Raw genomic sequence first — 71800 nt, 5'->3', positions numbered from 1 at the left:
TAAACAATATACTATTAATTCTAGTAAAAAGCAAAACAAACTAATTTAATGGGAAATGGGGGGAATCTTTTACAAATGTTTTGGAATATGCTTTTTTGGTCATGTGATTTGATTGTAAGGTTATTCACTACCTCAAGACAAAAGTAATCCTTTGAGAAAACTCTCCCATCTAAGATTGGCATTAATGGAAATCTAACTGGAGCAGAATATACTTTTAAAAATTATTCATTTTAATATACATTGCTTTATGAATCATGTTGGGAGAGAAAAATCAGAATAAAAGGGAAAAGCCATGGGAGAGGAAAAAAACCCCAACAGAAAAAAAAAGAAGTGGATATAGCATGTGTTGATTCAATCTCCATGGTTCTTTTTCTGAATGCAGATGATATTTTCTGTCCAAAGTCTATTGGTATTGCTTTGGATCATTGAAAGAAGAACCAAGTCTTTCATAGTTGATTATTATACATTCTTTTTTTTAATATACCTTTTTATTTACAAGACATACGCATTGGGTAATTTTTCAGCATTGATAATTGCAAGACCTTTTGTTCCAACTTTTCCCCTCCTTTCCCCCACCCCTTCCCCGACATGGCAGGTTGACGAATACATGTTAATATATTGAAGTATAAGTTAAATACAATATATGTATACATGTCCAAACAGTTATTTTGCTATTTGTACAAAAAAAATTGGACTTTGAAATAGTGTACAATTAGCCTGTGAAGGAAATCAAAAGTGCAGGCGGACAAAAATAGAGGGATTGGGAATTCTATGAAGTGGTTCATAGTCATCTCCCAGAGTTCTTTCCCTGCATGTAGCTGGTTCAGTTCATTACTGCTCTATAAGAACTGATTTGGTTCATCTCATTGTTGAAGAGGACCACGTCCATCAGAATTGATCATCATATAGTATTGTTGTTAAAAGTATATCATGATCTCCTGGTCCTGCTCATTTCACTCAGCATCAGTTCATATAACTCTCTCCAGGCCTTTCTGAAATCATCCTGCTGGTCATTTCTTACAGAACAATAATATTCCATAATATTCATATACCACAATTTATTCAGCCATTCTCCAATTGAGGGGCATCCATTTAGTTTCCAGTTTCTGGCCACTACAGAGAGGGCTGCCACAAACATTCTTGCACATACAGGTCCCTTTCCCTTCTTTAAAATCTCTTGGGTGTATAAGTCCAGTAGTAAGACTGCTGGATCAAAGGGTATGCACAGTTTGATAACTTTTTGAGCATAGTTCCAAATCGTTCTCCAGAATGGCTGGATTTATTCACAATTCCACCAACAATGTATTAGTGTCCCTGTTTTCCCACATCCCCTCCAATATTCTGCATTATCTTTCCCTATCATTCTAGCCAATCTGACAGGTGTGTAGTGGTATCTCAGAGTTGTCTTCATTTGCATTTCTCTGATTAATAATGACTTGGAGCATCTTTTCATATGGCTAGAGATAGTTTTAATTTTTTTCGTCTGAGAATTGTCTGTTCATATCCTTTGACCATTTATCAATTAGAGAATGGCTTGATTTCTTACAAATTAGAGTCAGTTCTCTATATATTTTGGAAATGAAGCCTTTATCAGAACCTTTGACTGTAAAAATGTTTTCCCAGTTTATTGCTTCCCTTCTAATCTTGCCTGCATTAGTTTTGTTTGTACAAAAACTTTTCAATTTGATATAATCAAAATTTTCTATTTTGTGATAAATAATAATCTCTAGTTCTTCTTTGGTCACAAATTCCTTCCTTCCTCCACAATTCTGATAGGTAAACTATCCTATGTTCTTCTAATTTATTTATAATCTCATTCTTTTTGCCTGGGTCATGAACCCATTTTGACCTTATCTTGGTGTACAGTGTTAAGTGTGGGTCAATGTCTAGTTTCTGCCATACTAATTTCCAATTTTCCCAGCAATTTTTGTCAAACAGTAAGTTCTTATCCCAAAATCTGGGGTCTTTGGGTTTGTCAAACACTAGATTATTAAAGTTATTGACTGTTTTGTCCTTTGAACCTAACCTATTCCACTGATCAGCTAGTCTATTTCTTAGCCAAGATTATTGTACGTTCTTGCTGTTATCATGTACAATGTATTCTTGGTTCCAGAGGAATATACTTTTAGCTAAATACTTGCAATAATTGCACAAAGCTTACAGAAAATAAGGCTGATGTAATGAGGTAGAAGAAGGATACAAGAAAATTGGAAGCATGTATAGTCTTTAGAGTACTGGAGAGTGGTTTCCTAAGGTCAGTTGGATTTTGATAGTGAATTTAAACTCAGATACTTTAAATTCAGATACTGTCATCTCCCAGAACTTTTTGTCAGAAAGGATATTGATAGTAGTAGTCTGAGACACATTGTAGCAGATTGTATTCTAGTAATGATTTAATCCAATTCAGCAAAAGTCTAAATGCTTACTTCTGTGTAGCCACATCATTCTGGCATGGAGGTAATTCTGAGTTATCAAAAGTACACACTCTGGAAGCTATTACCAAGGTTGAGAGAGTGCAAATGTGAGCCTGCATTGTAGAAATTTGGTTTTGCTTGGTTATTCATCTTTACTATAATATGGTTTTCTTTTTCCTTTTTTGTTGTTAAAAGATTGAGTTTGTAGAATGGCAGGAGAATGAGAAGAGATAGGAATAGGTGGCAGAAAAAAGAAAAGAAAGTCACAATGAGGTACTTTTCTGTTATATATGTCATTAATTTTTTTATATATTTACTTATGAATCATGTTCGGAGAGAAAAATCAAAACAAAAGTGAAAAACCAGGAGAGGAAAAAAAGAAGAAAATGAGAAAAAAGTGAACATAGCATGTGTTGATTTATATTCAATCTTCATGGTTCTTCTCTCTCTGAATACAGATGGTGTTTTCCATCCAAAATTTTTTGGGATTGTTTTGTATCACTGACCTGCCGAGAAGAACCCACTCTGTCATAGTTGATAATTGCACAATCTTCTTGTTGCTGTGTATAATGTTTTTCTAGTTCTACTTGTTTCAGCATCAGTTCATATAAATCTTTCAGCCTTTCTAAAATTAGCCTTAATTTTTTAAAACAGTGAACAAAGAATAAAAGATGTGCCAAATCTAAGCTCAGATAACTAGGACAGGCTATTCCCACCCACAAGAAAGTTCTTATTTTATGGAGAACTTTCTTCTCTAAAATATTCTCCAGTGCTACCTTGCAGCTGGACCAAGTTAGAAGCGAAGACTGTCCTCCTTTTCCCTGTATCAGCAGTTCTTTCTTTCTCAACCATTCTCAAAGAATTATAAAAGTCTTTCAGAATCATTCTTTCACAAATTTTTATCCAGCCTTTGATTAAACACCTCTGGTGACTGTGCTATTTATGAAGCCTTCTGTTCTACTTCTATATAATTCTTATTATTCCTCATCTATCTAGTCACGTTATCTCACCACTGACCATCCATCAAATATTTACTGAAAACTTAAAATGTCTCCCACATACTCTACTTGTATCTCAAAATTTCTTGTTCTTTCCCAATTCTGCTGCCTAACTTGTTCCACTGATCAAATGTTCCACTTTTCTCATTTGGTTTACTTTGTGTTCACTATGCCCCTACTCTAAATTATACCTTTACTTAATTTCTCCTGTTTCCTAGTTCCAACCTTCTACTATCTTTCTAGATTTTATGTTAGTTTTGAGAACAGGCAAAGCCACTTAAAGAGAAGTGTCAATGATGTTATTTCTATTCTGGTTTTTTCTCAGCATAGAGAATATTATATTTTCAATTTCTTGTTTCAGATTCAGAAAGAACTGAGAATAAGCAGTTATATGAAAGAGGGGAAGATTTCAGAAGAGTAGAGTCAAATGGAGAAACACTGTAAATAATCCTAAACAATTTCCCTAAGGAACATAGATTTGGAGAATATTTTGAATATGAGAGAAGTTTAAACATTTATCAATAGAGAAACTCTACAGCATTGACTTTTAGGAAATCCTTTTTCCTCAAAAAATTAATTAAGCCATGATGACTCACAAGAATGCCATTATAGAAGATGTCACCAAAAAATGTAATGAACTTGGAGCAGAATCAGTATTCTTTGTACATCATAAAGGAATAACAAAAGAAAAAGTCCATGAATGTGATAATTGTGGCAAAAATTTTGAGCAGAAATCAGCTTTTTTTCTACACCAGAGAATTCACACTGCAGAGAAACCACACAGATGTAATGAATGTGGGAAAATTTTCAGTCGAAGCTCAAACTTGAATGAACATAAAAAAATTCATATTGGAGAAAAACCATATAAATGTAATAAATGTTCAAAAGCTTTCATTTGTAGTTCCCGGCTCATTCAACATCAGTTAATTCACACTGGGGAAAAAACTTATAAATGTTATGAATGTGGTAAAGCTTTCAGTCTGAATTCACAACTTAATAGACATCAGAAAACTCATACTGGAGATAAACCATTTGAATGCAATGAGTGTCAGAAAACATTTAGCCAGAGATCACACCTTATTCAACATCAAAGAATTCATACTGGAGAGAAACCTTATGGATGTGATAAATGTGGAAAAACCTTTGGTCAGAATTCTCAACTGGTATTACATCAGAGGATTCATACAGGAGAGAGGCCTCATGCATGTAATGAATGTGGGAAAGCTTTCAATCAAAGATCACTACTTATTAGACATCAAAGAATTCACACTGGAGAGAGACCCTATAAATGTGATGTATGTGGAGAAACCTTTATTCAGAACTCACACCTTATTCTACATCAGAGAATTCACACTGGAGAAAGACCCTACAAATGTAAGGAATGTGGGAAATCATTCAGTCAAAGTTCAACTCTTGATCAGCATCAGATAGTTCATACTGGTATAAAACCATACAAATGTAATGAATGTGGGAAAGCCTTCAGTTGGAGTTCACGTCTTATTCAACATAAATTAATACACACTGGAGAGAAACCATATAAATGTAATAAATGTTCAAAAGCTTTCAGTTGCAGCTCAGGCCTTATTTTACATCAGAGAACGCACACTGGAGAGAAACCCTATAAATGTAATGAGTGTGGAAAAGGCTTCATTCAGAGTTCACAACTTATTCAGCATCAAAGAATTCATACTGGAGAAAAACCCTATGAGTGTGATGAATGTGGCAAAGCCTTTGGTCAGAGCTCACAACTTATTCAACATCAAAGAATTCATAGTGGAGAAAAACCTTATGGGTGTGATCAGTGTGGGAAGGCCTTTAGTCAAAGCTCACAACTTACTCTACATCATAGAATTCATACTGGAGAGAAACCTCATAAATGTAGTGAATGTGGAAAAACTTTTTGTCAGACCTCACAACTTAGACTACACCAGAGAATTCATACTGGAGAGAAACCCCACAAATGTACTGAATGTGGGAAAGCTTTCACACAAAGCTCACTTCTTATTAGGCATCAGAGAGTTCACACTGGTGAGAAACCTTATGAATGCCATGAATGTGGGAAAGCTTTCAGCCAGAGTTCAACTCTTGTTCAGCATCAGATCGTTCATACAGGAGTGAAGCTTTTCAAATGTAATCAATGTGGAAAAGCTTTTAGTAGGAGTTCTTACCTTATTCTACATCAGAGAATTCACAGTGATGAGAAATCTACCCAAAGTAATTAATATGAAATTTTTCTGGTACTTTTAAGCTATATAAAGTTGCCTGGAAAAAAAAATAACTGAATGTGATAAGAACAGGAAAGCTACAGATTGGAATTCATACCTTAAACTACATTAGACCAGTATTTGAGGAAAAACTATAAATGTAACACATAAGAAAAAGCCTGCACTTTTAGTATCCTTCATTTAATTTATATCACAATAATCATACTGACAAAAAAAATCAATAAGAGTTTTGTAATGGTTTTACCAATATCTCATTTTTCATCCTCACAGCTTTTCAGAGGTGGCAGGTCCTCATCTTGTTTCAACCTGTAAATGAAAAAGAATCTTCACACACTATCCCTATCAAATAGTAATCTAATCTCTGCTTGAAGACCTCCAGTGATAGGGATTCTTCTTCCTCCTGAGGCACCTTATTATTCTTTTAAACTACAGTTTTTAAAGAAATTTTTTCTTATGTTGTGCTGAAATCTGCAACTTTAACCATTGTCCCTGGTTCTGCTTTAGTGCCAAATAACAACTTTAGTCCCTTTTCCTCATTTTTACTCTTCATGATACTTCATGTCTTCCTCAAAGTTTTATTTTCTTCAGACTATTGGTTCTTAAAATGTGATCCATGGCCTCTTTTCAGAGGTTCCTCAAAGTCAAAACTATTTTCACAATAATAATGTTTAATTTTTAATATGGTAAATAAGTAAACAAATAAATCAGTATGGTAAACAAATATGCTAGCTCATATTTAGTTTATAATCCACCAAAACCCCTCCATATTTTCATGTGAATTATTTTAGTCTATTTAATTGTCTCTTTTAATTTTATATTTATTTACCTGATAACAAAATCTAGGACTTTACATTTATTTATATTAAATTTCATCACGTTAAACTTGGCCCTACATTATAGCTTGATAACTTTTTGAATCCTGATTCAGACATCCAAAATTTTAGTTTTCCCTCCCATATTGAAAAAAAAGTAGTAACATGAAATCCATATGTATAATGTTTGTAGCTTTATTAAATGTCAAAGTCTAAACTGTCACAAAATGTGGTTAAATCCTTTAAGCTTCTCATGAGAAGAACCTTCATCTGTTTAAAACACCAGATATGAAGAAAAATTTTTTACATGACAAATATTTCTTTTATCTTAAACATATAAGGCCTTGTGACCTCTGCTTCACTTCTGTCCATCTCAATTCTATTCTGACTTTTTTTATTCTAACTCTTAAATTTAGTCATCATTTATTTTGTATCTTTTATATACAAAGCACCACTTGGCACCAAAAGACATTGGATCATTACTATAAATTTTAAATAGATATAGCACTCAAAACTTATCTCCTCTTGGAGGAACCCTCTTACAGTAAGCACACAATAGTTATAGTGCAAAATACAATACAATTATACTCTGCACTAAGCAAATTTGAAAAGTGTTTGTCTCGGTCAGTCGTCCCCAGTCAGTAATCCCATGTTCTCCCGGCTGAAGGGCAGTTGAGAATCTGAAGTTTGAAGCCTAGAGAAAACAGATCTCAGGAACAGATTAAAAATAGGGTGTCATCCAGGGTTGAAATGGCGACATTTGGGAATGGGGGCTTTAGCAGGAAATGCATCAGGTCCCTTCTGTGGGCTTCCTGTAAGAATGCTGATGGCCCAATATCAAATGCCAAAGAAAAGTATAAGAGAAAGTGCTAGGAGCAAAAAGTTTAGCCCTTTCACTCCAATTTCCAGGAGAGCTAATTTCTCCTGGGGTTGGGTCAGGGTGACAGGAATTAAAGGTGTGGACTCAGAGTCAGGCTAGGCAAGAGGCCTTGATACCTATTAGGTTTAATAAGCCACTGATGTCCATAGGCTTTTTTTAAAAATGGCATGAACCCCCCAAAATATCTACTCCCTTGAAGCAGTTACATGAAGAAGAGATTGTCACCCCTTTATCCCAAATGCATTTGGAGGTGACTGCTTGAGGGGGGAATGAAAAAAAAACCATATGGGTGTGGTGAATGTGGGAAAGCCTTCAGTCAAAGTTCAACCTTATTCTACATCAGAGAACTCACACAGGAGAAAAACCCTTTGAATGTATGGAATGTAGGAAATGCTTCAGTTGTATTTCACACTTTGCTCAACATCAGAGAATTCATACTAGAGAAAAACCTTTTGAATGTAGTGAATGTGGTAAAACTTTTTGTCTGAACTCACAACTTATGAGACATCAGAGAACTCACACAATAGGAGAAAAACTCTATAAATGTAATGAATGTAGCAGAGCCTTCAGTCAGACTTCATACCTTATTCAGCACCAGAGAATCCATACAGGAGAGAAACTCTATAGGTGTGTGCAGGGTGGGAAAGCTTTCAGTAGAAGCTCAAATCTTATTCGACACCAGACAACTCACACTAGAGAGAAATCTTTTAAATGTCAACAGTGTGGAAAAGCTTTTCTTCACAGCTTACAATTAAATGAGCATCAGATATTTCACCCAACATAATTTTCCTTGGAGAAGAATCTGTAAATGCAGTTGAAGAAATTCTGCCAAAGTTCCACTTTTAATCAGCATGAGATAATTCATATAATCATTGGCAGGTCAAACGAGCCCCAATTTCCTTATCTGTAAAGTGGGGCTACTAATACTTGAATTGCTGACCTCATAGAATTGTGAGGAAAGTATTTGCAGATTTTAAAACACTTTATCAAAGTATATTCTATAGGAAAGAAAGCCAACGAACATAAGAGATGGGTCAAATACTTCAATATCTGTTCAAACCTTTATTCTGTAATCTGAGAGTTTTTCATGGAATGTAATGAAAGAGGGAACTCATTAGTCAGTATTATTTAGGATTGTAGAATCATAGGATCGTATATTTAGAGCTGGAAGGTATCTCAGAGGTCATCTACTAATCCAAACCTGTCACTTTACAGAAAAGGAAAATGAGGCCCAAAGAGATTGTTATTTGTTAAAGATCACATGGGTAGCAAAAGATAGAGCCCTAGGATTTGAACACAGATTTTCTTGATTTGTAATCTAGAATTCTTTCTATGCCTTGAGCATCCTCATATAATCTTTGAAATTTAGTGCCTCAGAATTCTTCCAATTTGAATCCCTTGTTTTATTGATGAGGAACTGAAGCCCAGTGAAGTCAAATGAATTGCCCAAAGTCATCTAGCTATTAAATGGCAGAACTCCATCAGTTTTCTTAATTTCTTATCTATCTCTTCTTATCTAATCTCTCAATTTATAATATTTCTACTATGCTGTGTTGCTTCTGACAGTTTAGAATTCATTGAAATAAAATCACTAAATCATTGACACTCTAGATAGTCTTATATATAGGACGTAGAAAGAACTTCTTTTAAACATTCATTCTTTTTATTTTTTTATTGATTTTGCTTTTTTTTTTTTTTTTTTTGGCTTTTCAAGGGCTATTCATATTATATTCATTTTCCCCAGGGTCTGAAGTCTGTAGAGAATAAAGGAATAGACTGTATGTTTACCATAATCACAATTACACACAGATGGAATACTTTTTCTTTTCCATTACTTTCTTTTAAAAAAAAATTGGTCTTTCCATTATTCCCACCTCTCCCAGCAAGTTTTGAAAGTAGTAAGTCCCCCATAGATGACTCTGACACACACTCTCTCTCTCTTTCCCTCCTCTCCTCCTTCCCCCCTCCCCCCAAACAAAATGAGTTTCCTCATGTTTCTTTCTGTGTTGTAAGTTAATTACCTCTTCTGGAGGAAAATGACTTACATGTTTCATCCTCATTCTTTTGGACTCACAGTTTATCATTGTGTTCATCAGAGTTCTAAAGTTTTTGAAATTTTTTTTCCCAAAGTTTTAGTACTGTAGTGTATTACAATTGAAGACATCGAGCCTCAGAGAGATGAAGGAACTTATTTCAAAATAAATAGGGGGGCCTAGATTTGGAACTGGAAGGAATCTTAGCGTCCATCTAGGTCAGTCTGTTAAGATAAATGAACTGATACCCAGAGAGGTTAACTAAGGTGTTCAAGGCTACGTAGGATGGGTTCATAAAAATTTTCCTCAAAAACATCATACTGGCTTTCTTGGAGCCCTTTCTACTCTGTCTACTGAACTCTCAGAGCTGACCTAAGAAGAGTGATCCCCATGTCATGAGACATCCATTAAGAATCAGCATTAAGTAGAGTTTTGTTTTTGTTTTTGTTTTTGTTTTTTCATCTTATAGAGCTAGGAGTAACTACTGTGCTGAGCTGGAATCTTTTATCTGTAGAACATTGTCTTGAGTGCTAAGGTGAATGCAGTAGATAGAGCCCTGGGCCTAGAGTCAGAAAGATTCATCTTCCTGAGTTCAAATGTGGCCTCATATACTAGCTGGGTGATCTTTGGCAAGTCACTTAACTCTATTTCCCTCAATTTTTCAAGTGTAAAATAAGCTGGAGAAGGAAATGGCAATATATTTGTCAAGAAAACCCTAAATGGAGTCTAGAAGAGTCGGATATAACTGAAAAACAATAATAAATGTCTGTCCTTAAGAAGTTAATAATTTAATGGGAGAGAATATTCAAAGAAATATAGGCAAAGCAAATTATAATGAAAAAAAAGGAAATAATGAAGAGAAGGCACTGGAATTAAGGGGTTAGGAAAGACTTTCTTTAAAAGATGGGATTTTAGTTGGGACTTGAGGGAAGCCAGAGAAATCAAATAGAAAATGCAAAACAATTTCTGAAAGGGAGGACTCTAAAGGGGTTCAAGAGAAGCAAGAGTTTCCCACATGTTCTTGTTTCATGGCATCCTTAGTATTTTAGTAATTTTTTTTCACAGCACTCCTAGGCCAAAAGAAATATTTAATAGTTGTGTATATTAAGTAATTAATGTGGTTCAAACTACTTAGTAATGATAATACAGTGTATTTTTGTCCTAACAACTTAGTAGCCATTAAAAAAACCAAAAACTCAATCATTTCAGTTAGAGGCAATTAGGTATGGTACAGGGGATAGAGTATTGGGCCTGGAGTCAAGAAGACTGATGGACTTGGTGAGTTGATAAGTATTTTTATGTTAATAAAATCTAAGGAATAAGAAAATTCAAGAAGTCACTGATAACGTTGGAAGTACAAGTAAACAAACATCTGAAACATTCCAAGAGCAACAACGAAAGTTATCTCTAATGCTGAAACTGAACTGTCTTGGAATTTGGTTTGAACCGTGACACTATAGCTGTTTCCCTCAAATATTTACCATATCCTGAAGTACCCATGGGAAAGTATTAATGAGCTACAGCACAAAGTTTGGGAACTTCAGAGACAGACTGAATATATGAGTAGGTACCTTGAGGAAAATTAAAGCTGCTTCGGGTGGAAGGAAAGGGGGAGTACACAATTGGGATAACATTGCAAAAGCATCGAGAAGATATTGGGATATCATGTTCAGGAAATAACAAGCAGACCAAATTGTTTAGAGTGTACAATGTATGTGAGTGATGTATCCTATCATCCTAGAAAGAAAGATTGGATCCAGATAGTGAAGGGGCTATAAACGCCAGAGGATTTTGTACTTCATCCCACAGTGAGAGGGAGGCTTGGAACTTCTTCATCAGGAGACTAATGCAGTCAGAACTGTTGAGACAGGTTCCTTTAACTTGCCAACTGTTGTCTGCTGGGCTAGCTTTTGAGAAGCCACACCATGATGAAGTCTAAAGATTTTATAGTGGGTAAGGAGTGACAATTGGACAAACAGAGTGATGGAATAAATGAATAAAGTTTCTATATTAGGTTGACCTCCCAACATGTGAATTTAGGAGAGTAGAGATGAGTGGTACAAGATGGAGTGCAAGTTATCTCATTAGGGAGAATATCTAAATTGGAGAGAGCAGATTGGTAGCTAGATGATATAATCTAGTCAGGAAGGTGAGATTGAACCTTGCCTCAGACACTTGCTGAATGTGATCCTGAGCAAGTTACTGAATTCTGGCCTTAGATTCCACATCTGGACAGTGAGAGGGCTGGGCTTAATTCCCTCTAAATTCTCTTATAGCTCTAAATCCAGAGTACTAACTGAGGTGGATATAGGTAGTACCACCCCCATTTTATGAATGAAGAAATAAGTTTAGGTAGCAAATTATTTATGTCTATGGTCTTATAGCTCATGGGTGCTTAAAGAGAGTTATGAAGTATATGTGAGCACATGTTGTCCTGACTCAAAGTTTAACAATACTGGTGACTGGCTATCTCCTATGTTGATGGATGTGGATGTTAGCAAGAGAAATAAGAACATGAAGAGCAGGTATAGAAAGGAAAGATGGTGAAGGCAGAGAAAAGCAATCAGTGGAATGTGTCAACAAACACTAAGCACCTACAATGTAACAGGCACTATGTTCAATACTGGGGACACAAAGGCAAAATCCCTTTTTAATGGAAGATACTGTACCAAAAAAATTATACCCACAATGTAAATAGGGCATTTCAGAGGGAAGGCCCTAGCAATGAGAAGACAAAATGGTATTCCCTCCTATAAAACATAGAATTTAAAATGAAAAAAAATTTTTTTCAAATAACAAAAATCTGCTTTCCTTCCCCCTCTTACCTGCTTCTTGCCACCCCCACTGAGAAAGAAAAATATGTTACAAATATGTATAGTCAAAGGAAATCTCCAGATTGGTCATGTCTCTCTCTTCTCCCTGTTTCTCTCCTCTATTAAGTATCACTTTTATCACTATCAGCAAATAGTTAACATGTTTCATCATGAGTCTGGGAATTAGAATTAGAAGATGGGGTTTAAATTTAATTTTTTAAAAACTTTTTTTAATCAGCAAAATGTATATTCACCCATTCCTCTCCCTCTTGAGAACAAAAGGAAAAACCCATTACAAAACTGATTAAGCCAAACAAATGTCCAAATGGGCCATATTTAAAAAATGTTTTGTACTTTGAGTTCTAACCTCTCGGATAATGGTTATCACTAATATTTCATCACTAGTACTCTAGAATTTGTTATTTCATTATTTAGAGTTAGGGTTAGGGCGCAAATTTAGGGTTAGGGTTTCTGGTTACATATGTACATTAATTTTTTAAAAAATAACGTATTTGAATCATTTTGGGAGAGAAAAATCAACAAAAGGGAAAAATCACAAGAAAAAAAAAACAGAAAAAGGGAAAAAAAGTGACCACAGCATATGTTGATTTACATTCATTCACCATAGTTCTCTTTCTGGATGCAGATGGCATTTTCTACCCAAAGTTTATTGGGATTGCCTTGGATCACTGAACTACTGAAAAGAACCAAGACTTTCATAGTTGATTGTTTCACAATCTTGCAATTACTGTGTACACTATATTCCTGGTTCTACTTGTTTTGCTCAGCAAAAGTGTGTGTATCTTTCCACGCCTTTCTAATATCAGCTTGTTTATAATTTTTTATAAAACAGCAATATTCCATTACTTTCATATATCACAACTTATTCAATCATTCCCCAATTGATGAGCATCTAATCACTTTCCAATTCTTTGCCATCACAAAAAGAGCTGCTATAAACATTTTTGCACATATGGGACCTTTTCCTTCTTTTATAATTTCCTTGGAATACAGACCCAATAGCAGCACTGCTGGATCAAAGGGTATGCACAGTTTGACAGCCCTTTGGACATAGTTCCAAATTGCTCTCCAGAATGGTTGGATCAACTCCCCCAACAGTGTATTAATGTTTCAATTTTCCCACATCTCCAACATTTGTCATTTTTTTCTGTCATCTTGGCCAATCTGAGAGATAGATCTCAAGAGTTGTTTTTATTAGCATTTCTTTAATCAATAGTGATTTAAAGCATCTTTTCATATGATTGTAGATAGCTTTTATTTAATCATCTGAAAATTATTCATATCCTTTGATGATATTTAGTTATTAACTTTAGAGAGCCAGGAGGTAAGAATTCATCCCAGGTCTTAAATCTTACTGTAACTTGGCTCACCAACATCTCTTTTCTTTTATGAATAGGAAAGATATGATTGGTAATATTATAAATTGATATTCTAGTGACTGAAACAAAATACAAACACTAGTCAACAGATTAAAGCTAAACTTATAAGGGTCCATTAGAAAAGTCAAGGCAAGAGCAATTGAGATGTAAATAGGCCAATGGTCTCAAGGTCCCTGATGTGATTGGAGTTGAGTACTCAGGGACTTCCTTCGTGGGTGGGATCTCCAGCCATGGCCAGAATCCCAAAATCTCACTCTGAGATCTCGTCAAGTTCTGGAGGTAATCTTCATCATCGATTGCTTGTGCCTGTGACCTCATAGACCCGATATAAGCTCAGAGGAGGAAGCACTCTCTCTCTTTTTTGCCAGCTCTCTTTCCCACCTGGAGCTCTACCATGGGGAGCAATACCAAGATAGTGCAGGAGGTCATAGAGTGAGGTGTAAACCATGTGAATAAAGTCTAAGCTTGTTTGCCTAAACTCTCGGGTGCTCTGTTGTGCTCAAACTGCATCCATATGAGATAGCAGTCAGAGGACTTCTGAGGACCTCAAAACCGAGGTAGGATTGATACTGTATTTACCAGAGATTCCTCTGATCAGGCCTAGGAGTCAGGATAGATTAGCGGTGGTTGAATACTAGAAAGGCCTCAACATAGAGATTTTGGGATTCCTGCCATACTAGCTATTATTCTCCTCTCAATCATACTAATTAATGGCTCATTTACCTTAAAAATACTTTCAATTACTCGAGAACTGATGACTCATCATCACAACATGACCACTTGCCATAAAATGATATATTTCCACACTAGCAGAAATAAACCGAGCACCATTTGACCTAACCAAAGGAGAATCCGAATTAGTATCAGGTTTCAACGTAGAATATGCTGCTGGTCCCTTTGCTATATTCTTCCCAGCAGAGTTGGCCTAGCTAGTTGGCCAATAATGATAAATGGTTGTTCTACGGGCTGGCTGCCGATTCAGGTAAGTGTGATCAGATTAGCAGTAAGGATTCAGAATAGAGTTGGGATACTGGTTGGAATATCATGCTTCGGCTGGAGGTCCCACCCACGAAGGAAGTCCCTGAGTACTCAACTCCAATCACATCCGGGGACCTTGAGACCATTGGCCTACTTACATCTCATTTGTGCTTGCCTGACCTTTCTAATGGACCCTTACATAAACCTTTGAACTTAAGACAGGAAAGAATGTCCATAAGGAGACTATAAGTATTTGGGAGAAAGATATCTGAGATAATGGTATGAGAAACTTAAATGTATATCTCAGCTATTTACATCTCTGTCTAAGTAATCAAGATCTGGGGTTTAAAGAGTTTAATTATTTACATTATAGTAAATTTTGTTAGGCTATGGGAATTTTAAAAGAATGTACTTTGTATCAAACTTAGGAGGATTTGAGATATATATATATATATATATATATATATATATATATATATTTGTGTCTCTGATCAATAAACTTTGAAGAGTCCATAATCAGGACTTCTCCACCTGGCCCCAAATGTTGTCACATCCTTCATCTCACTACAGGAGCTGGACTCCAACAATTAACATATAACATCAGAGTTCCTGTTTTTTTCAGAGTTGTCTTTACCATATTGTTTTCACTGGAAAAAATTGTTCTGGTTCTGTTTACTTTGCATCAATTCATGGGTTTTCCCTGGTTTCTGAGACCATTCCTTCATAATAATAGCCCAATAGTATTCTATCACAATATATATACCATGAGTTATTCAGCCCCCATTGATGACATCCTCTCAGTATCTTATTCTTTGCTACTACAAAAAGAGCTGCTATAAATATCTTCCTGCTCATGGATCCTTTTCCTTTCTCTCTTTAGGGTCTTGAGTGTGGTGTGAGAGAAGCAGGAAGTCCAATGTCATTAAATTGAAGTTTATGTTGGAGGAGAGAGGAGTGTAAGAAAACTGAAAAAGTAGGAAGAGGCCAGGTTGTGTTTGGCTTTAAGTGCCCAAGGAGAGGACTATATTTGATTCTGGAGATAATAGGAAATCTGGAATTGATGGAGTAGGAGAGAGTGACATTAGGAAAATCACTTTGGCAATTGAATGCAGAGAGAGACAGAGAGAGAGAGAGAGACAGAGAGAGATAGAGAGAGACAGAGACAGACAGAGAGACAGAAAGACAGAGAGAGACAGAGAGAGAGAGAGAGACAGACAGAAAGAGAGACAGACAGAGAGACAGAGAGAGACAGAGACAGAGACAGAGAGACAGAAAGACAGAGAGAGACAGAGAGAGAGACAGAAACAGAGACAGAGAGACAGACAGAGAGACAGAGAGACAGAGAGAGAGACAGAGAGGCAGAGACAGAGAGAGACAGAGAGAGACAGAGAGAGACAGAGAGAGAGAGAGAGAGACAGAGAGAGAGAGAGAGACAGAGACAGAGAGAGAGAGACAGAGAGAGAGTGAGTATTGGGAGAGAGCTGAGGCAGGAGGAGTAACTAGAAAGCTGGTGTAATGATGTGCCCACGAGTGTCTACACCAGACAGTGACTGTACCAGAGGGGAAAAGCGGGCGTATATGAGAGATGGAAAGAGAAATGACAGGACCTAGTAGCGGACTGGATGTGAGGGGAGAGCAGCGGCAGTCTAGGATAATACTGATGCTGAGTAACTGGGAGGACGGCCTAGTTTACGCTAACAGGGAAGATCCGAAGGGACAGGGTTTGTGGGTGGGTGAAAGATAACTCGATTCTGGACATAGTGTATTTGAAAAGTCTACAAGAGTTCTAGTTCAAAGTGTCCCAAGAGCAGCTGGTGATTCGGAGGCGGTGAGACTGTGCCAGGAAAAAGCCTCGGCAGCTGCATCATTCACCACCCTTGAATGAATACGGTCTTTGGTTCAGTTATTCCACGCTCCTGAGCCATTCTCACGCAGTTCCCAACGGTGGCTCCCGGATCACCACCCTGCGCCCTCTCAAGTCGCCCCTAATCCCGCCACTAGGGGCACAGGCGCTCCCTCTCCCAAAGGTCTGCCGGAAGTGCACCATTGAGACTGCAGTCCGCCCCCAGCCTAGAGGCTTCCAGCTCTGTCTCCGGAGCGTCCGGCGGACCAGAGGGGCGTCACTTCCGGCTTCCGGAGTTGAGCGGAACCTGGATAGCCACCGCAATCAGTCTCGGGGTGCGTGGGAAGGGCTGTTCGCCTGACTTTAGTGTCGCGAGAGCCAGGCTAGGCGGGCAGGGTCTGACTGTTGTCATCCCTGCCCACGTGGTAAGCCGGGAACCAGCATTTCCGGGAGGGGCCTGTGCTGCTGCGGGCGGCTTCCGGAAGGGCTGAGGTCATCCCCGGGGGCCTTGTAGGCTGTACGCGGTAGAACGGGGATTCGAACCCAGGCCCCTAGACACCGCGCGGTGGCCCCCGGCTCTTTCCGATACCTGCATGGACCGCGTTCCTCCCGCCTCCTCTCGATCTTGGCTCGTGCGGTCATTTCTTCTCGTGCATCTTCACTCTTCCTCTCCGGGATTTTCCCCCGGTCTGTCTGCTAATGTATCCGGTTCTGTCCCGGCTTAAAGTAAACCCGAACCAAAGCCTTCATTCCTTTTCCTGCTCCCACTCATTCCCACCTCCTTTCCCCGCCCCTTCATTCACTGCTACCTAACGAGCACTTATTAAGCGCCAACTGTTTCAGGCAATAAACAGTCCCTGTTCTCCAGGAGCTCGGATTCTGAGGGGGGGGGGGGAGGGAGGGAGGGGGTGGACAACATGCAGAAAACTGCGCGGAGGAATTTACATTCTAATGGGATGACATTATGTATATATATGTATATATATATACACAAATGAGTTATATATGTTAATTAGTATGAATATATAAATAAGTTAATATATTAATGTATGTTACACAATAAGCTAATAAAATAAATAATATAATAAAATATAAATTATATAAATAAAAAGAAATAAAATATATATATTATAAAATAACAATAAAATAAATATATAAAATGTAGTTAAATATAAGATAGTTTGAAAGTGGGAACACTAATGGTTGGAAGAATCAGAGAAGATGTCAGACGTTAGATGCTACCTGGACTGTATCTTAAAGGAAGTGAAGGAATTGTAGGAATTAAATGAACTGAATCCATCTTGGGATTCAATTCTGTATCTAGCTTATTTCCCTTTCTGGTCAATTATGGGTCTAATCCAATTTCTGTCTTAGGAGAAAACTTTATTGCATTGCTTGAATCTAGTTTTGAGTGTCCGGGAAGCTGGACCACCTCTGTCTGTTGCTTAGAAACCCTTAATTAACAATATAGAATATAATGACCAGTAACCCAATCAATTCAAAGAATGATGCAAAGAGTTTTTTTCCCCCACAATTAAACAGCTAAGGAAGCCCATATATCTTATTTGAAAACTGGCCCCTTGCTGCTCAATCTGTTTATTTCCATGTTATCTTGATTGCCTATAGATTGGAAGAGGCGGGGAGGAAAGGGAAGTGAGACATTTCTTTCTTCTAATTACAGGGAATTACAGCTGTTTGCTCTCCCCCTCCCAACTGGAAAGGTTCTAGTCTTTCTTCCAATTAGAAATCAGATTATCTAATTTTGTAGTTTGTTAGTTGTAATTTGTTAGCTTTTTATGCATTAAAAACAACTAATCAAATAAGACTAGTTCTTTTTCATACATAAAAATCTGTCTCAGAGTCTTTGAACTGGCTGGGGCATCCATTGATTTTTATTATGTCTATTTTGTTAATAAATTGTATAGCTCAGACTATTTCCCCAAAAGACAGGAACTGTGAGACAGACATAAGGAAGGAATACAATATTCTAGGTATATGAGATGCTTAGTTCAAAGGTGGAGATGAAAGATGGAGTTTCCTAAGTGAGAAACAGAAGGCCAATTTAGCTGAATAAAAATGTACAGGTAAAGGAGAATCTAAAGATGCTGGAAAGATGGATTGAGACCAAAATTATGAAGAACTTTAAAGAGGGAATGTAGTTCCAAGACACATTAGTGAGAAAACCTCAGACTAGGGCTATCCTCACTCATAATTCTTGTCTTCCTTCAGCTCTGCCTGTTCCTCAAGTGCCTGCTTTCATTCTGAAGGAGTGAGTCCAGGAGGTCAGGCAATGGCAGCTGTTTTCTCAGTGACAGCCAGGTATCAGGTGAGCTGCCCTTTCTGAGGTCCCCTTACTGCTACTCAATATGACCTCATCACCTTTACTCAGCCTGTAACTTTTCTGCCTAGCAAACATTGTACAGGGCTTTAAACTCCCGTACCCACATTTCCAGGAACTTGGTCCCTTCTGCTTAGATGAGAGAGTCCATATTAATATATCTTTAGTTCCTTGGGCCTTCCTACTCATATTTCTTTTCCTCCCATAGGGCTAGAGACCAAAAGAGTTAACTATTAGAAGCCCAGTCTCTTCATATCCTAATCACCTCCTTTGGTTGACTGTCCTTAGCCATATTGCTAAGGAGCCCAGAGTTCTTATCCTAAGCTTTATGAACTTGTTTTTAAAAAATATTTTGCTAATTCATTATAATTTGTTTGATTTGTAATGCTATGTATTTTTATATATTTAAAGTTATTCTGAAAAGAGGTCTATAAATTTCACCAGACTTTTAAAGGAATATATTTCACAAAAATAAGTAAAGACCCCCACCCTGGTCTGACCCTGTTCTGGGAAATCTCATACCTTTACCTCAAAGCACTATCTGGTGGATGGAGAATTGAATTTGGAGTCAAGAAGGCCTGGGGTTCAGATCTTTTCTCAGATTCTTGATAGCTGTGTGATCTTAGACAAAACACTCAGCTTCCCAGGGCCTTAGTTTCCTCATTAGTAAAATGAGAAAGCTAGATCTAAGTCTCTTCCCATTCTAAATCCATGATTCTATGATTTCAGAATGTAGATTCATATCCTGCCTTTCTGATTTAGGATACTTTTGTGACCTTAGGAAAGTCATTTAGTTTCTTTGGGTTTCCTCATCTGCTAATATGGGAATTGGACTTGTTACAATCTATGACTTTAGGCACAAAATATAAGCATATTTTCCTGTACAAGTAAATGAGCAGTAGTTAAGGAATAGATAACTAAAAGTCTTATGCTGAAGAGTACAAGTTGATGAGCTACATTCACCATGTATTTAGTGGAATATAAATTCCTTGAAGTAGGGACAATTTCATCTTATCTTTGTATCCCCAGAATAGAACACAGGGCCTTGTACCTAATAGATGCTTAGTAAATGCTCATTGAATTGAATGCTGATATGAGACCAGAGACCTTTTTTTCCTGACTACCTTCGTGTTGAGCATAATGTTTTATATATAGTACGCAATTAATAAATCAGTCATTGAATTATTTTTCAAAGACTTGAGGCAAAGAGGTAATGGATAAGGCACCTGGTCTTTTGAAGCAGGAAGAAAAGCTCAAGCCCCATTTTGGACACATACTGGTTGTGTGTAACCCAGGCAAATCATTTAACATCTTAGTGTTTAGGCAACTCTTTGAGACTGTAAGTTTGCAGGTTAAGGTGCTGAGCTAAATAGAAGTGTTTTCCTTTATCTGGGAGTTCTCTATCCTTATAAAATCACTAGGCTACTCTCTGACTCTTTCTAAGATTTAGGAAAGAAAATAAGCCCTTTATAGACCGCAGTGTAATAAAGATAACAATGAAACAATTTGAAATGCATTTGGTTTTCTCACTATATTTGTGTTACCTAACTCAAAACCAAAGATATTTCTGATAACATAAATTATCCACTAATTCTAGGTAGGTCTGGATAAGATTAGACATTGACAGCTATAGGCTCCAATTCCCAGCCTAACCATTCTTCTCCAGCTAGTTCCCCAAAGGGGCAAGGGGCTTCCAGCTTCTGAGAGAAAAGTGAGCATAGCATAATGAAGCCCAGCCGTGCTCCTCCCTTCTATATCCAGTTTGTTTTCTAAGAAGAACTATAACTTTTATACTCTCTTCCCATCCCATGAAGTCCAGACTCCCTTGAGAGTGGGCCTGGATGTAGAAGCAAAAGCTATTGTCCCTTGCCTTCTACTGTCCAGGGCTCTGGCCACTTCCACAAACTGGGGCTGCCAGATGTCCTGGATCCCCTCTGCCCACTACTGCCACAGCCATAGCCAGCTGGGCTCCCACAGCTGCTGCTCTTGTTCTTGCTCTTGCTGCTTCGTGCTGAGCAAGCTGGCCACTCTGTGCCCTGGGTAGTCCAGCACTACCCCTTTGGGAACTAGGAAACTATTCACTGCAGCCACATGTTCTGACCTGCCTGCCAATGGGCACAGCCTCAGCATCTGAGTGGGGCGCAAACCTGACAGTCTTTCATATGAGCCTTTGTTAGGAGCTGCCCTCAACTGAGGGCAATAGTAGCAGTAATGGTGCCTGGGCAGCACACCTGGCCAACCTTACATCCTTACTGCTCCATCAGAACCATAAGCAAGTGTCATGAGGCAAGCATCAAGTGCTTTAGCAGTCTTTGTCCTCAATATGCATCAAATCTCAAATTCTGTGAGTTTTAAAGTGAGACAAGTACCGAGGTACCACTGTATTATTTATTAGTTAAGGGATATGATCAGTTTCTTTTTATCCATAGGACATAGAACAATGTCTTATATATAATAGGAATTTAATAAATGTTTGTTGAATTGGTTGGAAGCATGCTCCTACTTGAATTCTGTAGATAACTTTTTTAAGTTATCATAGCTGGAAAAATACATCACCTAGTAGCCAAGATTATGATGATGAATGTCTCCAAAATTTGTTGGGCTGGCCCTCTAATTGTAGAGTCCATCTCTGAACCTGTATTTGCACCCTTTCCAGCTGTGTGTAGGATCTGCTACCATTCAAATTCTATTGGTATTATTACCTTTGAAAGTGCAAGGATGTTTTAACATTGATTTAAAGGAATTTAATAAAGATTCCATAATCATATTGTTTTTATTTTATATACAGCACATTTTACTTCACATCAGCTCTTATGAGTTTTTTAGGTTTTTCTGAGAGCATCGTGCTAATTATTTCTTATAGCACAACAATATTTTATCACAATCACACAGAACACTTTGTTTAGCCATTTCTCGATTGATGAGTACCCTTCCAATTTCCAGCTCCTTGCCAAGAGGTGATAACTCTTTTTGAGCCTTGAAAGAAAGTAGGAGTAGTAAGAGATGAAGGAGAATAGGAAGAGTATTCCAAGTATGCGGGATAGCCTAAACAAAGACATGGAGGTGAGAGAGAATATAATTTGGAGGAAACAGCAAATTCAAAAGGATGCATTGAGTGCCACAGCACCATCATTTAACTAGCAGGAGCTTTTTCTACAACACTTACCTGTAGCAGGAGCTCTTTCTACAACTTTTCACAATTTCCCCAATATCAACTATTTCTATTTTTTTTTATTATTTTTGATATCTCAACTTGTCCACTCAGGTTCCTTACTCTACTGATTTATTGTTCAAAATATGATTTTTTTTGTTATCAGAACGGAGGGTTGTGCTAATAAAGTGGAATAATTTTTTCTTTTCAAAATGTCTTATGTGTTTAATTAGTGTCATCTTGCTAGTGATCTCAGTTTCTATGGAATCAATTATCATCTCTATGAAGACATAACAGATTTATTTATCTAGTTCGAACCACTCTCCTGTCATCCACTTTCCTATTTCTAGATGTCTAGTGGAAATTTTGAACTGATGTCCCATACACACACTTATTCTTACCTCCTACACATCTGTTCTTTTGCCAACTCCTGTCATTTTAACTTTTGCAACATTTTTTATTTACATCTTCTTCTGGTCTCTGACACAGCTGCTACTCTAATACAAGTCCTTATCACCCCATTCCTGGATTATCACAATAGCCTTCTGGTTGTGCTCTCCCCACACTAATCCATCCATTTAGCTGCTCAAAGGATCTTCCTAAAGTGCAGACCTGACCATGCTATTTGTCGTTTATAGATCTCTAGCAGTTTCCTTTTGCTTCAAGATCAAATGTAAAATCTTTTGTTTGGAATTTTAGGCTTTTCACATCCTGGCTCCTCCTACCTCTCCAGCCTTAAACTTTATTCCCTTCCATGTATTCTGCAATTCAGTAAAACTGGTCTCCTGTCTCTTGTGCCTTTTCACTGGCTGTCCTCTGGGACTGGAATGTTCTCACTCCTCCTCCAGGCTTCCTGACTCCTTCAAATCTCACCCGAAATCCTACCTTTTTTTTATTAAAAACCTTTCCCTGTCCCCTCTCTGAGACTGTTTCCAATTTACCCTCTATCAGCCTCATTTGTTGTGGCAGCTAGATGACTCAGTAAATAGTGTTTGCTCTGGTGTCAGAAAGGCTCATTTTTCCTGCCTTCAGATCTAGTCTCAGAGACTCTCTGCTTGTGTTACACTGGGCAAATCACTTAACTCTTTTTGCCTCATTTCCTTCCTCAATTACAAAATCTATAAAATGAGTTGAAGAAAGAAATAGCAAACGACTTCAGTAACTTTGCCCCCCCCCCCAAAAAAAAAAAAACCCAAACCCCAAATGGGGTCACAAAGAATTGAACATGACTTAAAACGGACTGAATAATGATCTTGTTTGTATGTAATTGTTTGCAAGTTTTGTTCTACATTAGAATGTGAATTTCTTGAAGGTAAGGAATGGTTTTTTGCCTTTCTTTTATATCCTTAGCACTTAGTACAGTGCTAGGCACATAGTACAGGCTTAATTAACAAATGTTTGTTGATTAACTGACTCACTGACAGAACACTGGACTTTGTCAGGAAGACCTATTATATCCTGTTCTCAGATTCTTACATATTGTGTAACTTTGGGCAAGACATTTAACGATTCAGTTTCTCTGTTTCTTCCTCTGCAAAATGAGAGGATTGGATCTCTAGCTTTTCAGCTCTAATTCTGTCATCTATGGAAATATAAATTAGACATATTGTTATCTCACTTGAATATTACTTTCTTGGGTTTTTTTTTTTTTTTAGTTTATGTTGTTTTTTTTAATGACTTTTAAAAAGATATTTTATAGATAGAGGATGCTTGACTCAATTATATTCTTAATTTCTGGAAAAGATTAATAGTTTAGACTGTGTATTCAAATTCAGACACATGGTAGTACCTATCCAAATTCTCAGCCCAGTTGTGAGAATGAAGTGCTAACCTTATAAATCCATTTAGGGAAAATAAATATCATTTATCAGCACACTGCTCTGCTTCCTCTTGTACTGTCCCTTTTCTGAGCTTACCTACTCTGTCAATTTTCCCTTAAGGGTGGAGAGTGGGATTATTCTTGGAGCAATGGAATTTACTATTTCAGGAGTCCCTGACCTTTGAGGATGTGGCTGTGTATTTTACAAGGAAGGAATGGAAACATCTGGACTCTTGTCAGAAGGATCTCTATAGGAACGTGATGCTGGAAAATTATGGGAATATGACATTGCTGAGTAAGGACTTGTTTCAAAATCTTTCTTCTTTCCCCCAACACCTTCTGCCTCCTCTTGGGTTATATTTTTTGGATATCTGCAATTGTTTAATAATGAGCTCTCCCTCATGGAAAAGAACTTCCTTGTATCTTTTGGATCCAGAGATAAGTTATTCATTCCTGTTCTGTGTTCTCAGGTGACTGATCTGATCCCAGCAAAGAGGTAAAATAGACAGTTTTCTTATGTTTGTCAAAGGCAGCTCCTTTCCCATTCTCTTGAGTCTCCTATAGGAGATTTTACCATGTTCCATGTAGATTGTCCCAGGTTTTCAGTGATAATGGCCCTTTTAAGGGAAGGTTTTTTCCTTTCTATGTGGTCTTATGAAGGAGGGACCAGATAAATGAATTGTCCTGGGTAATTTACTTTAGTATTTTAGTTACTATTTACCTCCCTGGAGAATGTTCCCTTTATAGATCCTTCCCATTCCCTTCCAGTCTAAACTCTCTGGATATTTCTTACTTTCTTTTATATTTCTTACAGATATAAGTGTCAGCACTGAACTCTAAGGTAACCTTGCTTTGAATTCTTAGAACAAACCATCATATCTTATTTATTTGCTTATGAGCAGAATTCACAGTCTCCAAACCTGAGCTGATCTCACAGCTGGAGCTAGGAGAAGAACCATGGGTCCTGACTCTACAAGGAGCTGAGGACCAAGACACCTCAAAAGGCTTTTACTCAGGTGAGGGAAAGAATAGTACTGGAATCTATAATATCCACATTATCTCCAAAAATTCTCCTTATGTAGAGGACTTTGCTGTGAAAGAGTTTTAAATGAGAACAAAGGTCAATTATACTGAAGTAGCTTTAGATATCAGTGCTTAAAGCAATAGAAAGTAGAGAGTCATAAAAGAAAGAATGAGAAAAATGAGTGTCCAGGGGACCCTAGGATAGCACTAGGAATTAGAGTCAATCACTGTAGTAACCAAATGGATTTTAATTGGCTAGAATGGATTAAATTTAATAAAATGAAATTTAATACAAATGCAGAGTCAGTCCTACATTGAGTTAAAAAAAATTAATGTCACATGCACAGGTTAGAAGAAAAGTGGTTAGATTATCTATTGAAAAAAAAAAGTTCTGGCATTTTCTTGGACTTTGAAAGCTTAAAAGTATGAAAAAACAACCAAAACTGCTAATGTGATTTTAGTCTGCTTTAAGAGACATGATGTTTAGTACAAGGAAAGTGATATTCTACTCTGTCATATCCCTGGTTTTGGGTAGCAAGTCTTGGGAAAGATGTTGATGAGCTGAAAAATGCCCAGAAAAGCATGACTAGGACAGATGGTGAAGGACAGACCACAGACTTCTCAGTTAAAAAAAACAGAATAACTAGCTTGCAGAAAGAAAGACGGGGGAAGGAAGACTCACTAGCTACCTTCAAATATTTGAATGACGATCATGTGGAAGAGGAATTAGATTTTTTCTGCTTGGTCCAGAGGCCAAAAAGAGAGATTGCAGATTTATACTTGATATCTGAAAAAAACTTCCTAAGTGTTAGAGTTACCCAGAAGTGGAGTGGGCTGCATCAGGGCAGTTGATTCTTTTTTACTGAAGATTTTCAAGTGGAGGTTGCTTGAAATATTGTAGCACAGATTCTTCCCCCCCCCCCCCCCCCCCGAGGCATTGGGGTTAAGTGACTTGCCCAGGGTCACAGAACTAGGAAGTATTAAGTGTCTGAGATCAGATTTGAAATAAGGAATTTAAAGTTGAAAGGAACCAATAGCCTTGAGCCTGGCCTGGGGAAGTGTGCTTTTCCTAGTCTTTGGGATCTCACTTCATGTGCCACCTTCATGAACTACTTTGCCTGTTTTATCTACCTACACAGACTTTCTCACTACTTTGCTGAATTCCATCCAACCACCCACTCTCCATCCCCATTTATACATAGCACTTTTTCTACCTCTCAGATAGAATCTTTTTCTGTCCTTAGAATCATCTTCATTTTTCATTCTTCTCCTCATTTTCACATTTTCTAGCATAATGTTCATTTGATCAGGCTTCTCACTACCCTCATCTACCTCTCCTTGTCATGCTCACCTAGTTTTGGTATGATCTGTTCTTTTCAGTAACAGAATGGAAATAATAATAATATTATTTCCTACTCTATATTCCTTGTTAATAGTTATTATATTATGCCACAGTTCTCTTTAACTGTTCTGACTTGGTTTCCCTGAACTAGTTTCCTTTGTCTCGGTTTCCTTAACTGTTCTGTCAAATCCCCTTAGTCGTAAAACCCCACTCTGGTCCATTAAGATTGGGAACCGTTTACTCTAAGGTTATAAATTGCTAGCAAGATAAACAAGAGAGCAGAACTCCTGACCTTCCCCTGTTCTCAAGAATTTACAATATCCCTCTAAAATATTCTAAGATACCTCACTGACATCTTTATCTCTGGGTATTCAGACATCCTGTCTCTGGGCTTTTAGGAGTTATGGTCTCCCCCCAACCTGACAGAAGCTTTCCTGCCTTTTTGGGTCTTTGTCTTTAGAGAATATTTAAGTGATTGGCTTTCTCCTATTCATTGCTGGAAGAGCCTGGCTGCTAGATGCAGCAGGCTGGACTCTTTGAGATGACAGTCTCCCCAGCCCTGGGACCAACATGGATTCCTTGGTCCCAGTATATCTCTATCTGACTGCATAATTTGAGACGAGAGTCCTGTCCAGTCAATTATACTCTCCAATTAATAAACTATTGAAAACTCTCTAATCTCTCTCCTGCCTCAGTTTCTCTGGCATTACAATTAAAACCATTTAGTTAGGAATTATTTTTAATGATAATATTCTTATTAATTTTTTCTGTTTTAATATTTTAGACTGTGAAATAAAGACTGAGAGCAAACAGTGTGATGAAAAAGAAGAAATTTTAGAAAATCACCAGTCCCATGAAACAATCTTAGGAATTTTCCTAAGGAATATTCCTCCAAAATCTGGTTTTGGAAAAAATTGGGAATCTGAGAGACAGCTGCAGAGACAGAGAAATTGTATAGAGATTTCAAAGAAATCCTTTTCCCAGGAGAGAGATTGGAAAATGATGATGACCCACAAATCCCCTGTAGGAGAAGAACCTCAAGAATGTAAGAAATTTAGGAGAAATTTCCATCTTAACTTAAACTTTGTTATAGAGAAAAGGAATACTATAGCAGACAGAACTCATGGATGTGATACCTGTGGGAAAAGCTTCAAATACAATTCTGACCTTATCCAACATCAGAAAATTCATACTGGAGAAAAGCCTTATGTATGTGATAAATGTGGAAAAAATTTTTTTCATAGCTCACAGCTCCTTCAACATCTGAGAACTCACACTGGAGAAAAACCTTATAAATGTAATAAATGTTCCAGAGGCTTCAGTTTGAGCTCTCATCTTACCCAGCATCAGAGGATCCACACAGGTGTAAAAGCCTATGGATATGAGGAATGTGGCAAAGCCTTCAGTAAAAGCTCACATCTTATTTTACACCAGAAAATTCATACTGGAGAGAAACCATATGAATGTAGCGAAGGTGGCAAAAGCATTTGTAGTTCACATCTTGCTCAACATCAGAGAATTCATATAGGAGAGAAACCCTATTGTTGTGAAGAATGTGGTAAAACTTTTTGCTTGAATTCACGACTTATTCAACATCAAAGAATTCACACTATTGGAGAGAAACTTTGTAAATGTAATGAATGCTGCAAAGCCTTCAGTCAGAGTTCCCACTTTATTCAGCATCAGAGAATCCATACAGGAGAGAAACTCTATGGTTGTGTCCAGTGTGGGAAAGCTTTCAGTAGAAGCTCAAACCTTATTCGGCACCAGACAACTCACACTGCACAGAAATACTTTAGAGGTCAACACTGGAAAAATTTTTATTCAAATCTCTCAACTTAAAAGCTGCCAGAGAGTTCACACAAAACATTTTATAGTAGTAGAAAACTTGAGCTATAATGACTGAAAATATGTTGTCAGAACTCACTCTACTCAACCTGAAAGAAGCAGCACGGTGTGGTGGAGAGAGTGTTAGACCTGGAGGCATAAGAGACCCATGTTCAAGTCTCACCTGTAATGCGCTAGTTCTATAACTGTAGGAAAGTCTAGCTTTCTTTCATCATCTTTCAAATGGGTGTATTATTACCATTAATACTTACTAAGGTTATGTGAAGTGCTTGGCAAACTATTCTAAACACTCTAGAAATACCAATTAACATTATATTATTACAAGAGAATAGATTCATAGAATATGATTTATGGCACTTTAGAAGTCATCTGATCCAGCTCCCTCATTTCCCACATAAATGTAAATAAAATGAATATTTGCAAGCCTTTACTAATTACCTCAGTCTTTATTTTCTAGCACTCCAGGGAATGTAATAAATGTGGGAAAAATTTAGTTAGCATTGGTAAATATGTAAATGTAGATGCTTATTGTATTGAAATGAATTGAATCATAGCATTCTGGGCTTTTGCAGTAGTAAAGGCCTTTAGGTATAATTTAGTCCTGGCTAGTGAGTTCTCTTCCTTGGGGTTGGTATTTAAGCCTTGATGATGAACCAAATTTTCTTTTCATATTCTGCAGCACAACCTTTCCTGGAGCAGTTCTTACGTTGTTTTGAAAACTGAAACCAAAAATAATAAAGTTCCGTTTTATTGGGCTATCAACCAGATCATATTTATGACTGTTTTAAAGACCTCTGTATATTGAAAGTGTTCTTCGTTAAAATGAGGCTTCTACTGCTGTGCAATTTATTTGTGACCTGAAAATTTCATTTCTAGTCTGGAGCAACTAGACACCAGGATGGGGAAGGAACTGGAAACCATGTTATTCGCTTATGGAATGGTTAAAGGAGCTGGGAATGCTTTGCATAGCAAAAAGAAAATACACAATCATTTTAAGTACAAAGGTTTTTTATGTAGAAGAGAAAATAAATTCTGTGTTGCTCCAGAGAGCAATAGGACCAGAGAAATATTAGACAGAGTTTAGTACAAAATAAGCTAAAACTGTCTAACAAGTAGCATTGTAATGATTCACTATTATTAGACATGTCAAAGCTGAGGCTGGATAAATAGCTTTCCAAGGCTCCTATAAAAGGGATTCCTGAGTTGGACTGAGGTCCCTTCCAACCTGGAGATTCAGCTAGTCACCCAGAATTTAATAAGCCAAGTTAACACATATCTGTTAAGTGTTTACTGTATGCTTGACACAGTGCTAAGCGCTGGGAATATAAATGCAAAAAGAGAGTCCCTGCCTTCAGAGTGCTTAAAATCTAAAGAAGAGGAAGGAAGAAAGCTCACAGAAAAAGCAGGTGGGAGAAAGAAGGGGCTTTTGACTCAGGAGTATGATGAAGATTGGAGAAGTGCAGCTAAGTGTGAAATGAATACTATGTGCTAAGTGCAAGGATTTGATTCTGTAGAAATGAAATAAAACTTTTGTTCTCTACTTCTTGGAAAAAAACCAATGGAGAATCTGATCTGTGTCAGTTATTTTGATGTTTTGAAAGACCTGTTATTTCATTAGAGAGGTACTTTTTTCACTGACACAGATTATAACCCCATTGTGTTTGAGGAATTGCCATGACTGAAAAACTAAAGATTCAACCTAATGGTGATGATCTGTCTGCCTGTAGGTAAGTTTTATCCTTACAGAGCAGTCTTTCTGGGGCTTTAGTTAAAGCTTTCCCAGACTGATAGGACATACCCGAGCTTCTCCTCTTCACTGACATGGCCTTTGAGGACTCGGTATGAGGCATCTGAAGAGAATTTCAATATTATCTCCAGTACTGTGTCTGTTAATGACATGGTGTTGATAATGTTAACCAAAAGACAACATCACAAGTCTATGAGACATCGTGTTGCAACTAGATTACAAGAGAATTGAACATGCATATGGAACCCAAAGCCAGAGCAAAGATCTTGCTCAAAATCTATATAGAAGTTTGTGTGTGTTTATACTTGTAATAGAAGGGGGGGGGGGAGGTAGAAGGTACCAGAAATCTCCAACTAAAGGGTAATGTTATAAGAGAGGCAAAGGTAAAAGTAGGCGAAGGACAAAACTGAAGAGGAGGAGCAAGGTGATGGCAAAATTTTCATTCTTTTCCCTTGGGAACTGTTAGACCATGAAGATAGACCCTAAGACCCAAGTAGTTTCTCAACATAGAGTAGACTGGCACCTGTAAACTCCCATAGATACCCAGGAAGCCCAGCTTGGGGTAAAAATAACAAATTGTATCAGCAAATGGTGGAGGGTTTTGTTCTTGATACATTCAGGGCTTCTGCATACTCTGGGTACAAGTGTTTTTGGAAAATAATGACAACTCAAAAAGACAAGTTCCCTTAACAGTAATGAGTTTTAATTGGCTATTCTGAAGGAGTTTTTCAAATGTGAAATTTCTAATTATAGAATGAATGACTTTTAAGGTGATGTCAGCCGTATATCAATAAGGAAGATTTTTAGGAAAATCACATTTCCTAGTGGTAAAATCAGCATGCAAAGTAAATTTATGTCAGTGGTTCTAGGGTAATAAGAAGAAAGGACAAGATAATCCATAATCTTTTAGCCTGCATCTCCCCAAAAGTGCCAGGGAAAGAGAAAGATCAACCTGTGGCTGATCTAGCTGTGGTTGCTGGAAGTATATTGTCTGAAACTTTGGGGAATGGAGGAATAAGCCTTTTCTACTAATTGCCCTGACATGAACCCCATTCTCCTTTGGCTCTATTCTTCTCCCATTGAGCACAGTATAATAATCTGAAGCAAAAAATATTCACCTGAAGGGTCCCTGAAAAGAGGTAACCCTAATATTTCCCTCTCTACCAAAAGCTAAAATCTCCACTATTTAAGTCCTTATATCTGTTATCTAATTTTAGAGATAATCCATAGTACTGCAGCATTCACATCTACCAGTTGCTTCACTTATATGATCTATACTGTGATTTCAATTCTATACCACTGCACTCAAGTGAATATCACAATAAAACAAGTCACACAATTTTTTTGTTTCCCAGTAAATATAAAAATTATATTAGTCTATTAAGTGTATAATAGTATTATGTCTTAAAAATGTATGTACCTCAAAAATATCATATTGCTAAAAAAAAAATGCTAACCATCAACTAAGCCTTCAGCAAGTCCTAATCTTTTTGCTGATGGAGGGTCTTGCCTCCTGAGCAAGTCACTTAACCTCAATTGCCTCAGCAAAAACAAAACAAAACAAAACAAAAAAAGAGTGATGCCCTTAAGTGGTATGCTCTTCCAGCAGGTAGAACTGGGTACAGATGGGATGAGGGGTGGGATTTAGGGAGAGAGGATTGGGTGTCCCCAAGTACTGCGCCAATAAGACATGCTCTCCTCATTGACAAGAGGTTTTAACTCCTACACGAAAAAGGAGCTCACCAGTCTGAGGGACCCCGGACATCTGTGAGTCTGATTGCAATGCGATCAGCGACAATCAGAATCTGGGAGTGAGCAGTGAAGTCTGTCCAGTGCCTTGAGGAGAGGTCCTTGAAGCAAAGGTCTCCTGGGGACTCCACAGACACAGCTCCTGAGCGAGTGCAGACTGATAGCTCTCCAGGGAGATGGGGGCTGAGGCTGATCCCTGTAGCTTCCTTTTCATCTTCAGCATTTGGAGGGGCTCTGGAGGCCCTCGATGTCCAAGTTTCCATAAAGCACAGTGATAATCAGAGTGGACAGCCACCAGAGCCTTTCCCTGGATTGTAAGTCACAATCTGCCAGACTGGTCCCTGGAGCAAGATGTGGCTTGGGTCCCCAAAGGCCTAGGGCTTGATGGTGGGAGACAATTTTACCTTCTGGAAGTTCAGCTGGTTGTGGGCTCACCCGGTAGGGTAGACCAGCTGGCCGTGGTGTGGTTTGCCCCCTGGAACCCAACCAAGAGCCCCACCTGTAAAAGTTTCATCTAGCAGCAGCCTCTTCCAGTGTGTCTCTAGCTCCTCAGGCAGCAGCCCCCCAAGCAGATTTTCCACTTCCTCCCCCAGCACCGTGCCCCCCAGCAGAGAGAACCTTTGCTGGTGAGCACTCAGGTGAGCCCACACTTGGGTTGAATGTTTTATTGATGATTGCTGACTGATCAAGTGATAGTTGCTGAAGGTTGGGTGACTGCTGCTTCCTTAGTTGACTCTTCACTTGAACACTTAGATGCCATTGTAAGTTTAATACTGAACCCTACTGAACTGAAATTTTGGCCTAATTTCAGTATTGTGTCTTGGAAAATAAGGAGGCCCAAGAAGAAGGAGAGAGAGAGAGAGAATGGCTGGTCAGTGAAGTAGTCAGGACATATACTACTTTATTATATATATCTACATTTATAGGTGCAGTGGCATCCTAAAATAACTCCAATAGTAACATCAAAAATCATTTACCAATTACAAATCACCATAACAGATATAATAATAATGAAAACATTTGAAATATTGCAAGAATTACCAAAATGTGGCACAGAAACACAATCTGAACACATGCTATTGGAAAAAATGGTGCAAAGAGACTTGCTTAACACAGGGTTGCCAAAAACCTTCAATTTTAAAAAAGTTAATATTAATTTATTTTTCTAATTAGTTGTAAAGATAGTTTTCAACATTCATTTTTGTAAGATTTTGAATTCCACATTTTTCTCCCTCCATTAACTTCATCCTCCCCAAAACAGCAAACAATCTGACAAAGGATATTCCTGAACAATCATTTTAAACATATTTCCATATTAATCATGTTGTGAAAGAAAAATCAGAACAAAAAGTAAAAACCATGAGAAAGAAAAAGCAAACAAAAAAAGTGAAAATACTATGCTCCAATCCACATTAAATCTCCATAGTTCTCTCTCTGGTTGTGTGGTTGGCATTTTCCATCCCAAGTCTTTTGGAATTATCTTAGATCATTGTATTGCTGAAAAGAGCTTTTTATCATAATCGGTCATCCCATAGTTTTGCTGTTACTGTGTATAACATTCTCCTGATTCTGTTCCCTTAACATCAATTCATATAAGTCTTTCCTTACTTTTCTGAAATCAGCCTGCTCACCATTTCTTATAGAATAATAATATTCCATGACATTCATATACCATAACTTATTCAGCCCATTCCTCAACTGATGGACAACTGTAGTGTCTGAACTGACTCTCTGGAGGATCTTGGTACCAACCTGAGTCCTTGATCTTAGGAGAGGAATAAAGAGGGCGGACTCATGTGGATAATCAAACAAGGAGTCCGTTTATTCCAAATTCTCTCAGCCTTATATACCCTAATACCCTTACATAACTGTAGCATATTGTGCATGACCTATTATGCAGGACCATATAAACAACTTGCAATATATTGTGTGTAGATGTCTCTTTGCTGCGTGGTATCCCTCTGCTTTAATTACAACACAGGTTGTCAACAAGCCCTGACTTTGCAGGAAAGCTGAGAGCCCTTGGGGTGGGGTGGGGAGCCCAACCAGCCGATGTCATCAGGTTCCCTCTGGCTAAAGGGTCTTATACCTTGCCCAGGGTTTCCCACTATCTGCGGCCCTCTACAGACAGCCACTCAATTTCCAATTCCTTGCCACACAAAAAAGAGCTCTACAAACATTTTTGCACATATGGGTCTTTTTCTCTCTTTTATGATCTCTATGAGAAAAACACTCAGTAGTGACACTGCTGGATCAAAAGGTATGCACAGTTTAAAGTTCTTTGGACATAGTTCCAAATTGTTCTTCAGAATGGCTGGATCAGTTCACAATTCCACCAACAATGCATTAGTGTTCCAGTTTCCCCACATCCCTCCCAACATTTATCATCTTTTCCTATCATCTTAGCCAATCTGATAGGTGTGAGGTGATATCTCTGAGTTGTTTTAATTTGCATTTCTCTAATCAGTAGTGATTTAGATCATTTTTAAAAAATATGGCTATAAAAAAAAAGAATTCAAAAAAAAATATGGCCATAGATTAAACCTTAAGTTTGTAAAAAAAAAAAAGCATAATAAAATGAGGTATGCCCATTTATTATCTTAAGATTTTGCAAAATGCTGTGCACATATTAACTCATTTGACCCTCACAATAACCCTGCGGGGTGTTTTTTGATATTCAGTCACTTTTCATTTGTGTCAGACTCTTCCGGATTCCATTTGGGGTTTTCTTGGCACTTTCTGAAACGGTTTGCCATCTCCATTTTACAGATGAGGAAACTGAAGCAAATAGCATTAAGCAACTCGCACAACTCGTGTCTGAGGCTAGATTTGAACTCACCCCTGGCACTATTCACCGCACTACCTACCCGCCAGTCCTGGAAGGTAGGTATATGCTGTTATTATTCATGAAGGAAAACGAGGCGCACAGGGATAAAGCGTCTCGCCCAGAGCCACGCTATTAAGTGCCAGGACAAAATTTGTGTCTATTGCGGTCCATGGCTACGACATCCAGTTGCATCCTCTAAGCTTGCACGGGATGCAGGGGCGGGGCTTCAGTTGTGGCCCCGCCCAGCAAAGGTCCATCGAGATGATGAGTCTAAGAGTTGGTTTAAAGTGGCGCATGCGCAACTGGCTGGGGGAGGGGGCGAGAATGACAATCAGCATCTCCCGGGCTCCATCCTTCTCCTGCTCCCTGCTCCGGGCAGGTGAGGAGCGGTCCATTTCTCGCCCTCCTCTTTTGACTTCTCCCCTCTTCCGGCTCGGCTCCCCTCGTTATTCAGCGCCCCATCAGGAGTAGGGGTGAGTTCGGTGTTGCGTCCTGCAGGGGGCAGGAAGGCGTGGGTACCTAGCTCAGAACCCGCCTGGCGCAGTGTAGGGAAAGGGCAGAGGCTGGGGCACCGGGGGGCGCTCAGAGCCCACCCTGATCTGGAGCCCGGAATTTCTCTGCAGAATGAAGGAGGACTGGGAAAGCTGCTTCCCCCAGGGTGTCGTGTGAGGGGGAGGGCTGCCTAGGCGGGAGCCCCAGTGTCTAGTTCTTTCCCCCTGGATTTAGGGGTGACTGGCGATGTGGCTAATTTCGAGTTTCGGGTTTCTCCTCTGTAAAACATTTATTCAGCGTCAACGTTTTTATGCCGAAGAGTAATATAGAGAAGGTAATAAATTTGATGAAAAACTGAATGATATTGTGGATATTCAAAGTTCTTTAAGGGGAAAGCCAGTATTGGTTTGGAATTTGTTAAAAACTAAATGAATAAAACGTAGTTACTTGCTTTTGTCTTCTAGAATGTGAAAACATCTTTGTTGAATTTGAAAAATAAAAGGAATACAGACTTAGGAGTCAAGAGAAGTCAGTTTTAGTCCTGGCTCCACCATCAGTTTGCTAAATGCTTGTATGGCCCAGTTTCCTCATATATAAAATTAGATGAAATAATGTCTAAAATCCTTTTTAGCTCTAATCCTTCATGCTACTCTCAAGATAACTTTTGTCAAGATGGAATTTTCATATGTCAAGAAATTTAAAATTATCTATTTTGATGAATATCATTACTTGTAGGGAAAGGTGATATCTTACTCATCACCTGCCTAGTCATAATTATTCCACAAAAGGTGCTAGATAAATACCCGTTTAATTAATTTTCACTCTGCTCTGATGCAAACTTTTTTTTAAAACATTTAACAAATGAAGTCCACTAAACCTGAGAAAAAGTGAGGCAGATGTTACATAATTTCAACATTGCTCCCTTCTTCCAGGATCCTGGTCTTTCTTTCCTTTCTCCCTCCCTTTCTTCCTTCTTTTTCTTTCATATCCTTCATCCTTCCCTCTCCCTCCTTCCTTCTTTTCTTCCTCCCTCCCTCCCTCCCACCCTTCCTTCCTTCCTTCCTTCCTTTTTCCCTCCTTCCCTTTCTTCTTTCATTCCTTCCTTTTTTCCTTCCTTTCTTCTTTCCGTCCTTCCTCATCCCTCCCTCCTTCCCTTCCTTCCTTCCTTCCTTCCTTCCTTCCTTCCTTCCTTCCTTCCTTCCTTCCTTCCTTCCTTCCTTTCTTCCTTCCTTCCTTCCTTCCTTCCTTCCTTCCTTCCTTCCTTCCTTCCTTTTTCCCTCCTTCCCTTTCTTCTTTCATTCCTTCCTTTTTTCCTTCCTTTCTTCTTTCCGTCCTTCCTCATCCCTCCCTCCTTCCCTTCCTTCCTTCCTTCCTTCCTTCCTTCCTTCCTTCCTTCCTTCCTTCCTTCCTTCCTTCCTTCCTTTCTTCCTTCCTTCTTTTTCCTTCCTTCCTTTCCTTCTTTTCTCCTTCCTTCCTTCCTCTCTTTCCTTCTCTTCCATAATTACAGAGATGATAGGTTCTCCATGGCTTACTCTCTCTGCTGTTTTCAACCAGTAGTACTTAGGCCATTAGATCCAGGAATCAGTGAAAAGCCATATGTGCAAGACTTTATATTATAGGATAGATTTCAGGAAGTTCTGTAGTTCAGGGTCTGGGTTTAGAAGTGGGAGGTGGGAGCACTGGCTATTGATGTCCAGTTCCAGATTGAAATGTGTATTCTCTTTTTCTCTTTGTGATAAATGATATTTGTTTTTGGTGAAAGTTGTTGACAGTTATTATATGGTAACTGCTGGTAACTGCACAATGAAAAATGAACCAAGAAGAGTCAAATATTTACCATGTACCTAGTATCTATCAAACAGATAATATTATGCTAAGTTCAAGGCATACAAATAAAACTCCCTACTTGCAGTGATTGTATGGTCGAATGGGGTGGCTACAACTACATATGAGAATATATACAGAATGAATACAAAATTAACAGATTTGCACACATATTTATATAGAGGCAGATGAAGTAAGCAAAAGGTAGTTAGGATATGAAAAATTTTAAGCATAACATTGTGCCTTAGCTACACCTCTTAAAGAGAGAGTGCATTTCAGACGTGGAAAATAGCCATACAAATGCTGGGAGGGGAAAGAAGGTATAACAAACAAGTAAGTCAGAGTGAGAAGGCCACTTTGGCTGAGTTGCAGAGTTTGGGAGAGAGGAGCATAATGTCCACTGAGGCTAGAAAGTCAGATTGGGATATCTTTATATTCTTTCTTCCAGACTCATTGAAGTCCAATGGCAAGACAGAAGTCAAGATGATTGACTCTGGGATATTCAATGTTTGGCCAAACTCTTAAGTGTTCACAGTGCCTGCTTCAGTTGCCTTCATGGAACAAATTGTTGACATGATGCTAGTCTCTGTGTCTATATGATCATTCTTCATAGTCTTGCTCCTCTAACTTGGGTCTTCTACTTCAAAAAAATTCTACTTAAAATTAAAATATCAGAGAAAATTTATATTAGTTATACTGTTTTTCTTGTAACCAAATCAACAAAGCTAATTTTTGGAGGGGCAGTACTTTTCTTTTTACTTGACTTTTTCTTTCTTTTCAGGGAAAATAATGCATTTTAAAGTACCTGTAAAAATATAAATAAGTTTAGCTAGTACTGTGAACTCAAACTTCAATGAGTCTGGAAGAAAGAATATAAAGATATCCCAATCTGACTTTCTAGCCTCAGTGGACATTATGCTCCTCTCTCCCAAACTCTGCAACTCAGCCAAAGTGGCCTTCTCACTCTGACTTACTTGTTTGTTATACCTTCTTTCCCCTCCCAGCACAAAACATCAAATTATTACATTTCATAGTTAAAAATGCTCATAGCAGCTTTTGAAAGATATTTTTATTAAATCAATTTATTGTTATAGTAAAACAAAACTAGATATTATGACACTTTTTATAACTGTATTATTCTGCTTATCTATTGTAAATTTTCAGGTAGAAAAAATGAAAATATTTTGGAGCACATTCTTTGGTCTTTGAACACTATGAGATATATGGAAAATAAATTTCTATAATATCAGTCCTACTTTCATATTTGTATAATCAGACAAGTCTAAAATATAACAACTTTTAAAGAAAAAATTTACATACAAAACAATATTCATAAAATGAGTGTTCATTCTTTTTTTGCCTTTAGGGAATTAATTGAATGCTGAATCATGTACTACATGTAAAAAAACCTGTAGCATATCTAGATATACAATATGTTCTCAGATAATTCAGCATTTTATGATCCCTATAGATATCAAGATGGATAGGTGACTTAGTGGATAAGTGCATACAATAATATGGTGATAGTATTCTAGACTTGGAGCCCAGAAAATGTGGGTTCAGATCTTACCTCTGACATTTACTAACTCTCTGACCATGGACCAAATCACTAAACTTTTCTGACTTTCAATTTCCTCATTTGTTAATGAGAATAAATAATCACATATTGCTCAGCTGATAGGGTTATAGTATAGAAAGTACCCTTGAAGTACTTTGTCCATGTCAGCTATTATTTTAAAGATACTGTCACTGAAAAGATAAAAAGTAATTGGGACTCATTAAAGGGTTTTTGTGTGTGTGTGTGTGTGTGTGTGTGTGTGTAAGTAAGAAAAGGAATATGCTATGATGAAGTAGGAAGATGATTATGGCAATATGTGCAGGGTATATTGGATTCCTGAAGACCAATGAAAAGAAGTTTTTTTTTTTTTTTTTTTAGCAATTGAAAGAAAAATGCTGAAATAGGGACCCTGAAGCCCCTAAGGATCCCCCGTCAGACTTGGAATGTGGAGTGAAGATATGCCAAGATGTAATCATTACAGAAAGGGAAGCAGCTCCCTAGATAAAATTAGTAGCTGTAACCTCAGCAGCAGTTAAGAGGAAAGGTTGTAAGGGAAAATTCAAATAATTATTTCCCTCTATCAGAACACAATGAAAAGCAGTCCCTTGATCTAGACCAATGTATGAGGCAGGGTTAATTTCTGGAGAGCAACACACAAAGGGTTAAGATGCTAATGTTACAGTTGGTAAGAGAGCTGGTCAGCTACATCAAGTAACCATAATCACAGTTATTCCCTATCACTCTCAGCTTTATTGATTTGGAACAGAGCTTGATGCCAGCGATTTTTAGACTGGCTCACAATTTTGGGGAAGCTAACATATATCTATATGGCACTGGCAATAGTCTTAGAATTTTTTTTCCGTCTCTTTAGTGAAAAACTAAAATTCTCCCTGCTTTTCTTCTGTATTGAAGGGATTTTGTCCTGTATACTCAAATTAGAAGTAACGGGTCCTGAAGGCAAGAAATTTTCTGTTGGCATGTTGCAGGAATGATCTATGAAATGATTCAAATAGCTCAGGTTATAAAAGGAACCAATCTATGATACAAAATAATGTCAGAATCTTAGTGATTCCATGCTAGAATGTCATGTTTAGGTATAGTTAGGAAGACTTACTATGTTGTGGGGTTATGAGGAAGACATAAAGATCTTAAATAAGATAATGGTCTTCGAAGCTGACAGAAAGAGATATAGGTGAAAGACATTTAGAAGGAAAAAATCAACAAACTTGATTTCTTGCATATGGTGAAGCTGGCAAGATCTCTTTTCTTTGAGTATAACAATTATAAGACTTCATGCAATTAAAATATTTATTAATTCATTTCTTTATGTGGAGCATTGTGCTAGATATTGGGGGATTACAAAGTTTAGAAACAATACCAACCTATACTCAGCATTTGTAGACCATTGGGGATATTACACATACCCATATTATGCAGATAAAAATAACACAAAATAATATAGTAGTCTATCCCTACTCTCAAAGACATTACATATTATAGGGAAAGAAAAAAAGACATATAAATATTTTAAATATAAATAGAATAGGTGTTAAATGTAAAGTAGTTTAGGAGAAAGGGTATGGACATTTGGATTAGAGAAGGCTTTATGTTGATAGTGTTATTTGAGCTTTTAAGGGAAGACAGGGATCCTATGAGTTGGAAGTGAGGAGGGTGTGCATTATAAGCATGAAGGAGCAGCCAATGCAAAGATATAGAAATGAAAGATGAGTACCATGTGTGAAAAATAGAAAAGGCCAGTTTGAATGGACTATATAGTTTGGAAGGAAGCAATTAAGCTGTACCTATTCAAAACTTTTATTTCCTTCAAGCTCCCATTCAAGCATTACTTTTACTTGAAGTCTATCCTGATTTTCTCCCAGTTGCTAAAGATCTTTCTTCAAGTAATAGTGAAGACTTATTATATTATAGACTTAATTAAAATTAAATTAATTAAAAGACTTAATTATACTATAGTTAAAGTAGGAAAAGAGGAGGGATGGAAGAAAGAGTTATTACAGAGAGAATCAACAGGACTTAGTAACTTATGGGATGGTGATAGGTGACTAAGGGAGAGCCAATTTACATCTTTTCTTGACAATGCTTTTATGATGCTGTATTAAGCTTGGGGTACAGAGCCTTTGAGGGGTCTGTATTTATTAGCATGACACAGAGAGTGTTGACATAAGCATAAACATGATTATTCTAAGGGAAAAGAGTTTGCTATCAACTAGGGAAATCAGGAATTATTCCCTGAAGTGAGTGACATATGACTTAAGCCTAGCGATTCTTAGAAGTGGAGATGAGAAATGAGTACATTTTTGGCATGTAGGACATGAACAAAAATATAGAAGTAGGAAACGGAACTATTTCAGGGAACCAGGATGTAGATTACCATTGCCTGGAACATATAGTACATAAAAAAGAAGAAAAGTATGAAATAAATCTGAAAAGGTAAGCTGGACATGGATTCTGAAGGACTTTGAATGCCAGAGAAGTTTGTATTTAATTTTAGAGGTAAATGAAATGTTCAACAGGGTGATCAGACATGTGCTTTAGGGAAATTGTTTTTTGTTTTGTTTTTCTTTTTCTTTTTTTTTTAATTTACAAAGCATATGCATGGGTAATTTTTCCAACATTGACCCTTGCAAAACCATTTGGTCCAAATCTTCACCTCTTTCCCCCCATCCCCTCCCCTAGCTGGCAGGTAGTTCAATACATGTTAAATATGTTGTAATACATGTTAAATCCAATATATGTATACATATTTATACAGTTATCTTGGTACACAAGAAAAATCAGATCAAGAAGGAAAAAAATGAGAAAAAAATACAATGCAAGCAAATAACAACAGAGAGTGAGAATGCTATGTTGTGGTCCACCCTCTGTTCCTATGGTTCTCTCTCTGGATATAGATGGCTTTCTTCATCACTGAACAAGTGGAACTGGTTTGAATCATCTCACTGTTGAAGAGAGCCCCGTCCATCAGAATTGATCATTGTATAGTCTTGTTGTTGCTGTGTATAATGATCTCCTGGTTCTGCTCATTTCACTCAGCATCAGTTCATGTAGGTCTCTCCAAGCCTCTCTGAAATCATCCTCTTGATCATTTCTTACAGGACAATTATATTCTATAACATTCATATACCATAATTTATTCAGCCATCAATTGGAAATGGGCATCCACTCAGTTTCCAGTTTCTTGCCTCTACAAAGAGAGCTGCCACAAATAGTTTTGCACATGTGGGTCTCTTTCCCTTCTTTAAGATCTCTTTGGGATATAAGTCCAGTAGTAATATTGCTGGATCAAAGGGTGTGCACAATTTGATAACTTTTTGAGCATTGATCTAAATTGCTTTCCGTAATGGTTAGATCCATTCACAGTTCCACCAAAAATGTATCAGTGTCCCAGTTTTCCTACATCCCCTCCAATATTTGGTTTTATCTTTTCCTGTCATCTTAGCCAATCTAAGAGATGTGTAGTGGTATCTCAGAGTTGTCTTAATTTGCATTTCTCTGATCAATAGTGATTTGGAGCACCTTTTCATGTGACTACAAATAGTTTCAATTTCTTCATCTGAAAATTGTCTGTTCATATCCTTTGACCATTTATCAATTGGAGAATGGCTTGAACTATTATAAATTTATTATCAATTTGAGTCAATTCTCTATATATTTTAGAAATGAGGCTTTTATCAGATCCTTTGGATGTAAGAATGTTTTCCCAGTTTATTGCTTCCCTTCTAAACTTGTCTGCATTAGTTTTGTTTGTACAAAAACCTTTTAATTTAATATAATCAAAATTACCTATTTTATGAGCAATAATGATCTCTAATTCTTCTTTGGTCACACATTCCTTCCTCCTCCACAAATCTGAGAGGTAAATTATCCTATGTTCTTCTAATTTGTTTATACTATCAGTCTTTATGCCTAGATCATGAACCGATTTTGACTTTATCTTGATATACGGTGTTAGGTGTGGGTTTATGCCTACTTTCTGCCATACTAGTTTCCAATTTTCTCAGTAGTTTTTGTCAAATAGTGAATTCTTATCCCAGAAGCTGGGGCCTTTGGGTTTGACAAATACTAGATTGCTATAGTTATTGACTATTTTGTTCTATAAACCTAATCAACTTCTCTTTCTCAACCAGTACCAAATGGTTTTGATGACTGCTGCTTTATAATATAGTTTTAGATCTGGTACAGCTAGACCACCTTCATTTGCTTTTCTCTTCATTAATTTCTTTGAAATTCTTGACTTTTTGTTCTTCCAAGTAATTTTGTTCTTATTTTTTTAGGTCATTAAAAGAGTTTCATGGGAGTTTGATTGGTATAGTACTAAATAAGTAGATTAGTTTAGGGAATATTGTCATCTTTATTATATTCACTCGACCTATCCAAGAGCACTTGATATTTTTCCAGTTGCTTAGATTTGACTTTATTTGTGTGAAAAATCTTTTGTAGTTTTGCTCATATAGTTCCTGACTCCTTTGGCAGACAGATTAGGGAAATTATTTTGACTGCTTTTGTGAAATATGTATTAGGGGAGAAACTGGAAGTTGGGAGTTCAGTTGAAGGTTTTTATAATTGTCTGGACAAGATGTGACAAGGTTGTGACCTAAGGTAGAGAGCAAATGAGTGAAGAGAAGGAACTGGATTTGAGGAAGTAGAACTGACAATATTTGTCATTTAAATGTGGAAGAGGAGGGAAAGGAAAAAGTCAGGAATTTGGTTCTTGAGGAACTTGAATTCCAAGTAAAGAAGTATGAATTTTACTTGGTAGTTAATAGGAAGCTCTTCAAGATTTCTTAGCAGAGGAAGGATGTAATCTTCATGCTGAATTTGTAAAACGGGATAACCGGAATGGATAGTATTTAAAGCATTTAAAGCAAAGTAAAGATACATAAAGCAGGAAAGTTTGGAGAATAAGTGAGATTAGTGGGGAAAGATAAGTTTCATTTTGAACATGTTGATTTTGAAATGCCTCTAAAGAATATAGGTGGAGAGGCGAGCTCAGGAAGGAAACTAAGACTGGACATATAGATGTAGGAGTTAACTACATAGAGGTGACCAACCCAGGGGAACTAGTGAAATCACTAAGAGAGGGTATAAAGAAAGAAGAGAAGAGGAGCCATACTGATTTGATTGGGGTCACGGAACTCATTTCCAATTAATTCTTTGCTCAACCCTATCATCTTTGCTCAGCCTGTTTCTCTGGTCAGGTTTTTCACTTTTCTCAGCTGATTCTTTTTGTGGATCACTCCTCCCAATCCTCCCTGTTAATCTACTCTTTTAATTTGTTTTCTCTCTCAATATTAAAAGCTCATTATATAATTGTTAAAGCTACCTGTACCTCACAGACATCAATTTTATTGATAATTATTTTGTAACTTAGTATACTTCTTTTATTTTCTCCCAACGGAAGTACAGGTAATATTTATATTTTCTATTTATTGTTTCATATTCTGAGATCTGGGCTAAAAATGAACAATCAAATGAAAAAGAAGGAATTTTACAACTAGAACCACATGGATAATCAGAAATATGCCTAAGGGCTATTCCTTCTGAACCTGGTTTTGGAAGAGCATATAAACCTGAGAGATTAGAAAACCATCAAGAAAATTTCGCAGAGGAAATGTTAAGACAGTTATTTATCCAGGAAAGAGGTTTCAATGAAATGATGGTTACTCCAAGAAAATCTCCACAGGAAAATGCTCTCAAGAATTAAATGAGTTTGGGAAAAACTTTCTCCTAAACTCAGAGCTTGCTACTGATCAACGGGATGCTAAGGGAATCTATTTAAAAAAAAAAAAAAGGCTTTCATTTGAAGTGCCTTATTCTCTATCAAAGAACTCACATGAGGATAAGCCATTTATATGTGATGAGTGTGGAAAAGGTTTTGTTCAAAGCTCACACCTTATTCAATACCAGAGAATCCATACTGGAGAAAAACCTTATGAATGTGATAAATGTGATAAAGCCTTCATTCAGAGTTCAAACCTTATACATCACCAGAGAATTCATACTAGCGAGAAAGACTATGGATGCCATGAATGTAAAAAAACTTTTAGTATGAGCACACAACTTGTAATACACCAGAGCATTTACACTGGAGAGAGACCCTATAAATACAATGAGTGTGGGAAAGCCTTTAGTCAAAATTCAACCCTTTTGCAGCATGAGATAATTGCAACATTAGATATAATTAGATAATTACAGGGCTGGAATTAAGCCCTATAAATATAATGAATGTGAGAAAGCCTCTAGCAGAACCTCATACCTTACTGAACATTGGAGAATTCATACTGGGGTGAAATCTTATCCATGTAATGAATATGAAACTGCCTTAGAGAATGAAAATCTTATAAAACATTTTATATTTCACACTAGAAAGAAACTGCATGAAGAGTGTGGGAAAACCTAAAGAACTTTCCCTTCTCTCCCCACCTCAAATTTTTTTCATTGCCTTTGCCTAGACAATTTGCTTTATCATGGCCTAGGGATAAGATTTTTAGTCTAAACTCTTGTTTTCTATCATCTGATCAGTGTGTCATGTTATGTAATACAAATTAATATGTGACTTTTCATGTCTTCTTTAAGTGGTGATAATATCTCTGATCAAAGCTGAAAGCTTCCCCCTCTTCCCACCCCAAAGCAGAAAATTTTAATTAAACTCACTTAAGTATCATGGGGAATAGAAATTATATAAAAACACATCCACAGAATGCTTTAAAAAATAAAATTCACAAAATAGTATAAGGAACCAGAATTTTACTGAAAATTATTTTTTGCTCATAGTTTGTGGACTCCATTTTCTTCCATGAAAAAATCCAGACAACCAGCTAAGACATTTTTTCTTCTCCAGCCCTAACATGGTGAACAAAAAACAGGAATTATAGCTTTGAAAACCTGGATTCAAAAGCTATCTCAGATATTAGCTGTATGATTATATGCAAGTCAGTTAACGTCTTTGAACCTGCTTCATCTAAAATGATGATAATGCTAGTTATTAACAATAATTACTAATGCCACTTTATTAATAGTCATAAGGTTGTTGGGAGGTTCCAATATGGTCATATATTGAAGCAGTCTGCAAACCTTAAAGTCATATATAAATGGCAGTTATTATTTCAAAATCTAGGACAGTGGTTTAAGTAATGATTTTTGACCAATGTCTTAATAAATATTGAATATTAATAAGCATTGAATCTCGGTAAGTGTTGAATATCTTCATCTGTCTAGTTCTAGATCTCAATTAGTATACATTTATTAAGTGCCTGTTATGTAGATACTAAAATGAGCTACCTCCCTTCAGGGAGCTTACATGCAGTCATAGTGGTGGAGGGCATACAAAGTAAACAAGAGGTAACTTCTTAAATTAGAGAGCATTTGTAACTGGGAAACAAGCAGGCAAGTCTTCATGTAGAAGGTGTTGCTTAATCAGAGTTTTGAGGGAAACAAAGGATTCTAATGCATGGCAGTAAATGGAAAGTGCATTCTAGACAGTAAGGGACATTCTGAGAACATACAGAAATGAGACTTGGGATGTGAAGTCATGAGTGAAGAGTCTTGTGGGAAGAATAGTATGGAAGTTAATTTAACTGGACTGTAATGATTGGAGAAGGGAATAATGTCTAATAAAGTTGGGAAGTTAGATTCGGGCCAGGTTACAGAGGATTTAAAAAAACTAACTTAGAGGTGCCTATATTTTAGCCTAAATGCTACAGGAAGCCATTGGAAAGAATTAAGGTGTCTGTGTTTTCTGTGGGGGAGAAGAGATGGTCATATGTGGGAAATCACTTTGGCAAGTGGATGCAGGATGGATTGGAAAAGGGAGAGACTTGAGGCAGAAGGATCAATTAGGATACTGTTGTAATAGTCCAGATGACAGGTGATGAGAGCCTAAATTAGGGAGTTGGCTGTGTAAGTGGAAGGAGAGGGAAACATTGAGAATTTTCGCCTTGAGTTTGAGCACTTTTATATACTCCTTAAATCTTTGCAGTACAAGGGCAACAGGCAGAAGCTGCAAACAGGAAAATTTCGAATAGATATAACAAAAACTACCTAACAATTAGAGCTGTCTCAGTGGAATGTCCTGCCTTAACACTTGTTAGTTGTGTTATTGTTGGGAATTCCTTTCATATACATTGGCTACTGAGTCTTTTCTGAAATTCTTCAATATAATACAAGTATTATATTCTGCATCCATTTTAATTACATCTATCTACTTATTCACTCTCTTTCTTTTGGGAGAAGAGGCTGAGCCTGCCTGAACTACAACATTCTTTCCTTAGATGGATAAAATACCTAGCTGTACCATTTGTGTTCTTTCCAAGTAAATCATATTGGTTCTTTAAAAATGTTGCTCACTTATACAAACAAGCATAATCTTCCTAATACAGGGAGTTTTAATATAATCTAAACCACCGGAAAATATGCCCAGGGCATTAGTATAGTTTGTATTTGGTGTATCTCAGGGAAGATTCCTAGAATTATTTTAAATTATTTAAATTATTTATTTTTTAGAAATTATTTTAAAACATTTCACATAACAACATAAACAACATTTTAAAACATAAAACCAGAAATTATTTTAAAACATTGATCATTGCTCTTTGGCCTTCTTGTTCCCAGTCTGGTCTCAGTTGGATTGGAAGAACTGTCTTATATTTTACTTAGTCAAGCACTGATGTTGTCCAGGAAGAAGTGATGCATAAAATAGGCTAATTCATCAGAGAAAGGATTGAATGAGAGCCTGAAACTATGTTTTCCTCTTCCCCTTTCTCCCCTGCCCAGACTCTTTGACTTAAGAATCCATCATTTGAATCCAATTTATCTTTACCCTCTCTCTCTCAAGTACTTCCTTTCATGGGCTGTGATAGTCCAGCAAAACTCAACTTCTTCCTCCACGCAATGCACGGACTGCCCTGGATTAAGGTTCTCAGCTCAGCTGGTAGAAACCCTTTCCATTCTTCAAGGTCCAGTGCAGACACCACCTTCTCTGGAAATCTTCCCCTTGTCTCCTACCCCAACAGAAAACAGTCCATCTCACATTTTCCTGGCCATCTTTCCTTTGGTTCTGCTCTTTTCTACATTGTATCATTTATTTGTGTACCCATAGACTGCAAGTGCTTGAAAGTCCTGGACTGCGTGGCTTTTCATCCTTGAAATCCCAGCGCTGGTCCTGGCCCTGCCAGCTCCTAATTAAAAAAAAACCACAACATATTTAGGTAATTGAATTGAACTGAAATAAATTTGACCCCAGCCCAAGTTTCCCAAAATTTCCTTTCCCCTCCGCTTCTCAACTAGAGACAGCAGGGAATTGGGCTCTTGGCCAAGCGGCCTCAGGTGCTCCATCCTTCTCCATCAGTGATCTACACCCAAGTCCGCAAGGAAGCGAACCAGTGAGAGGATGGGTCCTCCCAGCGGCCCAGAGCAGACCCGGAAGTATTCCGGGCCATCCGCAGTGGGAGGCTCTTGTGGCCCGGAGCGAGTTAGTGGGATCCACTTCCGGCTGTTGTTAGACTTCTAACTGGCTTCTCTGGGTGAGTTGGGGCAAGGATAGACGAGCGTTTATGTGCGCATCCGGAAAAATGTGTCCGCGTCTATGACGCGTCCGTATCCGTATGCCCGAAGGGCGCGCGTTCAGGTATACGTGTTTGTATTGGAAGGGTGTTCCCGCAGGCTTGCGTAGGTATTGGAAGATTGTGCCACTGTACCTATGTATCGGTAGAGTTCGTGCGCGCGCACGCGCGTGAGTGTGGGAGCGGTGCGCGCGCGCGCGCGTTTGTGGGAGCGGCGCGCGCGCACGCGCGTGAGTGTGTGAGGAGGGGGTCCGTGCGTGCCCTTGTGTAACGTGTGTGCGTGTGCACGTGTCTGCGTGCTGGGAGGTGTGCACACTACATGCCTTGGGAGGTGTGAGGGAGTGGAAAGCTGAGAGTGTCTTGCTTGGCGCGGGGGAGCAGGGGTATCGGGGCAGAGTTATTTCTTCTGTTCCGGTAGGAGGCGTGGGCAGCTAAGGTTGGTAGGAGCTCGGAATGCCGGCAGGGCACCGGCGTAAGATAAAATAGGTCGGGCGCCGAGGCTGAAGGACCTTGCAGGCGGCCTAGCGAGAGCCTGAAAGACGCCCGGGAACCGCTGAAGGGTTTGGCGCCAGGGAGGCTTGTGAATGGGAACCTTGGCAACCGTACTCTGGCTGCAAAGTAGGAGAGAGGGAGAACCTACAGCTGTGTGTGTGTGGGGGGGGAGGGGGAGGCCTTTCTATTTGCACAGAGTCAGAATCGTTGTGAAACCCACTAGCACCGCGTTTGGACCCGGTTTCAAATCTTGGATAATTTAGCTTTTATGGGTCTCGGTTTCTCATCTGGGAGTTGAGCCTCGAAGGTTGACCTTTCAAACTCAGTACAGTGGTAAGGTTGGAAACCTGGTGATAAAAGGTTGAAGAGCGAGTGGATCGGGAGGAAAGAAGCGTAGAAAAGGGAGGTGATTATTTGACCCGGGTCAAATGAATTTTTCAGGAGAGTAGGCAGCAGGCTGGAAGTTAATAGAAAAAAGAGAGGTGAGAAAGGGGGAGTGATTTCTGGGCCCACTAGGCTCCTGGAAGAAAGGAGGGATAGGATTAAAGGATTTAAGAAAGGCCATAAGCATTTCTAAATGCTAGGGATACATGGAAAGGCAAAGCCAGGCTGTGCTCTCAAGGAGTTTCCAGTCTAATGGTATAGAGAGGTGAGCATTTGTGGAGAAAAGCTACCTCTTCCTAGAGAAAAAAAGGCAAAGAAAGGTAAAGATTTATAGGTGTGGAGTAAGGGAGGAAAGAGAGTTGGCATCATTTTTCTTATTATAGTAAGAAACAAGGTCATTTGCTGAAAGAAAAAGGGAGCTGGGGGAGGTTTAGAAAGCTCAAAGAAAGAGAATGTTCAAAACGTTTGTGAAGGAAACGTGTTAGGGAGTTCATTCATAATAACAGCTGATATTTATAGACTACCAGGCTCTTTTAAAGAACTTTATAATGATTATTTCATTTAAGCTTCACGAAAATTCTGAGAGGAAGGTGCTATTGTTATCCCCATTTTACAGATGAAGAAATTGAAATAAAGAGGGATTAAGTAATTTGTCCAGAGTCACATAGCCAATAAGTGTCTGATGCTGGATTTAAACTAAATTCTTTCTGATTCCAAGCCCAATCTGTGGGGCCCTCCAGCTGCCCCATGGAAAAATATAAATTTGTAAGGTACTCAGTTAATATAATTGTGTGATTTTCTCCATGGAGGTAAGAACAAGAAGAGAAACGTAGAGTGGAAAGAAAGTAAGCATTTATTTAGAACCCATTATATACCAGAAATCATGCTAAGTGCTTTACAAATATTGTCTCATCTAAATCTCCTGACAATCTTGTAAGGTAGGTGCTGTTATTACCCTCAGATAGGCAGAGATTGTGACTTTTCTAGGGTTACACAAATAGCATCTGAAGCTGGATTTGCTTTCAGATCTTTCTTATTCCGGATTTAGTGCTCTGTTCAACTAATTAACTTTGATGGGATGATGGGGATGAACCAGTATTGAGAATAGATAGGACATGAATGGTTGTGATAGAAGGAGCAAAGAACCCAGATTTGGTGGGAATCATATAACTGAACTGGTGAACTGTAGGATCAAGAGTGCAAAGTGAGAAAAATGAAGGCAGAGAAGGGATGATGGAATGAAATGGAAGGATGAGAGGTCATGGTGAAGGTATTGAAGAGTAGATTTTAGAAGGAACAAAAAAGAGGAAAAGCTCCAAAAGGGGGATTGTAAAGTTCCATGTCAAAGGTGTTGTTGAACTCGAGACCAAGGAGTTGGAGGAGACTTCAGAATGTACGTGTTCCGAAGTAGGAGACTGAGGGTAATAGTGGGGAGGAACGGTGAATGGAGTACTGGAGGTTAAGTGAGTAACTGGGAGGCTTGATGGGACAACAGGCTTTTGGACAGGGTATTACAGATGAAAGATAGCATGAACCAAGAGTGCTAGCTTTGGAGTCAAAACTTGAGTTCAAATCCTAGTGCTGCTGCTTATTGTCCATGTGAAAGCAAGATCCTTCTCTTCAGCTATATTATGAGCAGTTGAATTAGAAGATCTTTAAGGTACCTTCTAACCCTATGTCTATAGTATGTATTTATTCCTTTGGTCTCCTTTTGTAAATGTTAATTCTTGGCTGTGCTCCAATCCCATTCAAAAAGCATTTAGTAAGATCCTGGTAAGGGCAAGGCACTGTGCGAAATGCAAAGGAGGCAAAGACAAAAAATAGAAAAAACTGATCTTATCCTCAAAGAGCTTACATTTAAACTGTATTCTGGGCATATGCTTTATCATGGGAAATTTCTGAAAAACCTGAACATTTTCCATGATTTAAGTCAGGGTGATTTTTTTCTCTGCCTCCGCTTCCCCACCAAAACTGCCAAACAATGCAACACACACACATATACTGAAAGTGAGGGTCATGTTGAGCAGCCTTACTCCAAAGTGTTTGGAAGAGCAGGGAAAATTAGGAATAAGGATCTGGATAGTTTGGGCAGTCCTTTTTCCAGTGAATAAAAGAATTAAATTTATTTTTAGTTTCATAGTTCCATACTTACCATACATTAGGTAAAGGGATAGGAGGACTTATTTTAGTATAGGATAAGGAAAAACTTCTAGTTGTCATAATAACTGACACATACATTGATTTAAGGTTTGCCAGACCATTTTATAAACATTTTCTCAGAGCAGGTTCCACAATTCTGTGAGGTATAGGTATTATTATCTCCATTTTAAAGATGAAGAAACTGAGGCCCTGAGAGGTCTTCCCCATAGTAAGTATCAGAGGTAGGACTGAAACCCAGATTTTCCTCACTCCAAATGAGTGGAATGTGTATGTTGCTTCTAAAGTTAGAGCCTTCTGGCGGTGGAATTGGCTTCCCTAACAGGTACTGAGTCCTTTCTCAGGTGTCCGTGTAAAGTCTAGATGCCCACTTGTCAGGATTGTTGCAGAGGGGATTTCTTTTTAGTAGTTGGACCAGAACTGGTTTGGATCTAGTCAAGTGCAACCCTTTTCTTTCCTTGATGCGATTTTTTCTCATCTCCAGCAGATTCCCCATAATTATTCCCACCTTTAATCTCTATTGACCCCTACCCTACTGACCAAAAATGCAGCCAGGTCTCATTATCCTTAAAATTTTGCACTCTATTCTACCCTCATCCCTTCGTATTATTACCTTATATCTCTTTTCCCTTTCATAGCCAGGCTCCTGAGGTGGGGAAGAGGGCAAGACACTTGTTGCTTCTATTTCTTCTCCTCTTGGTCTTGTTATCTGACCTCATCACTTAACTGAAACTACTCTTTTCAGGGTTACCAATGATCCCTTAAGATTTTTTTTTTTTTTGACATCTTTTATTTTTATATTGCTTAAATTTCTTCCTGTATTTCCCTCTCAGATAGCTATCCCATCCCATCCCAACAAAGTTGGTGTGTAACATCTTGTAATCTTGTGATCTTGTAATTGACAAATCCAATGGACTTTTCTCAGTCTTCACCTTTCTTGATTTCTCATAACCTTTGACACTATTGACCATCCTTTTCTGGATATTCTCTCCTCTGAATTTTTATGACACTTTTCTCAGGCTCATGACTGTTCCTTCTTAATATCCTTCTCTGGAACACTTTCTATAGCCTACCCTCTGTGAATATATCCCTAATACTCCCTCTATACTTTCTCTTGGTGACCTCATTGTCTAAATATAAGAGTACTACTAGACTTGCATATAAAACTCTGAAATGTCTCCTCAGCCCTGGACACGGTTTTCATCATTCATTGTTTTGGTAAAACTTTTAAGTATGAAATACATTCAGCATGTTATGTTCAAAGCTTTTCTCTGCTTGTCTCTGATTGCTTCTGGTCCTCTGCATATTTGAAAAACATGTTTTAATCTCTCTTTTTCTCTGTCTCCCTCTCTCTGTTTCTCTCTGTCTCTCTCTCTGCTTCCGTGTCTGTGTGTGTCTCTGTCTCTCTTTCTGTCTCTCTCTCTCTTTCTCTCTCTCTCTCTCTCTCTTTGTGTCTCTGTCTCTCTCTGTCTCTGTCTCTCTGTCTCTCTCTATTTTGCTATTAGCTCTAGACATTCTGAACCAAGTGTCCTATAAATCCCAAACTCTATAGTTTGGAGTCCAAAATAAAACTCATTGGCTTTTCCCCCTAAGATTCTCCTCTTCCTATCTTCCTTATCTCTCTCAATCATATTACTATCTTTTCAATAATTCAAGTTTGCTACCTCATCCTCTCTTATTCTACATAGGGATTTATAGTATATATGCTGCCAAAGCCAGCACCTACATCTCCATTCAATTGCCAAGTTGTGTTGTTTCTATCTCCACAATGCCTTACACTGACCTTACACTGACCCTTGTGTAGGCCCTATAACTTCCAGCCAATGCTATTACAATTATCTCCTAGTTAGTCTCCCTGTTTCAAATTTCTGTCCTTTCCAAACTGTACAACTTTCATAGTGATCCTCTTAAATCACAGGTCTCTCTTAGCATAGCTCTTTATTATCCCAAGAATTAAGTACAAACTCCACTGGCTTTGAAAGCCTTTCAAAACTTAGCCCCAGCCTACATATTCAGGTTTATTATATTTCATTTCCCTTTAGATGCTTTTTAATCCAGTCAAACTTAACTTGTTGCTGTTCCTCATCCAGGAACTCCCCCATTTCATCTCTGTGCTTTTGTACAGTCTTTCCCCTCTGCTGAGATTGTGTCCTTTCCTCATCTCTGGCTCTTAGACTCTCTTATTCTTGTTGTTCTGTTACTTGAATCATGTTTGACTCTTTTGTGACCTCATTTTGGGGATTTCTGGTTAGAAATTCTGGAGTGGTTTTCCAGCTCTAGCTAGTTTTATACATGATGAACTGAGGCAAACAGGGTTAAGTCACTTGCACAGAGTCACACAGCAAATAAGTGACTGAGGCTGGATTTGAACTCATAGAAATGAGTTTTCCTGATTCCAAGTTCAGTGCTCTATCCATTGTGTCACTTATCTGTCCTTTAAAATCACTGGATTTTTCAAAGCTCAGCTTAAGTCCCACTTTCTTTTTATTTTCTTTTTCCCTGATTACATGTAGAAACAATTTTTTATTTAGTTTTAAAATTTTGGTTCCAAATTCTCTTTTTTACTCCCTCCCCAGCCCCCTTATTGAGAAGGCATGCAATTTGACATAGGTTATAAATTTGTAGTCATGCAAAACATATTTCCATATTAGTCATTTTGTAAAAGAAAACAGGCAAAAAAGAAAAATAGAAGAAAGGAAAAAAAAGTGTGCTTTGATCTGTATTCAAACACTATCAGTTCTTTCTGTCAGAAGGGATGGCATTTTTCATCAGAAGTCTTTCAGTTGTCTTGGATCATTGAATTGCTGAGAATAGCTGAGTCATTGACAGCTAATCTTTACAGTATTCAGTGTTATTACAGTATTTTGCTGGTTTTACTCATTCTGTTTTGCATCAGTTCATCTAAGTTTTCAAAGGTTTTTCTAAGAGTATCCTTAGCTCATCATTTTTTATAGCACAATAGTATTTCATCACAATGATATATCACAGCTTGCTCAACCATTCCCCAATTAATGGGCATCCTCTCAGTTTCCAATTCTGGCCAGCAGAAGTCAAGTTCTGTTTTCTATAAGAACTCTAAATGAACAGCAACAAGGTGTGAGTTTGACTGTTATTTTTTTTTTTCTTTGTTTTTGTCTTTATATCCCAAGGTCTAGCACAGTGTGCATAACAAAATTTATAAATATTTGTTAATTGACTGGTTACATGATTGACCTTTTAAGGTCCTGTCCAGCTTTGAGATTTCAGAACTATGTAATTCTTATTTATGGACCCCTTTTTTTCTGTTCTAGTAGGAAGCAGAAAGAATCCAGGGATTAGAGCTACATGAAAATTAGTTTTTCCTAAGCCTTGCTAGGAAATACATCAGAGATCAGCACAGAGAAGAGTGGTGGGGCAGAGTGATGAGGACTCACTACCTATAAGGAACCAGGCAAGAATGATGGAGGTACTACCAAGTCCCTCTTTCTCAGTCCAGTACATCTAAATATTGTGTATAATACTGGTGACTATATTTTAGGAGGGACCTTGCCAAATGAAATCAGTCCAGAGGAAAATAGCCAGGATGTTGAAAAGACAGAAAAGTGGCATAGAAGCATTGGTTGAAGGAACTGGGGATGCCTAGAAAAGAGACAACTCAGAGGAGACTTAATAATTTCAAGTTTTTGAAATGTTACTGGCAATAGGGATTAGGCTTGTTCTGCTTGGCTTCAGAGATTAGAACCAGTACTGCTGGGAAAAAAAAATTAGAGAGAGAGATTTTTGAATTGATAGAAAATTTCCTAATAATTATAGCTATTCAGAAGTGGAATGGATTACCTGGAGAAGTTGAGGAGCTTATAGACAGGATTCATGCTTAACTAAGATTGAATTCTCTTTGAGATTCTACAATATTCAGGACTGTGTGGAATTTTCAATTACTTTTCCCTTAATGATAAATTATTAATTTATATGTTGTTCACAGTAGAGGAGAGAAAATATGCGAAACCCAAAATTCAGTTCTATTTAATCTATTTGCCTATGATTCCTTTTACTGTAAGGATATTATTTCTACCTTCTTCTGTAGTCCGCTATGACTTCTCTTCCATGTTCTCATACTCTTTAGGGGGTCAGACTGATGATGCTTTAGTGAAAGGGCTGTACCCAGTAGCCCCTTGTTTTCTACAAAGGAGGGGAATCCTAGTGAGTGAGGAAGCTTCAGGAAAGGGCTGGTCTCATTCATGGCTCCTCTGTTTTCCCTTAGCTCTGCCTGCTCCCCAGGTATCTGCCCCTTTTCCTAAGGAAGCTGAGGAGCCTTGGCTATGGCAGCTGTGTTCCCGATACTGGCCAAGTCCCAGGTGAGCTGTCCCTCCAGAGGTCCCATCACTTATCCTCTCTCCTCAGCTGCAGAGATGGCTCCTGGTTCCTCCCTCTTTAACCTCTTCCTTCCCCCATCTTCCCAAGATTACAGGTATAACAATGGAGGGGCCATGGTCTTGGCTCTCCAGTCACTGGGATCCTTGTTCTGTTCTTGGCTCTCTTTCTTGACCACAGTCACTGAGATTCCCACCTCCCAGGTGGGCTCACCTCTGAAATTCTCTCTGAGATCTATTGTCCAGCGAAGCCTTGTCTCCTTCCCTCCTGCTGGATCTTTGCTTAGCTAATCCCGCCCAGAGGCCTGACCCTAGATCCCTTTGCTGAACCTGAGACCGCTCCTTTTTGCATGAAGATCTCGTTTCCCCAGGAGTTTTAGGGATCTTAGAAGTTGTCCTTGTTACACATCCCCGTCCTGTCCTGGCTGTGGCATCCCTGTGCAGTTTGTTTATTAACACCCTCCTATCAGCAGGCCAAGGGGACCAAGGATGGGGTCTCAGTGTTCCTGATTCAATATAGAGAGTAGCCTAGGACTCCCCTTGGCTCCTTTTGGCCCAAGCCCTTTTGTGTGGAAGTATTGGGGAACCAGAGAATCTCCTTGGTATGGTCAGTCCAAAGTCAGTCCAGGAAAAACTGCAATAAGGGGAATTTAGAACTTGTAGCTCTCTCTGCCTATATTAGACTGGATTCCCTTCTCTAGTCCTGAGCAAGACAAGCTCAGTCAAAAATGGTTCATTTTTCATAGAAGTAATGTCTTTGTTATGGTGGAATCACTAGGTGAACAATGGTGTTCTTAATTACTTGATGTACAATGGGGTATGTAATTACAAAGGATTACTTAATTTTATGTTCATCTATTTATGTTCGTTTTTTTTTTTTTTTTTTTTTGCTGAGGCAGTTGGGTTAAGTGACTTGCCCAGGGTCATACAGCTAGGGAGTGTCTAAGTATCTGAGGCTAGATTTGAACTTAGGTCCTCCTGACTTCAGGGCTGGTGCTCTATCCACTGCACCACCTACCTGCCCTAAGTTCGTATATTTTTTGAGAGTCTTCTATGGACAAGTAATATTTATACATTCTAGGGGATACTGATACTAGATCTCATTTATATAGTGCTTTAAAGTTTGGGAAGTGCTTTACAAATATTATTTCATTGGTTGCTAACAGCAATTCTGGGAGATGGTGTGTGGTGCTATTCCTCCCATTTTACAGATGAGAAAACTGAGGCAAACAGTGAGGTAGGGAGTATCTGATTCTGGATTTGAACTCCGGTCTTCCTGACTCTAAGTCTAGGACTCTACTCTTTATGTTACTTAGATTAAGATTCAGCCCCTTTACTGACTTTATATTTCAATCCATCAATTACTGATGAAGAATCTACAATGTATAAGGCTCTGGATTAGGTGATGGGAAATATAGTGCAAGGTAAAAACAGAAAACAGTCCCTGTTGTCACAGCTTAAATTGTACTGGGGGTGGGGGTGGGGAGGAATATACCTCGAGGAGAGGGAGAAAAGACCTACCTTAGGAGGTGGCCCCTGAGTGAAGGCATGAAAAAGGCTGGGATTCTAAGAGGTGGAAGAGAAAGTGTGCCAGATGGTCAGGGAAGAACCTCAGAAACAGGAGATAGGATGTCTGGTGCAGAGAACAGGAAATAAGCCAGTTTAGCAGGAACACAGAGCACATACAGCAGGTCTAGAAGGAGAGATAGAGCTAGATAGTAGGTAAATGCTAAGATGGAGATTCTGCATTTTATTCTTGTAGCAATAGGGAGCCGCCAGAGTTCTTGAACAGGGGAGAGAGAAATGCTGCTAGAAATTTGCTTTAGGAAGATTACTTTGGCGACTCTGGGGAGGGGAGAGAATAGAGGCTGGTGCTTTAGTCTATGTTAAGGGAGATGAGGGTCTGAGGTAGGAAGTGGCCTCTGAGCACAGAAGGAAATGGGAATGAGGCATTATGGAGGTGGAATCACCAAGACTTGGTACCTGTTTGGGCATAGGGGCGGGAAGTGCAGTGAGAGACAGGAAAAAATTGGGGATGAAAAGACAAGAAAACTCCACAAAACTACAATTCCTATCCTGGGGTGCTTACATTCTCCTGGAGGGTACAGTTGTTGCTGTTGTTTGGCCTTTGAGTACCATGACATCAGGGAGGTAATGCAATGACATGCAGATGAATTGGATTTAAGTGAGAGAGGGCTATGCAAGGTTACCTAACTCACTTTCCCCTCTAGAGCCGTCTTTGGAAGAGCCCTCCTTTTTTCCTTTCCTCCCTAACTCCCCCCCTCCCTTCCTCCCTCCCTCCCCAACTCCCTAACTCCTCTTCCCTTCCCTCCCTCCTTCCCTCTCTCCTTCCCTCCCCTCCTTCCCTCCTTTCCTTCCCTCCCTCTTCCCCTTCCCTCCCTCTTTCCCTTCTTTCCTCCCTCTTCGTTCCTCCCTCTCTTCTTCCCTCCCTCCTTTCTTTCTTCCCTTCCTCCCTCCTTCCCTCCATTCCTTCCTTCCTAGTCTAGAGAGGTAGTAAGGGCATGGACTAATATGGAGGCAGTTTGTGAAGAAAGGATGCAAGAGATACAGAGGATGGTCTAGAGCAGAGATATCAGACTCAGATAGAAATGAAGTCCCTGTAAGCTATATATTGACTTCGAAAGCCACAAATTAACATTATCTGTGTCATATTGTATTTTTGTTTATCTTGCTTAACATTTCTCTATTACATTTTTCATTTGATTTCAGCTTCACCTGGCAGTGCTATGCGGGAATTTGGTGTAGAGAGAAAAGAATAGAAATCTAAGGTACAGCCTGGGGTAAATCCATCTTTGGAAGGCAGAATAGAGAGGCAAAGGAAGCTGCAAAGGAATGGTTAGAAGGATAGGAGGAGAGGAGCAGAGAATGTTTGGGAAGAAGAGGTAGTTAAGTGCTAAATCCTGCAGAAAGATCAAGAAAGATGAGAACTTTAAAACAAGTAAGTGCAAAATCATTTAAAATGAATGAATATAGTTTTTTTCACATTGTCTTTCAGTTATAAAATCTTAGAAGGGATCTCAGATATTACTTGGTAATATAAATAATTTTCAGACTCCCTATTGTTTCTAGGATAAATTACAAATGTTTCAGTTTGGCACTTTAAACCCTTTACAACCTTCCTCTAGCCATGAAAATTCTTGTGTCCTAGCCAATCCGTCCTACTTGCTATTCTCCAAACTTGATAATTCATCTCCCACTTTCTTTACTTTTCATAGGCTGTGCTGTCTCCTGAAATATACTTCTTTCTCACCTTCACCTCATAGAATTCTTAGCTTCTTCCAAAACTCAGCTTAAGTGTCTTTCAGAATGGGAAATCTTTCCTAATTCTCTGAGTTGTCATTTTACTCTTCTCCTTAAATGATATTAGGTTTGTCAGATCTGACAAGGTTACGTCCCTGCTCAAGAAGCTTTGATGGCTCCCCATTACTTCTAGAATAAAATAGAACCTTTTCTGTTTGGTACCCAAACCCTTCACAATCTTTTCCAGGCTTATTATGCATTACTCCCTCTCACATAGTCACCATTCCAATTAGTCTCTTTCCTCCTCTTGTATGTTACATTCTACCTCCTGCTTGTGGCCTTTGTATAGCTGTCTCTTCATATTATACACTGTTCCCCTTCTTCACTTACACCTCTTGTCACCTCTAGCTCCCTTCAAGACTCAGTTCTAGAGCCAGCTCCTCCAGGAGGCCTGATTCCCTGTGAATGTTTTATTTCCCTAGGAGAATATAAGCTTCTTGAAGACAGGAACTGCCTTTTTTTGTTTTTGTGGCCAGTCACTGTGGCTAGCCTATAGGAAATGCTTAATAAGTGTTAGTGAGTAATCAGTTAGGTTTACTCATCTCCAGAACATCTTCAGGGGGAGATTGGAAATGTTAAGAGAAGAGTTGAAAGGGGAAGTTTTGGGGTTTGGAGTCTGGAGGTTAAAATAATAACATGAGGTGGTGGGCCATGGGGGATGCTTACTCTTGGGGTTGGCCAAGTGAAGGTCTTGGTTGATGAGCCCATGAATAGAGGAATTGGAAGTTTAGGGAGTTCAAGGAAATAGGTATTTTGAATCTTCTACATGGCAGGCTAGTGACTGAGCAAGGGAAAGGAGGGAGAGATACCTAGAAGTAGAGCATCATGGTTCTCAGCCACAGAATTTAGACAAAAGTGGACTTTAGAGGACATGTGGTTACCTGGCTATGAGTGTGCAAACTGCAAGTATCTTAGCCAGGAGAAATCAGGCAGCCACTATACAACTAGCCTTGCCAACTCAGACTACTGAGCAGGGGTAAGCGCTACCTGTATACACACACACAGTTCCCTTTTTCCTCCCTCCAAAGTCGTCTTCCCTTACTCAACCTGCCCCCTTTGCCAGTCTCTCTACCCTAGAGGCCTGGAGATTGGTTCTGAGGAAGCAGGGATGTGTTGTTTCAGGGAACAGTGATGTTTGACGATGTAGCTGTGTATTTCACAAGGAAAGAGTGGATGTACCTGGACTCTCCTCAGAGGGCTCTCTACAGGGACGTCATGCTGGAGAATTATGGGAACCTGGTCTGTCTGGGTAAGGTCACTCTCTGGAATCTGCCTTCCACCCCACCCCCAGCTCTGGGGTTTTCTAGATTTCCTTTTTGTCAAGGGTTGTTAGGTTGTGTAGTAGCTCTGCTAGACTGCAACTGGGCCCTCAGAGCTTCTTTATGCCTTTTGTACTCAGGGATGAGTATTTTTGCTTCCTGTGCTCAAGAGATAAGTCTGTTCCTTCCAAAAGGGCAAATAGAGTTTTCTGGTACTGGGCCCGAGACCCGCATTTTATTGTCTCAGTAGGACCTCTGGGATAAACATTTAAATACTACTCCCTGTGTTAGGCATTGTGCTAAAGTACTTTACATGTTATCTCTTTTGATTCTTTTGATTTGATTTTCACAACAACACTGTGAAGTAGGTGTTGTAATTTTCTTCATTTTATAGTTGGGGAGATTGAAGGAAAAAGAAATTAAATGACTTGCTTAGCTTCACACAGGTTAGTAAGTGTTGGAGGCCAGATTGGAACGCAGATTTTCCAGCTGTAGCAACTAACTACGATAAGTGTTAGGCTTTTAGCAGCATAAATTCTTGGGATAATGTGCTAATTGGTAAAAGTTTTCTATACTCTCAGCATGTGAGACGCATTGGTTTTTGTCTTCTATCTGTATTCAGATCCTCAGTTCCTTTGCTGGGTCGGATTTTGCTGGTTATAGAGTCTCTTCAAAAAACCTAACTTTGCTGCCTTCTCATCATGACCTCTTCTGATAGTCCCTTGTAGATCAGTGAACTAAGACTAAGCCTTGAGAATAATCTGAGTTCCACAACATGCACTGATCCAAGCCTTTCCTTTATCACAAGCAGGTTTTCCAATCTCCAAACCAAACCTGATTTTCCAGTTGGAACGAGGAGAAGAACCATGGGACCTGGAACATCAGGGTACTGAGGAAAGAGAGGACACATGGAAAGACTTGAAAAGAGGTAAGACAGAGGGACAGAAACAGAGAGCAACAGAGACACAGATTGATACACAGAGACAGAGACAAAAAAACAAAGTAGGAGTGGGGGGAGGGAAGAGAGAAAGAGAGAGAGACAGAGACAGAGAGAGAGAATGTGTCAGTGGCAGCTATGTCATCATCTTCCAGAACAATCATACTTGCTTTTGAGAAAATGGAGAGTTAAAAGAAAATCAAATGATGGGAAGTGGCCTTGAGTAATTATATATTCGTCTAAGAGAAGTACAGAAATCTGGGGAACTTAGAAGGGATTTTACAAAAGAATCATATTTATCAGGAATGCATAAATTAATAGCGCTTTATTACTATATGTTTTAATTCACACAAGGGAAACTCAAGACTAAAAATAAAGCTCTTCACAAAGGGAGAATGGAAGATGAAGGGCAACAAGGGAAGGATATGTGCCTAGTGTAATTGTTGGGGCACTGGGCAGGTAGATCTTCGGATCATTGCCTGATGAGTAAGGATGTCTCAGTGCTAGTTCTTCAGAAAGCCTTCTCTGGACTTGGTGTACACAGTTCCACCAAGGCTTCCATAACTTTTATTTAGTACAGAATATCTGGTTTATATATAATACTTTTATACCAGTGCAGCTAAAAGTAATGGGCTTTATGGGAAAGGAGAGAGTTCTTACTCAAGTGAGTCCACTTTGTTTTCTGTCTCTAATGTTACAGAAGCATTTAGGTGCTGGCTAATACAAGAGACTTTAGCTGAACCAGTAGGGAGTATAAGAGTAGAATATGAAAATTTCAGGAAAAGGCAGAGTATTAGATAGGAATTATTCAGCTCACTGCAGATGTATTTTGTAAATCTTACAGAGAATCATGTAGGGTCTAGTAGTTTGGGGATAGTAACTAGGTCAGGTCTTAAACTTTTTCTATTTGAGACCCCTTTTTATCTGAGAAATTTTTATGTAACTGCAGGTATATAGGTATATAATATAGGTATACAACTCAAACATTTATTGATAATAAATCATAAAGAATTTATTTCAAAACAATTCTTTGGTGTGTGTGTCTGTGTGTATACGTACACACACACACATATAATTTTACCATTTGTTAAAGACAAAAGCAAATTTGCATACTAATAAGATGTGCTTGTTTATTTTACTTAAAGAACTAAATCTTGGTGGAGTATTTGATAACAATTTTTTCTTGATCTCCACATTAAGTTACATGACGCCACATGGGGTTGTGACCCACAATTTAAAAAACTTTGCCCTAAGGCACTTGGAAACAGATAAGTGGTTTAGTGGATAGAGCTCCTTTGCTGAGGAGAAGCAATCCAAGGAATTGTTATAGATGGGGTAAGAAAGAGTATCTGTAACATGGTGGAAAGGAATGGCTTCGAGCACAAATGGAGGTGATACTCCCAATATCAGTGACATGAGAAAATGTGACTACGGAAAGGGCTACCTTGTCATTGATTTCCCTTCAAGAGTTCCTATTATATTGAAAAGTTGATGTAGCATATCTCAGGAGTACTAGTCAAGAAGACCTGAATTAAAATCCAGCCTCAGATACTTATTATCGTGTGATCTTGGGTAAGTCACTTAACTCCTGTTTTCCTTAATCTACTGGAAGAAGGAAACGACAGACCATTCTAATATCTTCCAAGAAAACCCCATGGACACAGTATGGTCCATGGATTTAAGAAGAGTCACATACACCTGAATGATTGAACATGAGGCTACTCTGGAAAGGGGGTTGGAGTTCCTAAGAATCACAGGGTTAGAGGGAACATATTGATCATTCAATGCAATATCTTCATTTTATGCATGAAGAATGGAGTACCTGCTGTGTTCAAAGTTCTATGAGAATTATTTGAAGGGTGCAGAGAACTTTCTGCCTTCACAGAGTTTATAGTTTTGTGGTAGTGAGTTAAGGTACATATATGACTCAATTATAAGATATACATTGAGTGCAGAGTGAGATGCAAAACAGAGTACTAGGTGAAGTCCAACCAGGAATATAGGAAGACCAGACCTGGGAAAAACTTAATCCCTTTCAATCAGGGAAGTGGCTTTGGAGTTGGGCTTGATAGATTGAGTAAGACTTTAGCAGGTAAAGTAGGGTTGGAAAGACATTTCAAGTTGAAGGAACAATGTGAACAAAGGAATAGGGGTGGAAAAACTCAGGACATGTCTGTGGAATAGAGGATAATCCAGTGCATAGTGAGAAATACTCAGAATTTCTGGTGGAAAGATAAGCATTGGGTGGTAGAGGATCTTTAAAACCAAGCAAAGGAATTTGAAAACAGTTGATAAATGCCTACTATGTCCACATTGATGAAACAACATGATGTAGTGGAGAGAAGGCTAGCTTTGGAATCAAGAGAATCTAGGTTCAAGTGAGGCTTCTAATACATATTGACTATATGACCCTGGGCAGGTCAGTTAATCAAATAAACATTTATTAAGTGCCTGCTATATGCCAACCACTATACGCCTCAGTGCCCTAAGCAATTTGTAGGATAGTGATACTAAGGAACATGTGATCAAAGTAAAAGAATTATATTTCTTAAGATTATTCTATGTAGTGAGAAAAATAAAGAACCCAGGATGGAGTTATGGGGTTCTCTTATTTTCAAAGAAAGTGGCTTGATACAGTGTTTCTGAAAAGTCTCTTGGTACTGGTAAAGGGGCAGAAGGTAAACTATTTGAGGCAGAAATATTGCTGAGAAATAATCCCTTAGTATTAGGTGTCAGTAGTAACTGAGCAATTAAGGAAGCTGTGAAGGGAGAAGGGTCATTTGGAATTGGTCAGGAGGCATTGGGTGATTATAAGAAATATATTGTTCTTTACATTATGTTACAAGTCAGATTGGAGAGAGTACAATAGAGAAGACCTCAGAGAAGAAGAAATTGTAGCAAATGCTGTTGTCCAATGTTAAGGTTGTTTAGGAAAATAAGGATCTGCTTGCAGGCTGAGGAGAAGCAATCCAAGGAATTGTTATAATTAGGATAAGAAAGAGGGTCTGTAACATGGTGGAAAGAAATGTCTTTGAGCTCAAATGGAGGTGATACTCCCAATGTCAATGACATGAGAAAGTTAATGTGATTAGGGAAAGGGCTACCTTGTCATTGGTTTCCCTTCAAGGGTTCCTATTATATTGAAAAGTTGATATACCATATCTCAGGAGTACTAGATGATAAAGCACCATAGAACCAGTTAGAAGGAGCTCTTAACTTTAGGAGCTCTAACTCTTGCTACATGCAGTGGTTTCTCTGCCTTAGTCCATTATTCATACCTACCTGCTCTTCATCTCCTCAACATTTATCTACCTCCTCTTCTCCAAATCTCCTGTCTTTTTAATTCTGTTTTTGCCTCTTTGGTTCTTATTCATCATACCTCCCATCTCTGCCTCCCACTCTTCTCAACTGGCTCTCTGTATCTATTCCCTTTGCTTTTGATATATATTAAATTAGATTAAACATTGTAAACACTTACAATGTACCAGGCACTGTGCTAAGGATAGATTACTTTCCTCCAAGACTTCATTCTTCAATTTCATCCAGCCCTTACTTAGCACTTCCTTTTTCTTTCTAGCTTTTGAAGCCAATTTTGAGGGCTATCAAAACCATCTGCTTCTTTTAGATCCCAATTTCAGTGATTACATTCTTCTAGGAGTTTCTTTTCTCCCAATACAGAAAACATTTTTGTTTATTGTTTCAGATTCTGAGATAGGGATTGAGAACAAGACACCTTATAAAAAAGAGAATATATCAGAAGATGTAGAATCACCTGGAGGGACTTCAGAAATACCTTTAAAAGATGCTTCTTGGGAACCTATTTTTGGAGGAGTTTGTGCATTTGGGGATAAGTTAGAAAGTAACCAGGGAAATTCTACTGAGGTAATACTGGAAAGATCTTTTATCCAGGAGAAAGGTTTCTCTGAAATGACTATGAATCACAGCAAAACCTCCACTGAAGAAAAAAGTCAGGAATGTGGTGAATTTGGGAGAAACTTTGATCTGAATACAAGTTTTGTTTTACACCAGAGTGATACTGTGGGAGAGCAAGCCCATGGTTGTGATGCCTGTGGCAAAACTTTCAAATACAATTCAGATTTTATTCGACATCAGAGGATTCATACTGGAGAGAAACCTTATGGGTGTGATGAATGTGGGAAAGTCTTTAATCTTAATTCAGAACTTATTCGACACCAGAGAATTCACACTGGAGAGAAACCTTATAAATGTAAGGATTGTTGGAAAGGCTTCAGCCAGAGCTCCAATCTCATTCGACATCAAAGAATTCATACTGGAGAGAAACCCTATGAATGTAGTGAATGTGGGAAAGGATTTGTCTGTAGCTCAGGACTTATGCAGCATCAGAGCATTCACACCGGAGAGAAGCCCTATGGATGTGATGAATGTGGGAAAGCCTTCAGTCTGAACTCAAGACTTATTCGACATCAGAGGACTCACACTGGAGAGAAACCTTATAAATGTAATGAATGTGGTAATGCTTTCAATCTAAATTCAGAACTGATTCGACATCAGCGCATTCATACAGGGGAGAAACCATATAAATGTAATGAATGTTATAAGGCTTTTAGTCAAAGAGCAAATCTTATTCAACATCAAAGAATTCATACTGGAGAGAAACCCTATGAGTGTCTTGAATGTGGGAAAAGCTTTAGCTGCAGCTCACATCTTATTCAGCACCAGAGAATCCATACTGGAGAGAAACCATATGAGTGTGCCAAATGTGGTAAAGCTTTCAGTCAAAGCTCCCACCTTATTTTACACCAGAGATCTCATAATGGAGAGAAACCTTATAAATGTTATGAATGTGGGAAAGACTTCAGTTGGAGCTCGCAACTTATTCAGCATCAGAGAGCTCATACTGGAGAAAAACCCTATGGGTGTGATGAATGTGGTAAAGCTTTCAGTGTAAATTCACAACTTATTCGTCATCAGAGAACTCATACTGGAGAGAAGCCCTATAAATGTAATGTTTGTGAGAAAGCTTTCACTCAGAGTTCTCACCTTATTCAACATCAAAGTATTCACATGGAACAGAAACCTTATGAATGTGTTGAATGTGGGAAAGCCTTTAGTAGGAGTTCATCACTTATTCAACATGAGAAAATTCATACTGGAGAAAAACCTTATAGTTGCCAGGAATGTGGAAAAGCCTTCAGTCAGAACTCACAGCTTACTAAGCATCAGAAAATTCATACTTGAGAGAAAATGATTTTGAAAGTAGAAATATTTTTATTTGGAGCTTGCACATTCAAAAGCAGAGCATTCCTATAGGAGTGAAAACTATAAAAATATAATTTATATGACAGAGTCTTTGGTGTCACTTCGCCCTTATTCAGTGTATTTTTTTCACCACTTGTCATCCAGTGAATATTCGTTTCAAAAGGTGATGAATGTGAGAGATGTTAATGATGTAGGATTAACAGGGTTTAGCAATTGGTTAAAAAGTGGCAGGGGAGAGGAAACAGTCCTTACAGGTTTTTAAATGTGGGTATTTGGAAGAATGGTGGTATTCTCAATAGAAATAGAGAAGTTTATGGGAAGGATAGATTTTTTTTGGGAAAGATAATTGAAATCTGTTTTGGAAATGTTGAATTTGAGATGCACAAAAGACATCTAATTGGAAATGTCAGTAGGCAATTAATTATTGATTGAAGAACAGAGTTCAATAGAGAGATTAGGACTAGATAATAAAGCTAAGAATCATTTGCATAGAGGTGATGATTGAATCCATGATAGCTGATGAGACCTTCAGTTCAATAAATATTTATTATTAATATCTGCAATGAACAAGGTATTGGTTAAATACTGTCATGGAGTTAAACATTCATCTGTCAGAATGGAGGTTTACAATATGCGTACCATGTTCAAGATAATATTAAGAGGTACTAGATACAACTGGAAAGGATCAAAGAAGGTTTCATTAGAGAGAAGGTATTTTAGTCAAACCTAAAGAAAAGCAAGAATTCAAAGAAGTTAGGAAATACTCCCTCTTTATTCTCCCTAAGTACAAGGAATGACCTATGGCTTTTTTCTCTGTTAGGAAGGAAGGAAACCAAAGAGATATAATCATTATCCACCCTTGAGGCCTAATACAATTTATTTCTCCATAATGAAAGAAAAAAAAAAGGTTGAGAGATGAATTATCATGTTTGAGGAATGGTTAGTAGTACTTACAAGATGGTGATTGTAAGGAAAGTTTTAGTCAGACATGTTGAATCTCTAAGAGCACAAGGTCTTCACAACTCTGGACTATACCGCTTTAGAATTTATTAATATCAGATTAATTAAGCATTCATTACTTTGGACCTGCATGAAACTGAAACAGCTTTATTGGGGAGAAAATACTTATATTTAAAATTATTATAATTAAGATAGACTTTTACACAGTTGTGGAATTAATTCAATTCTAAATATTTTGCTAAACTCTTATTCCTAGTTGTAGCACCTAAAGATGAAACAGATAATTTCCTCTCTCTATAATGAATTAACAGTTAAAAAGAGGTAAGAGCCCACTGAAGGATTGTGAAGTTTCTATCTCTTCATAGCTACCATTTCTCTTCCTCTTTCTCCAAGACTTGTTTTGCATGGCCCCAGAGAGCTGAATTGTGAGTAACAAGACTTTTGCATGGCCCCAGAGGGCAGAATTATGAATAAGAAGAGGAAACTCAAATTTTAGCTCAAGTTAAAACTCTTGAGGTCAGAAACTTCCAAAAGTGGAATAGTCTTGGTAGGTAGTGAGTTCCCCTTTGTTCAAGGTTTCCAAGAGGAAGCTAGAGGCCTGCTTGTTGGAAATAGGGAGAAAATATTCTTTGAGGTCTTTTCTAATTCTGTTATTTTTCTGGTTCTTTAAAATTCCTGCATCTTTTACTTAGTTGTGTTATTTTATAGGGAGCTTCATTAGATGGGGGTTCTTCCTTCCATTCATCTCTCCCTGCAGGGTAGCAGAATCTATTTAGGAAGTCATAGGTTTCTAGCTCTCTCTCATCTTTGTGATCATCCAGTTAAAACTAGAATTCTTTTTCTGGATACTGTACATATTTTTTTCTTTGACTTGAAAGCTCTGGATTTTGACTATGATGTAGTTTTGGGATTTCTCATTTTGGAGTTTCTTTCAGGAAGTAACCAGTGGGTGTTTCCCCTCCCCCATTTTCATTTTGCCTTCTTATTCTAAGAGGTCTGGGCACTTTTATAATTTCTTATAATGTCACTCTTCTAAAATATACTTAATACCTGTGTAGATACAGAATATCTTGGTTCTTTTTTGGTCATGACTTTCAGATATTCCTGTGATTCTTAAATGATATCTCTTTGATCTGCTTGCTAGTTTGGTTGTTTTTGCTATGAGATATTTTATATTTTCTTTTACTTTTTCTGTCATTTGACTTTATTTTAGTATTATCTCATTGTTTTCTTTTTGGTCTACTCTTATTTTCAGGAAGTTTGTTGCTTGAATAAGTTTTACCACTTATGCCAAGCTATTAATTCCCTTCCCAGTTCTATGTCCCTATAGCTCTCACTCATTTCTAAATTTTCCTCTAGTGCTTTCATTTCATTTACTAAAAAAAATCATCTTTTGCTTTATCTCTTGCAAAATTTCTAGTTGAATTTATATCTAAGTTGTGTCTTTCTTTGAGGCCTTGCTTGTAATGTTTTGGAGTCATTCATTTCAGGATTTGTGTCTTGAACATCTTTATAATTTTTTTTAATAGTTGGATTATTTTTCTTCCTTCCCCCCACCCCATTTTTTAATCTACTCCTTAACTTTGGACTTTATGTTAGGATCAAGCTCTGCATATCTCTGGAAGGAATGTTTGTGCTGTTCTCTAGGATCCTTCTGTTGCTTTCTTAGGCCATTGAATGTTGTGTTATTCCAGGATTTTAGGGGCAGCTCAGGCTGGGGATTTGTGAACTTTTTATACTCAAAATTCTGTTGCTGTGCTGTGCTTCTATTCTGAGTTCTGCAAGTTCTGGACCTCAGCTTCACACCTATGGACTTGCTCCTGGCTAAATTTCCAGTGTATTGCTTCTGGTTTTAGACACTATTAGCTAGGTGGATAGTCCTGCAGATTCAAAAAGCACTGTAGTCTTCATTTTGGTCTGGGATTTTATCCTAGTTATTTTACTATAGCCTTCAGCCTAAGTTGGAGTCTGGAACTGAGACCCTGCTCTTCTCCTTAACCACTATAACCTCTTCCATCCATTCCACAAAGATAATTCAAATTAAGAAAGAATTAAGAGCATTGGGCCTGGAGACAAGAAGACATGAGTTCAAATATGGCATTTTAACAAGCTGAGTGACCCTGGTCAAGACACTTAATCTCTGCTTGCCTCAGTTTCCTCATCTGTACAATGAGTATAATTAAGCTCCTACTTCCCAGGGTTGTTGTATAAAATTATTAGCACATAGAAAGCCCTATATAAATGTTATTTATATTTATTGTTAATAAAATAAGGCAAAAAACCTTTGACAAGGCATATCACTCATTTATTTAGTACTTACTAATGCTAAATATTAAAAAAGACAGTGTAGTGATTATGGTTGTTCAGCTACTTCTATTTTACTTTCATCCTACTATTTTTTCCCAGATAGGTTTCTCAAGTATAAATGTTTTTCCATTCTGGGAAGCAGTAATAAGGAATCTATAATGTTCTTTATCCTTTTATTAGTAGCAAGTCTCAAGCCAGAGATAATGCTTCTGGCAAAACACCTTGATATTAGATCTTTCTTTTTATTTCTTCTCAGGGATGTTTCTCTCCAAATTGCTTTCTACTCAACTGTACTTCTAATAAATATATTCCACTCTTTACATAGAAAAATATTTATATAGCATAGTGCCTGACACATAGTAGACACTTAAATGCTTATTGAGGGATTAACAAAGTAAACATTCAAAACAAAGAGAAAGAACCTTCCTTATATCCAGAAGAAAAAGTTTCAGGTTTCCATGTGGAAGCTCAAGGGGGATAAGGAGGTAAAGGGTTATGATTTTGGTCATCTGTTGGGGTGGGAAGTCGGTTTCGATAACACTAATTCTGTTATGACACAGTGAATGCCAGAGTCACCCAAGTAGCCTCTCTCTGACTTTCATATTTCTCTTTCTATTTGAGTTCTTACCCTTTTATTTGTGGGAGTTGCCCCTACCTATACTTCTCGTCTCTGAGCTCCATGCAACTTCTTATAAATTTCTTTTCTCCATTTCCATGCTTTGTTTCTTGGATTCAGGGAAATGACTCTTCAAGATTACTCATATGGCTTCTTTTTCTGATTCACTAAAGGTACTACTACATAATAGAGATCCTTTAAGATCACATCTTTCACAGTTTAACATTTCTAATTTTTTTCCATGATTTCATCTTCAGCTTACACTAATAAAACTTGACACAGTATAAGCAAAAAAGGATATTTTAAAATGGGATTAAAAAGTATATAAGCCCCAAATCTAGTATTATGTGCAAAATACCAGAACAAGGTAAGGATGCTCCCTTTTTCTGCCATCATTTGATATAGTTCTAGAAATGGGAACAATAGCAATAAGATAAGAAAAAGAATTTAAAAACATAAATAGGTAAAGAGGAGACAAAACTACGTTTGAAAATAACATGCTTTTTTTTTTCTTCTCAGAAAATCCTTGAGAATCAGCTAAGGAAGTACAAAACAATAGCTTTGTTAAAGTTTTAGATATCAAAATATCCTTCCTGCTTCTCCTTCTCCCCAACAAAACCCAAAACATTTCTATGTATCAATAACAAAACCTGAGGGACAGTAATAAAAAAAGGAAGTCCAATTCAAAATAATTACAAAATGCATAAAATAACTTGAGAATCATTCTACCAAAACACATTTTGTTCAGATATAACTTATAAGAACCACTCTTTCAAGAAATAAAGAACAATCAAAATATTCAGCTCTTGTGGTTGTGCTATGCTACTAAACAGTGTTACTAAAATTGGTTTATAAGTTTACTGCTCTCCTATTTAAACTATTAAAGAGATACTTTGCAGAGCTTGATAAAATTATAATAAAACTTATTTGGAGGGGGGGGAAAAGATTTGGAATATCAAGGGAAATAATGAAAGAAGAATATCACTTCTAGATCTCCAACTATAATGGAAAGCAATCATCAAAAGCATGTGCTACTCAGCAGACTAGAACAGACTAAAAAAGGAAGAATAAAAAATAAAATGCAATAACCAAGGATCAAAGAAAAAGAAGCAGTGGGATCTGTAGATGATATAAAAAGAAAAGATGATATAAAAATTTAAAATTAAACAAAAATTTATTTCAAAAAAATTTTTAAATGATTCTTAAAAAAAGCCTTATTGATATCTTTTCTTTATACCACAATTAGGTTGTGGTATATGGTACCTGTATGGTAAGCCTTCCATTATTACAGAGGAAAACCAAATTACACAGCAAGCACATTTGAAAATATTTGCAACATTCCATGCCTATGATGCTCATTTCTTTCCTTTTTGTGATTGTTGAGGCAAGTGGGGTTAAGTTACTTGCCTAGGATCTTGCAGCTGTTTGAAGTCACATTCTCCTGAGTCCAGGAGCAGTGATCTATCAACTGCACCACCTAGCTTTTCCCTGCTCATTTTTTAATCAATCAGTTCACAAATAAACTACTATGTATCAGGAAATGTATTAGGCAATGGGGATTCAAATACAATGAGTAAAACATGCCTTAGATACAAGGAACTTGCCTACATAACAGGGCAAGATTGGACATTAATGGTGTTTCCTTTTTTGCCAGGATTCTGTTTGTAATCTGCATCTTTCTCCTAATGTTTTGCCAAATGCATTTGTCCTCTAAATTGGCATTCCAAGTTTTTTTTTTTTTTTTTTTTTTTTTTTAACTTTTCCAGGTCTTTAGTACCTGAGATACTTTTTAGGCGCTCTTGCCCTCACTAATAAGTTAAACTATTATAAAAATTGGAGATAAGTTGATATCTTTATCCATATTCACTGATTACTTTTTAGTCAACATCTTACTTGAATAGATCAAGCTGCAGCTGTTAAAAACTGTACAGTGTTTTATCATTATCCTTTTTGGTTTGATTTTTCTCCTTTGCTCCCACTGGATAATAGTCTGACTAAAAACAAATAGCAGATTCCTAAATTACTGCCTTATAGGAAACTTATTTCATGCATGCCATTTTCATCATCCTCATCAGTCACTAA

At 38.0% G+C, this 71800-nt stretch overlaps 3 protein-coding genes and 1 long non-coding RNA gene across 10 annotated transcripts in view; 3 read left to right on the top strand and 1 right to left on the bottom strand.

The window, feature by feature from the left end:
- The window catches only part of LOC100932327 (zinc finger protein 420-like), a 12271-nt gene extending 5869 nt beyond the window's left edge, over positions 1-6402 (top strand). Inside the window, exon 3 of the mRNA XM_023496675.2 lies at positions 3774-6402. Coding sequence (XP_023352443.1) covers positions 3997-5634 — 1638 coding nt within the window. The 5' untranslated portion in view covers positions 3774-3996 and the 3' untranslated portion in view covers positions 5635-6402. The remainder of the gene's footprint in view (positions 1-3773) is intronic.
- An 8123-nt stretch (positions 6403-14525) lies between these two features.
- On the top strand, positions 14526-29931 carry LOC100932583 (zinc finger protein 383). Its single transcript, XM_023496676.2, has 7 exons — positions 14526-14557; positions 16457-16751; positions 16911-17083; positions 18626-18722; positions 23873-23999; positions 24607-24720; positions 26854-29931. The coding sequence occupies exons 1-7, from the start codon at positions 14526-14528 to the stop codon at positions 27909-27911; spliced, it is 1896 nt and encodes a 631-aa protein (XP_023352444.2). The 3' UTR covers positions 27912-29931.
- Positions 29932-34494: 4563 nt separating this feature from the next.
- Positions 34495-65922, top strand: LOC105749017 (zinc finger protein 436). 7 transcript variants are annotated; one of them, XM_031947342.1, is made up of 5 exons: positions 34495-34713; positions 54969-55062; positions 59521-59647; positions 60466-60585; positions 64298-65922. In XM_031947342.1, the coding sequence occupies exons 2-5, from the start codon at positions 55027-55029 to the stop codon at positions 65812-65814; spliced, it is 1800 nt and encodes a 599-aa protein (XP_031803202.1). In that variant the 5' UTR covers positions 34495-34713; positions 54969-55026; the 3' UTR covers positions 65815-65922. The 7 variants fall into 7 exon arrangements, with proteins under 7 accessions (XP_031803202.1, XP_031803205.1, XP_031803203.1 ...); XM_031947341.1 differs by lacking the exon at positions 34495-34713 and adding an exon at positions 47612-47656; XM_031947345.1 differs by lacking the exon at positions 54969-55062 and having other exon boundaries at positions 34496-34713.
- LOC116420722 lies at positions 47214-47553 on the bottom strand. Its single transcript, XR_004231134.1, has 2 exons — positions 47418-47553; positions 47214-47311 (listed from the first exon to the last, which is right to left on the bottom strand). It is a non-coding gene; the product is annotated as an uncharacterized LOC116420722 (long non-coding RNA).
- Positions 65923-71800: the final 5878 nt, after the last annotated feature.

The sequence above is a fragment of the Sarcophilus harrisii genome, chromosome 1, assembly GCF_902635505.1.
Source record: "Sarcophilus harrisii chromosome 1, mSarHar1.11, whole genome shotgun sequence".
Lineage (NCBI taxonomy): Eukaryota > Metazoa > Chordata > Mammalia > Dasyuromorphia > Dasyuridae > Sarcophilus > Sarcophilus harrisii.
Note: the sequence above shows the minus strand (reverse complement) of the source record. Positions and strands in the feature narration are given on the sequence as shown.

Bases quoted from the DNA above. Each gene is read 5' to 3' on its own strand.
- LOC100932583 (XM_023496676.2), top strand. From the start codon at position 14,526: ATGGTTGTTCTACGGGCTGGCTGCCGATTCAG. The intron at 16,752-16,910 runs GCCTGACTTTAG...GGGGCCTTGTAG, and splicing joins GTGCGTGGGAAGGGCTGTTC to GCTGTACGCGGTAGAACGGG. The intron at 24,721-26,853 runs GTGAGGGAAAGA...TTAATATTTTAG, and splicing joins CTCAAAAGGCTTTTACTCAG to ACTGTGAAATAAAGACTGAG.
- LOC105749017 (XM_031947339.1), top strand. From the start codon at position 47,719: ATGACGCGTCCGTATCCGTATGCCCGAAGGGCGCGCGTTCAG. The intron at 47,761-59,520 runs GTATACGTGTTT...GTGTTGTTTCAG, and splicing joins CCCGAAGGGCGCGCGTTCAG to GGAACAGTGATGTTTGACGA. The intron at 60,586-64,297 runs GTAAGACAGAGG...TTATTGTTTCAG, and splicing joins ATGGAAAGACTTGAAAAGAG to ATTCTGAGATAGGGATTGAG.